We start from the raw sequence: 72,089 nt of genomic DNA on the forward strand, positions 1-72,089 counted from the left end.
GTCTATTTACTACAACTGTACAAGAGAGTTGCCGGATGTCTCCACTGATAAGCATGTACAGGTATATTAACTCCTGTGATAATCTATTTCTTTAAATTTTATTGAGATATACAACCTTTTAAACAAATAAGATATACAACCTTTTAAACACAACAATATTTACAGAGCATCCCCCGATTTACAATGGATTACCGGTTATGTTCCTGAAAAAACATTGCAAATTTAAATACAGTATTATAAATCGGGAGCATTATAACATGGGGTTCAATGGGATACGTTCACAGCCAGTACGACACGACACTCCACATGTATAACTGGAAAAAAAATTACTGTACAGATAAAATAGCTAAAACACAATTAAACAACATTTTCCACATCATTAACAACAAGCCTGGTTTTCATCCCATGTCCCTTCGAGGCTAAGGGGACTGTTGAAGAAAGAGTGCAGACATCACTCTGACTCCCACATAGAGTGAAAGCACTTGTCACAATCACAAAAACTTAATATTATCTGAACAATAGTGATGTCCTCTCACTTTAAGGTAACAAACACTGATGATAAGCAACACCGATAATCACCGAGCTACACAATGCAGGACTGTAGTTCACCGGGTGGCTGCGTGCAGGTAGATGATGCTGCAGATGACAAGTGCAGCAAGAGATGCGTTCCATATTCCGCGCATCAGCGATTTTGGTTGGATGATGACTGACCTTCATGTGAATTTTTTTTTATCGTAACTAGGGACGTGACCTTAATACATCACCATCGTTCAAGCGAAATATTATAAATAGGAAGATACCTGTACATGGTAGGAACACAATAAGGTTTTTGGGTATGGCCAACACAAAACTAATTACAGTATAAGACGTAGAGAGAGAATTAGCAATGAAGATATGACATAGGAGTTGTTGCCCACAGAACAGGAAATTGGGAATGTAATAAAGCTTTTGAGAATGTTATGGTTGGTTTTCAAGTACAGTACAGTAGTGGACTGGCTGTAATGAAGAGAGCACAATAATAAATAAAAGCATTATATCTGGTTCAAGGGAGTGGATTTGATGACCTCAATTGCCCATAAAAGGATATGAGTTTTGTAGTGAAAACAATCTGTTTGCAAATGAATACTAAAAAGAATTTTCATTTTATACTTCATAGTTTCGTCAGCCTATGCTTTTCTTTTCCTATCATCTTCCTTCTATTCATTTGCTTGTTTATGCCTGTTTTTCAGTACAAGCAATAGACAAATACTTCCTTCTTACAAAAATTAAATAAGCAAAGTTCCAAAGCAGATGAGAGATGTATTGTTACTAACAACTGGAGGGGTGAAGTTGGTAACTGGCTGATATATCTTGGAAAAATACTAAATGAAATCATGTCTAAGGCCTAACAGCATGAGGGACATGAAGGCCAATGAATATGTTGTGCCAACTCGAGTATTTCCACGCTAACCTGGCCTGTAAGCCACGCCTCTCGTCTATAGCTACAAATAGCTGATTGGTTCTCCTGAGTGGTTTATCTCCCCCCGCACTGCGTGTATAGAAGCACATATTTATATCGACCTTTCATAATAAATATTTAAAAATTCTAACATCCTCTCTGATGTGCTAATGCCTTGAAATGATTTGCATTTTGATAATCCAGATATTCAACATTATTTTAGATAATAACAGGTCTGCTTAACAATTGTGAACACATTCATTTAGTTTGAATTTTCTATGAACCAATCAGCTATTTGGATAGAAGAGGGGCATGGCTTATGGGCCAGGTTAGTGTGGAAAGAGTATAGGTACTGTATCAGATAAATTGGCAGGGTTGTTTTTCATTTGTACCGACATGTATAGTCAGCCACAAGAATAAGTATACACCTACGGTTCGTGTTTGAGACAAAATACAGGTACAACCTACTCGACTTACGTCCACCCGCACTTACGACCTGCCTCAGTCGTACCAAAATTTGGTCAAATTATGTATTTTTGAGTCCCAAAGTCAGTACACAGACAAAATTTTCATCTGTAATTCACTATAAAATGGCTGGCAAGCTTAAAAGTGAGTGCTTTGTGGTGCTGAGAAGAAAAAGAGACACCCATTTTTTATTTTCTATGTGTTATTTAAGCATTTCCGACTTACGACCATTTCGACTTAAGACCTGGATGTTGGTCCCTAACCCAGTCGTAAGTCGGGGAGTACCTGTATCTGGTAACATTGTCCTGAACAGAACAGACAAAATTACAAAATGACCTGTAATTTATGTTTTATTCCTACATATATGTTATAAATACATTTGTTGTGAATGTTTTACTAGTGTCTTGTGTTTATATTAAAAGTAATATATTGTATCCAATGGTAGTAAAGTTGTTGCCGAATGGGATTGCAGTTATCGTACAGCTCCCTCCTCCTCCCCCACTTTTTCTCTTAGCCTACTTTTTTTTATGTTTTGATTAGTAAAGGAAGGAAGAGGAGTAAATAGAAGAATAAAGAATGGGAAACAGAAAATAGTTAGAGATAACAGGTGGGGGGAGCTGAGTTTCATCATGCATCTGGATGCGCAGTTTCAACGTTACCAGACTATTTTTGAACCTTACAACTATAGTGTGTTTACTTATTCCTGTGGCCGATTGTACATTTGGAAAATAGTTGTAATTAGTTTCAGTATTATAACTTAATTTCATTCATGTAGCATCATTTGTTACAGGCTGAGAGCTTATAAGTTTGGAATCTGAGAAAATTATGGATTTTTATAAACTTTGGCATCAGTATCATGTGTTTTCATCCATAGAAAGTGTGAACATAACAGGTATGAGAATTTTGAGAATGATCCCAGTCAGGATGACCTTCAAATGCCATTGATTTTAAACAACACAAAACTTTGGATGCAACAACACTGACTAGCAAGTTCTAAATAAGAATTCCAAATTACACTTAATTATAAATATTATTCTTCCTTTCACTTCCTTTATATATGAAACACAATCAAACATGAAAAACTCTCGAATTGATTGTGCTCTTGCCCCAAGTGCGGAAAATAGCACAACTGACACATTGTATTTGGAATGAATGAGAACCCCTGGGTATAATGCATTGTGTAGAGTTGCCGGGATTTAGAGCAACACAGACGCTTTTACATTCACCTTCAATCATTCTCTGTATATGTATAACAGATGCATTCAACTACAGCATTCCCTTTTTACAAGGATCAAGCATGCATGCAAACTCAACACATACATACACACAACAAAATCATTGTCGTTATCTTGATGTTTTGTCACCACATAATTCTGAAACTATGCCCAATTTTAAACACACGCTTTTTGATGAGACATTGATCTGCCTCCAGTCCTCATTGTACTTGTTTATGTTTTAAGATAATATTTAGTATCTTTTGTGGTAATAATTAGGACTGAAACTACTATCTTTATCATCATCATCATTGTCATTAGCAATTAATGCCTATTTTCCACACTTGCAAGGGCTAACTGTGACTGCCTGATGGCAACTGTCCAGGGTGCATGGTGTCTAGCAGCCTCTCGAGTCAGTTGTTTATCCCCAAGATAATTTCTCACAACCTTTCTCTTAGTATGTCATTCTTAGCCTATCCCTACCTCTCCGTCCCTCTATATTCCAACTCGTGATCTCTTGATCCAATTGTTCTCCATTCTCTCCACATGCTCAAGTCATTTCAGCCTACCTCTTTACAAAAGATATTAAAATATTGAAATATAAATCTAGACAGTACTTTGTAATGTGGCCATTACCGTATACACTGTATTTGTTGTAGACTATCTGTATACTATACAGCCCCACTACAGAAATTACAAATGTTCGCACCATTGTTATCATTTGAGTGTTACTTTTGGGGAGGGAATCCCCAGCCAGTCTTTCAATATATCAGGCAAGTATGTGAGCAGCAGTTCACCGCATAACTGTACAATATTGTACTGTGTAATCAACAATTGACTACTTGACAACATATCCAAGAGGAAGAATATATATGTAGTCTCCTGTATAGCTATTGCACCAGTAAAAAATAATATGCTAGTTTGTAAATTAATGATGGAATATACCAAATTTAACTGCACTCAAAGTACCATTGATCAGATTTAAAAACATCAGCTTAGTGCAAAGATGAAGTTTTAAGAACTTGGATTTCATTCACTTATAACATACAGTAATTACAGATTTCCATAAAACTTTCTAAAACACTAAAAGTTTTGGACTACCAGTATACCTCAAGATATGAGTGTAAAGGAATATGACACAATTTGTATTATAAAACATAATATAAAATTTCAACTAATGACAGGCAAACATTAATGTCAATCACCTGTTTACAGTAGGATCATCAATGGCATGATTAGGATCACAGGTAAAAGATACAGTGATAGCATATCTTGTACCACCTGTCACTCTTTCAACACAGTGCAAGTTCTCTGATCCAGAGGTGAAGGCCGATACCCGTCCTGATAAAACAGAAGATAGAAGCAGTACAGATTACATGTAAAGTGTAGGTAAACTTTTTAAAAAACTTATCATTACCTATACATACATTTACGATCTATAGTCTATCTACGTCTTCACACACTAACATTTTCTATGGTACAGGTAGTTCTGCTATAACGCGATAATTGTGTTCTTGTAAAATATCGTGTTATAGAAAATCGCGTAATAGAAATAACAGGGCTTATGGAGAAAATAGGGTTAGGTGCAGATTACTCGAAATCGAAAAAATTTAGTAGTTCGCCTTACACAAAGGATAGCACAGTCTAAATAAATGTTACATTCATATCTAATAATGAAATCATACAGTAAATGTAATACTTTACCTTGAAAAAATATGAATGTAACTTGATGGGGGAGAAGGGTGATTTTGAGGTTGATAACATCGAGCTTCTCTTCAAGTGTTATATCCTTTCTTTTACGATCATCACCGGGAATTCTATCACCAGAACGCTTCTTGGAGATATTCTTCTTTACCATATTCACAGTTAATACCACAAAATTGGAGAAATAGTAAGCAAAAATCGCGTTATAGCAAACAAGCGTTCGCGTTATACAAATATCGTTCCTAATTCATAAATCGCGTTAGAGCAAATTCGCGTTATCAAAACACGCGTTATAGCAGAACTCACTGTATATTCTCTAATATGTTAATGGTGACTTTCTTTTACATTTCAGTGATGGAGACACAATAACAAGGAAATGATGGAAAGAAATAAGGCCAGGTATTGTACGTACACATAAGTCAAAACTAGGAGATTTGGGTGTGGGACTCCCAAATTTTCAATATTTCAAGATTTCTGAGAAAAGATAAAACAAAGGGACTTCCTGACAATTCATACCGGGTAAATATTTGAAAGAAATAGTATGATTTACTTATGGAATATATAAGCCTGAATGCATTGCCCTTATTAAAGTACCTGTATTACATATCCTGAACTGATATACCTAAACCAAAATCTTACCTCTTCTAGGTTCCACTGTCTTGTTTGAGTCCTTGTCAATGAATATAAATCGGCCACCATCAAAATGATGTCCAAAGTCACTTAGGTACAACAGGGAGGTGTAATGGAACGATTCATATGTCTCCTGAAACAATACACATTGATGCTATAGAATTATCCTAAAATATCTGACCTGTATTACAAAATTGCATTATGAAATGAAGTCAATGATTAAAATTAATTCTTTAAGTGAATAAGTATTGACATTTTCCTGCTAGCTTGTTTCAGTCTATTATCTGGGATGAACAATTGCTTTGACTTTAAGGATGAGCACTTACAAAATACTGTACTACACACATTACCTTATCAACATGGGGATGCCAGTATTCATCATGAATAGTTTGTGGAGGTACAGGAGTAATTCGTGAGAAAAAGGTGGGATGTGTAAGATATAATCCACTTCTACTGATACCAAAGTGGTTTGCAATGGCATGATGAATCTTATTTTTTACATGGCTGAAAACAAAATAATGAGAATACTTTTAAACTTGTTTGTGCATCATGAAATGGAATTAACGTTAAAAAATTAAAGAAATAAACTAGAGAAAGTTGTTCTGAAACAATGGGTACTTTAGTATGGATGACTTATTTAGATTTTCAAGGGATATTCATGTAAAACTTAAGACTCGTATATTTAAGACAAATACAGTACTGTACAGTACATTCATATATCACTACCATATATGCTGACATGTAAGGCAACTTGGCATAAAAGACGACCCCAAATTTTTATTTTAAAATTTAAGTTTTAGTCATGTGGTCTAGGTTGTCACTCTGGGTACCAACACAGCCTGAACTTGTAGGTAGGATATTGTCTATTACCTGCTGGAATCTGCAGCCAAGGTGATCATGCTGCCATACTGTAAACACTAGTGACTACCTCATTGATTTCAACAAGGTGTCAGTTAATTTATGGTACCTCACAACAGTTACAGGTATTTTCAGATTTACGTTGTACGAAATAGCATCTTTTGAACAAACAGTAAAGTTGTTTAATAATTAGAGAACAATATTTGATATAAATCATTGAAGTTTGATATAGCTTCATTTTGAATCTCACACATATCAGTGTGGCGCCTGCCTCACCCACATGTTCCCAGCTCGCCAAAATTCAGTCTCACACTTTCTGCCTTGGTAACAACAACTGGTGCTGCTCCTTTGATTTTTGAGCCCAACTTAAAAAAAAAAAAGGAAGAAAAAAGGCCTGCAAGCACGGCAACCAAGAAATCCCCTATTTTCATCAGTTTAGATGTGAAAATTTACGAAGTGTGGAGTCAGGAGAGACAGGCTGAGGAGGAGACTAACCTTGACAGTAAAGTCCCAGAAAAAATTATATACATTGCCTTTAGACATACTGTACTTAGTTAGTTTAAGTCTGAATCTTTTTGTTTTAATTATTTAAATAATACTCATTCAAGAAAATTAGAGAAAGAAAAACTGTATGGCGCGGCTCAAGGTGTGATGAACGGGCAGCCGCTCGCAAGTTATGTCACGGCTTCAATCAGCTGGGAAGACCTCCGTAACTACTGTACTGTACTTGGGATGCTCATCATTTAGTGACATTTTTGTTATTAAAGTATTTGTTTAAAAAAAAACTTTCTTCAGAGATTTCATTATTTTTAACCTGTACAAAACATTAGTATGTTACTCTAACACAAAGTCATTAGTCTGCTTTGGTTCATGCATAGTGAGAGGCTCAACTGTATGAAGTCAAGTGAAAAAGTTAGATTAGGATGACTGAAAACTTAAATTATTTTAAAGCTTTATCATGCCATATGACACTTTTAACTTAGTAGTTTACTCTGTTTCATGCTGATGAGAGGCTCCACTGTATGAAGTTCACTAAAAGGGTTAGGGTTAGAGTGAATGAAAATGTAGCCTGGGAATATAGTGTCTGAATAACGTCTCACTATTTTGGAACGTATCTACAAAGTAAATCAGTCAATTGCTGTATTTACACCAAACTTAAGCATCTGCTACTTTTATATTCTAGTTCCTTTAATTACAATGTAATAGTACGGTAGTAATATCTCCATTAGCCGGAATCCCTCAAATCCGGAACTCTCCGATAGCGTGAGGAGCACATTTTCCGGAAAATTCTGGGGATGGGGGACATTTTTCCCGGTTCGAGAGATGATGTTACAGGCAATTTCTGGAACTTCCAATAACATTTTTCCCTTGCCCTGAAAATTCAGGGGATGAGGGATTTTTTCCAGCTTTGAGAGAGTTGTCTCTTTACCCGGAAATCTCTTATTCCTGGAAGTGCTCTGCACCAACTTTTCCGGCTAACAAGGATATCACTGTATTGTTTCATTAGCATTTGTGTGAAAATAAAGAGTACATCTTTATCAACCATTTTTCTTTCATCTGCAATAATTAAATGTACAGTTGTGGACAAAAGTTCATTCCCTTTGGTGAAGTAAGTCAAGGGAATGATTCTCTGAACTTAATTACCCTGACTGTCTTCTGGTGTGGTTGTGCTGTTTTATCCTGTTTGGGGTCGATGCTGCTTCATTTTGGGAAGGAGTGAACTTTTTACCCTACCTGTACCAAAATATCACAATGTTACAATAAAAATATTTTAACAATAACATCCAAATAGTCTTTAATGATGTGGGAGGTGATGGTGATGAGTGACATGATGATAAAGATGGAGGTGATGGCTGCTGCACTGCTGGGTGTAAGAGATCAGCTGACATCTACAGCATTAAATTTGACATTATCAGCTTTTTTTTTTTTTTACTTATGATAATTAAACCATAAAGTGTAAAAAGAAAATATCAAAAGTTGTCCTGTCATGTCCTAAAAAACAACCTTAGTGTTTTTGCTAAAAATTAAGTGTTTTGATGCAAAACACTGGAATGCATAATTTTTGGCTTCTGTGGGTTATATCTTTACTTTACTTTTACCCTATTCACCACTGATCGGCTTGTTAACTGCTTGGGTGAAGAGGATAAAAGTAAAGATTTAACCCACAAAGGTAAAAAATCATTCTTTAAATCTCTTGCTGGCACCATGGTAATATAATTCAAGTATCCTGGGATGGCAAAGCGAGCTATTTTGCCATTACTGTATAATCTTATTGTAATCTTTGTAATTTCTTGATGCCAGCTGTTTTATATTAACTTATTCATTTACAGTGTACTGTATAGTATTCTGCAAGAAATTTTAGCAAAAATTATTTACATAAACACAATACAGTAGTGGGAGTCCTCCTTGTTCGTCTGGGTTGCATTCCTGATGACCATGACTAACAACAAAAGTATAAATAGCAGGGCTGCCTAATTCATTGACTTGCATGTTATGACCACATAATAGTGCAGTACTGTACACTAACTTTTACTAATAAATTTAATATAAAAAACAAGGCTAATAGCAACACTGACAATACACATGCACCAGCATGGAATGTTACTGTTTCAAGCTGAAGTCATTATTATGTTTGTTATGTAAATAAATAAATAAAATTTTAGTTTAATTATACACAAATATTACATATAATATCAAAGTCATCACGGAGGGAAGTGTTTTATGTCAAAATTATGAATAATTTATTATTTTGCTGGAACCTTGTGTACAGTTTGTAGTACAGTGAGTAAAACATTATCAGTTTACAGAGGCTGAGAAGGAGAGAAAGAAATAAGGGAGAACCGAGAAGTGGGCTGATATGAATAACTCCCCTCCTTGTAACCAGAGACGAGTCCAACCTGGCCACAATGCCGCCAGTAATATTAACAGATGTAAATGTGAAAAGAAAGTTATCTGTAAATCTTCATTTGTATCAGGTATTTGTAGATTGAAAAATAAATGCTGCAGGTATGGCATTAATAGATTGTAATGCTTGTAAGAGTTCAGAAATGGTTATTGCTTAGTAACCTTTGAAAAGTTGGGTGTCTGCCGTACGGACGTTAATCGTCTCAGGTTATCGCAGGGATATGATTGGGTCTTGAAAAGAGAAAAAAAAAATGAGCTGGTGGGTCCGGGGAAACACCTACCCGGAAAGTTTTTGCCATGCTTAACTTAATTTCTCACATTCTTACTCGTTTCGTAAGTGCCTAATACAGTGAACCCTCACTTTACGCGGTTAATTCAACCCACGGCGGCCCGCGTAAAGTGAGAAATGCGTAAAGTGAACAACATAACATATGGGATTAATTGAAATAGAGACCAGGCCGACCCCCAAACTCCACTTTTTCAGACACAATACCTACGTTGTAGTAAAAATAACTTCGTAATTTTATGATGCACACACAATTAATAATTAAGAGAAATATCAATAATATTAGGTTTTTTAACACTTACATTAGTAGAAAAAATGGCTGGGCACACAGGGATGGGGGGTTGGTTCCGAGGCAGAGGGCAGATTATTGGCCCTCACCTGTATCACTTGTATCAATTGTATCACTATCCACCACAGAGGCTTGCAGGGCCTCTTTGTCAAACCCCTCAAAGTCCATATAAGTCCATATCCTCACTATAATTATCACTATCACTGACTTGGGCCGGCTGTGGTGGGTGGCGGGTGAAGAACTCGGTAATGTTTTGATGACTGGGCGACCTTGTGCGCACCCTGCTCGCGCCGCTCTCCGCATAAAGGGGTACACGCACCGCGGAATGTGAGCATTCCGGTTTCGGCAGGGTACCGCGTAAACGTGGAAACGCGGAATGTGGGACCGCGTAAAGCAAGGGTTGACTGTAATTAAAATACACAGTACAGCTGTACCCAAAATTAACCATGTTTGTTTATTGCAACAATATTTTTTTTATGCATACAGTCTTAATAATTCCTTTACAAAATTTAGTTGTTACTAAACTTGAATTTGCTTAATATTTTTAATCGTGCACCATTATTGAGAGAAGACAAGCTAAAAGGCAAGCTTTTTTTGCACTGTATTGTGTGAGACTTCAAAATTTAATACTTACCAAAGGGATTTATCTCTAATGCACTAGCAACTGGGTTTCAATAGCATATGTAGTACAGGGCATCCTCGCTTAACGTTGGGGTTTCGTTCCTTAAAACGCGACGTTATGCGAAACAATGTTAAGCGGATCAATTTTCCTCAAAAGAAATAGATATAATACGGGAGTTATGTTCCTGAGTCTCCCTTTGCCCCATGAAAAAAGTTACATATACAGAAAATCATTGCCATTTCTATAGAAAATAGTATATAGAACTACAGTACTAAGTTTGTACTGGTACTCACCGATGGCGTCTAAACCGCCTATGGCTACAGTTTCGAGGTAATGAGATAAACAAAGTAATTTACCCGAACCTGACAAACCAGACACTTACTGCAGTATGTAATTTAGAATTAAGGTATGTAACTATAAGGCATAAAGTCACAATATATAAGAAAGAATATGTGTGGGGGCCAGAATAAAGGCATAGTGAAATTTAAGCATTGGCACCCTTGGGCCTATTCAGTGTGAGGCACGGAGGCTCGCTCTCAGTCACACTCCACCTCTCATACACGCAGGTCAGTACAGCTAGAGTTGTGTCATGAGTACTTAAAGAGGCATATCTAGCATTTTATATACAGTATATCTTAAAGCCTTGCCTAATGTTATTGTTAATATAATAAGATAATTAATAGATTTTGTAATGTGTGTTAATACAAAGGCCCATCAGGCCAGTAAGCACATTTGTTTACACTCGGTCACACTCCGCCTCTCATACACACAGGGGTACACACCTGTGAGCGGCAAGGGACCATGGATACAGACCAGTGAGATCAGAAATCATGCTTGGCCGAGCCACCACTGTTCTACTTTGATGAACCCACCTGGTGTTGTGGGTAATGCCTATGGCCGCTGTGCAACCTCCCCTAAGGATATTTGGATATCTCACACTTCAGCACCCTGGATGTGAAGAGATGTTGGTGCACCTTGAGGTGTTCACGATCGCTACTTTATGCAACCTAATGATACCAGATGCAGAAATAGTCCTGGTATGAATGCCTGGGACGGATCTCATCTACCTAACACAAGTAGAGTGTGAGACGGGTACCTGCTGTGGGTACCTTGGTGCGAAGAATAAGCTGCAGTACCTGTATGTCCATATTGTGTGTATTATTGAATGTTCCTTATTGAGGTGATATTGAGTATTTTGGTGCTACTGAATATTTTGGTGATATTGGGGAAGGAATGACCTAAGTAAGGGTGTCAACAATTTTGTATGGAGAGAGAAGACCTTAATTAATTATGTGGAAAAGGTCAGGTATTTTTGTGTGGTGCAGTAATCTTAATAATTGCTTGGGGAAGGATAACTATTTTTGTTATTGTGACTGAATGCAATATTTTTAATATCCTAAAATAAAGTGTTATAAGGATGCTGGTTGGTGTTTCATCTTTTCTTCCACCAACTTGATTAACGAAAAACAAGAACTCACAGTGCCTGGATTGCTTTGCCAGTTACCAAAAGAACACTAAACATACTGTCCTGTGGTTTGGTGGCAGCGACCTAAGTTTAGAAAAGCCTATTATTAAGCGACCGCACTAAAGGGCAGTACAAGTACTATAACCATACCTATAAATCTTGAAATCCTGAGCATTGAAAAGGTTTTTTGCCTCCTCCAACTTAAAGATGTTGACAAAAGCATTGCCATGTGACAGAGCTCCAGAATGTAAATCAAGAATTGAGGCACCACCTGTAGAGCCACCAACTGACAGCCCACGCTCAGCAATGTTGAGGAGAGCCGCTACCTCTGAGGTTGTTACCAATGTGTCAAAAATTACACGACCACATTTTTTTGGAATGCAACCTGAAAATAAAATAAAATTACATACTGGAATGCCAAATTCTGGTAAAATCCTAGCAGTAAGGACAGTGTTACTGATGATAAATATTGTAGAATCTTGAGGAATTATAGACAAATTTGTCAACTTTCATGGTTCTTTTGATTTCTACTTAGCTTATTATAATTGGTTAAATTTGATCCAGTCTTCATTTTGATATTCACGAACCAAATCTTTCACTTATTTACTATGACTTGCCTTGAGGCCTATCTGAAGAGGGTATAAAGTGATATGTTTAATAAAATAGTAACTGCATTTAACCCTCTGGTCCTCTTGGACAGGGTAGGAAATCTCACCCCTTAGCAGTCTTTCAGTAACAGGAATGGTTTTTCCATTTTAGTAAACATTGAGTACAGTGATCCAGACCCAAATTGCATCCTTAAAGATGCATCTGCCAGCCCACGAGGCTAGTGGGAGCAACTTAGGTGGTTGATAGGGCCTATTCACTATTCCCGCATTTCTGCTTAAGGGAGTGCTTAATACGGTTGACCGTGAGGGGTTGTGCCAACAAATTACGTCGAAAGACCACGAGAGGGTTGAACTGTTCATGTAAGGTTTATTCATTATTGATAGGTTCATGCAAGGTATGGTAATTACTGTACAGTACTAATATATATACAGTACGGTATGGGATAAAAGATCCAGCGACACACCTACCTTGGAAATGCCTGAGTTCATCAGCATAATCTTTAGAACAACTTATCTCAACAGACCGCTTACTTATCTCTTCTTTTTGTGCTGCAAATGGTACCTGTAATTACACATTTCATTAAAAGAATATAAATAAAGATAAAATAGGAGAATTACCAGTAGAAAACCACTTATCACCGTTAAAGAGTAATGCGAGTGATGTAGTATGAAAAACATAACTACAGTACAGGTGCTGTATGTATAATGTCCTGTTAAAATAATTAGTGGAGGAAAGTGGTTCTGAAGTACTGAACAAAGAGTAAATGGACAGTAATATTACATCACTAGAACAACAGTACTGGCAGCAGAAATGGAATGCTCGGGAGTCTGACCTGCCCAATCCCGTGACAGCTACACCCAGGCAAACCTCCCCTTTATTACAATCGAACATATATGTACATACAGTACAGGTATTATGCTCCAAGTCAGTGCAACCTTACCAGTCACTTCAGTTGACTGAGGAATCTCCACAATGAAACAAGATAGATTAAATGGTCTCACCTTGTTGAATGTTATAGAAACATAAACACACACATACGTAAAGTGATCACTAGCTTTGCTTGAGCTCATCCAAGGCAGATAGAATTAGTAGATAATTCAGATAACAAAATAGTGTCAGCTAATGCATGATTTCTTCATATTAACAAAGAAAACCAATCCTAAATAAAGATTACCATACTTTACTGCTTTGATGTTATGTTAAATTTTGAAGTTACCTTAATTCACTGAATTGAGTGTCAGTTACTCTGATATACAGTGACCCCTCGTTTAACGAACACCTCGGTTAACGTAATTTCGATTAACGAACTGCCTTCCATAAGGATCTTCAATTCGTTTAACGAAAAAAAATTCGCTTAACGAACTTCTTACGAACCGACCTCAACATGTTTTCGCTTGCACTGACCGGGCAACCAGCTTTAGTATCAGTCCGCCAATACATTAATCGGTTCTAGGGCTTAAATTCCTTACTATTTTTGTAAATATCAAGAAGTTTATACTATTCAATTATTTTAAAAGTTTAATATTCAATTTTTTAGTCATTTTAACAATTATTGAACATAATTGAAGGTAAAGTGACTAGTTTAATGCGCGGCATCCAGCCTCTTAACACAGCAAACAGGCGTCAGTCTCTCTCTGTTTTCACTGGAGGTAACATCTTGCTTGAGACTCTCTTCAACTAAACGCTTTTTTTCTGTGTTTCCAAGCAAATTATTGGTCATTTTGAAAATTATTTTACATATTGACAATATATAGTGCAGTGCAGTGTTATTTTAAAGAAAATATTCTTTATTTACAGCTAGTTTAACTTTGAAAAATACGTGTTGCCATTGTTTGAATCCAGCATGGGGCCTAAGAGATCAAGAAAAGTGATTTCAATCCAAATGCAGGAAATAATAAAAAAACATGAACAAGGTATTAGAACAAATGCGCTATGCAAAGAATATGGCATGTCGGCATCAACTGTGTCGACAATTCTTGCACAAAAAGACAAATTTAAGAAGTGAAAGTGAGAGACAAATCTACAAGAGTGTTTAAAAGTAGATCCCTAATCGCAGAAACTGAGAGGTTACTTATCATCTGGATTAGGGAAAAACAGATGAAAGGTGATTCAGTTTCTGGTGAATTTCATTTGTGAAAGAGCCAGGGAGATTTATGAACATTTAAAGACAGATCAACCTGGTTCTTCAGGAACAGAATTTGAAGATTTTCGGGCTAGCAAAGGCTGGTTCGAAAAATTTAAGAAAAGAAGTGACATTTTAAGTGTTGTTAGGCATGGTGAAGCTGCTAGTGCTGATAAAGAAGGGGCAGCAAAGTTTTTAATTGAATTTAAAAAACTGATGGAAGAAGAAAATTATCTTCCACAGCAAGTGTTCAATGTGGACGAAACTGGGCTGTTCTGGAAAAAGATGCCCAAAAGAACATTCATCACCAAGATGAAGCCTCTTTACCTGGGCATAAACCCATGAAAGACCGTCTCACTCTATTGCTTGGTGCCAATGCTTCAGGGGATTTCCGACTGAAGCCTATGCTTGTCTACCACTCTGAAAACCCCAGGGTGTTCAAGCAACAGAAAGTGGTAAGAACAATGCTTGGAGTTTATTGGAAGTCCAACCGTAAGGCATGGGTGACAAGACAGTTCTTTAATGAATGGGCTGTTGATGTGTTTTGCCCCTCTGTCAAGAGCTACCTAACCACCAATAAACTCCCTTTAAAGGCTCTTCTCCTCATGGATAATGCTCCTGGTCATGACCCTGACCTTGCCAGAAATTTGGAGTATCAATTTGACTTTGTGAAAGTGTTGTTTTTGCCTCCAAACACTACATCAATCATACAGCCAATGGACCAGAATGTGATCAGCAACTTCAAGAAGTTGTACATGAAGAAAATGTTTAGGAGGTGTCATCAGGCAACTTCCATGATCCTGAACTAACACTGAAACAGTTCTGGAAGACACAATTCAACATCCTGGAGGCTGTAAAATTGATTGTGTCATCATGGCAAGAAGTCTCCACTAGATGGGCCATCAGTAGTCCATGATTTTGAGGGATTTGAGGATGACACAGAGTTGGACCAGGAGATTGTGTCCATTGGTCAGTCATTGGGCCTTGAAGTGGAGGAGAAGGATGTGGAAGAGCTTGTGATGTCTCATGAGGAGGAACTTACTCCTGAATGACTTGAAGGAACTGGATGAGATGTTACGGGTAGAGGCTGACAGTGGTGAGGAGGAAATTGAAAGTGATGACCATATGTCAGCTAAACAGTTGAAAGATGTGATTTACCACTGGGAGAAGTTCAGGGAACTGGCTTCAAAGCACCCAGAAGTGGAAAAAACTGAACTAACTTTGTGTCATGTTGAGGACTCAGTGGTCTCCTTCTTTAAACATAAGTTAATGGTGAGGAGGACAGATGCCCCACAGACCACAATTGACACTTTCTTCAGTAAAAGGCAGAGGGAACAAGATGCTAGCCCTCAGCCTTCCACTTCAAGAAGGAGAGAGGATGTTCATGGTGGAGAATCTGTCAGTCCAGAGGTTCCTGACATTTTCATGGAAGGTGACTCACCTTCCAAGAAGCAGTAAAATGCTTCTCCTCCACCTCCACTTCCTTCTCTTCTCCCTTCTCCTCCTGCACCTCCCACTTCAAATGCACATCATCATCATCATCCAGGAGCCTTCTACATACACACCTCAAAGTAAGTAAATTTTCCGCCATTTTTGTTGAAGTTAGGAAATTTTCGGTGAGCTGGAACCAATTACCCAAAAACCCATTGAAACAATGGTTTCGGTTAACGAACGTTTCGGTTAACGAACGACCTTCTGGAACGGATTGAGTTCGTTAACCGAGGGCCACTGTATTGTGTTAACTTTTGTGGTATGGAATATTGTAAACAGTACTGTACAATAATAATAAACCTTTCTTTGAAAATAATGAGGTCTTATATACAGTACATGCCTTAATTATTAATAAAAAGACAAGCATATTGTTTTTGGTATTATTAAAGTTTTATCTTATCCCATTAAAAATAAATTTCCAATGTTAATTAATGGTACAGTACTGTGCATCACAAGTGCACCTGAGGGTAAAAGTTATCCCCCCCTCCCCCAATCTATCTGAACTGGGTCTGGCCTTGGTGTGGTGGTGCCTCACACACATTGGGAAAGATAAATTTGAAAACATTTTAAAGATTTCTGGCAGACACGTGACTACAGTGTGAAAGTTCATCGACTGTAATCTTATCACGTTCCATATCAGTCCTTTCAGCCTTGAGTACGCTACTGGAGAAGCTAGCATGTAGTAGACTAAATTCCTTCTGCAATGCCAATAACATCTTTACAGACTCCCAGTTTGGATTTAGAGCTAGAGGGTCAATCGAGAGTGCTCTGCTATCCTTTCCTAAAGACATCTTAAATTCCTTTGATGACAGTCAGTTCACAGTCGGTATATTCTTGGACCTCTCTAAAACCTTCAATACTGTCGACCATACCATCCTCCTTTCAAAGCTTGAACATTACGGAATTAGGGGCCTGTCCCACAATTGGTTTACCTCATATCTGTCCAAAAGGATGCAGTATGTCTGCTATAATAATCACCAATCTGACTCCTCGCCAATCTTGTAAGGCATCCCCCAAGGTTCCATTCTCTGTCCAGTACTATTTTTGTTGTACATAAACGAAATAGTCCACTCCAGCACACTCATAAAATACAACTTATTTGCAGACGACAGTAATCTCTATGCCAACAACTCAGACCTCCATTCCTTGATGAGAACTATGAACACTGAATTGACAAAAGTCAGGACCTGGGGAATACGTAATAAACTGAACTTAAGCCTTGAGAAAACCCACTACACGATGTTTCACAAAAGGAAAAACTTACCCCCAGGCTTGGACCCCCTGTACCTTGGTAATACAGTCCTCAAACGCAAACAAAATAATAAATTCCTCGGAGTTATTTTTTATGAGAAACTTAACTGGAGAAACCACATACAAGTCATTCACAGTAAAGTCAATAAACAGTGAGGTATCATGTATCACACTCGACAGTCACTCTCACAGCAATGAAATCTATCGTGATCTTGTTTACCAACGCCTGATACACTGTCATACACTATGGGGGGCCTCTGGCTCTTCAAAAACACAATCTCTGGTTACTGCACAAAAGAGAGTTGTATGGACAATGACCTACCGGGGGGTACTTGAAAAACAGATCACACAAACGAAAAATTTGCTAAATTGAAAATGTTAAAATTCGAAGATATTAACACCTACTGCTGTGCCCTCTTTGTTTACAAATCTATCAATTACTTGTTTGACAATAATTATTTCCAGTTCCGGAATAATCAGAGATATAATTTAAGGTACCCAGAGCTTCTAAGATCACCCCCCCATGTGCTCCTCTCAGTCCCAGACCTCCATAAAATATCACAGTGTGAATGTGTGGAACAACTTACCCCCACCCATCTGAGCAAAGACTAAGCTTCCTTTCTTTATATCATCTCTTAAAAAATATCTATTGTCTAAGTACAGTATTAATATTTCCTGTAATACCTACTATATTTACAGTACCTGCTTTTATTGGAAATTATCATGTAAATAGATATGAAATTACCATTGTAATAAACATAATTGCCAACAGACATAATCCTGACAGCTCTGTCCTCTTGTTCAACCTTAATATTGTACAACCTATGTTGTACTGCTCCCCCATTATACATATGTTTTTTAATTCCACTGTAATTTATATATATACCTGTACAGTACTTATAATATAAAAAAAAATTAATTACAGTAAAAAAATAATAAAAATAAATAAATAAAATAAATATATATTGTAGTGATAACCATGGTAACATTATGAGATGTTCTTATTACCATCATGCTATTGTACTATTCCAGATGTTACTAAATGTTACATAATACTTCCCTGGGATAAATGTATAGTATATATCAGGTGCTTAAAAGAAAGCTCAGGTTCTCAACTGGCTCAGCCATGTTAATATTGTTAATATTATCCACTCTGTATTTGTGTTTTTCTGGCTAAATAAACTGTTTCAATTCAATTCAGTACTGTATGTCAAGATGGAACTTGAAGACAATCAATTTGAATGGTAGTTTGCCTCCAATACTTCTATTACTCTCCCACATCTTTATACCTCTCCTTGATCTGTAAGCACAGTATTAAATGAAAAAAAAAAGTTTAACATATCCCCAAAGTAAATTAAAATCATATTTGTTAGAGCAACTTCATAAAAATCGTATGAGATACTGTACACAAAAACAAATACAGTATTACCCCGCCTAACGCGGTTTCACTTAACGCGTTTTATCATATACGCGGTGCCTCGCCAGAGCTGAACTTTCACTTAACACGGATTTTTTCCACATATACGCGGTGAGTGTCCGGCTCGAGACGCTATTTTTAGATTTGCCCCACCCTGCCTGACTGCCTGTTTTAGCTCATAAAATTCATACAAATTACCCGGCCAGAATATAATTTACATTGCTGGAATTCTTATAATTTGGTGATCATTTTGAATATAAACATCATATTTTTGCATTAGACATACAAATTTTAGATAAAAATTTTTCTCAAATTAACTATGTTATCTTTTGTGCAAAATATATGACATTTATATTCAAAATATTCCTGGTCTTACAAGGAATCCAGCAATGTCAATTATATTATCCTAACTTTAGTTTGAGGTATTATTTATTAAAATTTAGTGGTTATCCCACACATCTCCTTGGGACGGTTGGTGGGGGGTGGTGGGGAGGGAGGGACCGACCGACCATCTGTTACCCTGTGAAGAATTATTTTTTTTTTATTAACTGAAGATATTTGTTTTAGCTCATAAAATTCATACAAATTATCCGGTCTGAATATAATTTACATTGCTGGAATTCTTATAATTTGATGATCATTTTGAATATAAACATCATATTTTTGCATTAGACATACAAATTTTAGATAAAAATTTTTCTCAAATTAACTATGTTATCTTTTGTGCAAAATATATGACATTTATATTCAAAATATTCCTGGTCTTACAAGGAATCCAGCAATGTCAATTATATTATCCTAACTTTAATCTGAGGTATTATTTAATACTAAATGTTAAAAACCCTGGAAGGGAGGATTGGTGGGGGGTGGGGGGGAGGGTTGGGACTGACCGCGTGGTTGGAAGAGGGGGGGAGGCAAGGTGGGGTACTTTGATTGACAGATAGTGTTGTGAAGATTATTTTTTTTTTTATTAACTGAAGATATTTGTTTTAGCTCATAAAATTCATACAAATTACCCGGTCAGAATATAATTTACATTGCTGGAATTCTTATAATTTGGTGATCATTTTGAATATAAACATCATATATTTTTCATTAAACATACAAATTTTAGATAAAAATTTTTCTCTAGGTAACTATGTTATCTTTTGTGCAAAATATATGACATTTATATTCAAAATATTCCTGGTCTTACAAGGAATCCAGCAATGTCAATTGTATTATCCTAACTTTAGTTTGAGGTATTATTTATTAAAATTTAGTGGTTTTCCCCAAAAAATTTCTCTGAGAGGGAAGAGCCAGCGAGTGTAGTGTGAGAGAGGGAGGGAGTTGAGTCCATTATTTGAATGGACATTAACTTGGCGACTGTATTTCTCTTAAGTATTAATTGTGTGCATGTACCATCATAAAATTAAGATGTTATTTTTACTACAACATAGGTATGTGCCTTCAAAAAGTGGAGTTTGGGGGTCAGGCCGGTTTCTATTGGAATTAATCCCATATGTTCTGTTGTTCACTTAACGCGGATTTCACTTAACGCGGGACCCTCTGGGTTCAATTGACCGCGTTAAGTGGGGTACAACTGTATTGCAAACTTTAACCGCTATTATCTAAAAGGGATTTTGGCAAAATCGCCCTTCTTCCATCAAGCACCTCATATCAGCTTACTAGCTCTTTGTGATGACTTTCAATATCCAATGTTAGTACCCAGAGGAAACCTGTGATGTTTGGTATGGCCACACTGGATAACACCTTTCCCACATCTGTCCCGGGCCAGGATACAGTGGTGAAAGATAGGCACTTTACCACTAAACAGAAATGCAGTTATAAAAACTTTATCCTTGGAAATTGTAAAAAACAAAATAAGACTTCCAATATGTGATGGAGGGTAGAGACATGAATTCAGAGAGAGAAGGTAAGACAGAGTGAGAGAATTTGTTTGTATTGACGACTGATCTCCATGTACTTATGACCAAAACTCTCTTGCGAAAAGTTAAGTTTTGTTGACTTCTTGCCACCTACCAGTACAGTACAGTACAGTACATATGAATCTCTGGATATTAAAACCCTTGTGTATGGTGCTGCCTCCAAACTGAATAAAATCATCTGGTGTTAGCCAAATAAAATATTAAAAGTGGTGTCCCTGTAGAGAAGGGGTTAAAACAAAATTTCTTAAGTAATGTGTAAATTTCACTTACCATTTTATTTGCTTTACTGAAGTACACAACCACCATTATCCCAACCATCATCAGCAGACGAGTAATGATACGTCGCCACTCAATTCGAGGCCCTGGGTGAGGACTCTCCCTTTCAGAACTGCAAATTTGTGGGAGAATTAAATTAAATATACAGTATAATTACCGAATTTGTATTTTTTTTAGGTAAATATTAATCACAGATCTACAGCTTTTCCAGGGAAGAGGGAAGGAAACATGTTCAAAGCTTGAAACCATGGATTTCCAAAACAATTTAGGGTATAGTACTGTATAAAGTATGTACAGTATGGTATTTGAAAACATATAATCTCCATCTTCAATAACATATCACTCAGTGTTATCTTATATATTTTTTTTTCATAGCACATACAAAAATTTGCAGATGGAAAATAGTTGCAAATCCAAAGTTAAGGAGAGGATGATAATCTATACAGTATCTTTTTTATAAATAATTTTTTTCTTAAAATACAGTACATACCTGCTATGACTACATGTATCTGTCTTTGAAGGCTGCTTGACAATTCCTGGAGATTTTTGTGAGCTCCTCTGTTTTACTGTCATTTTGATGGAAACTGATGACAATCAACACACTAATATTCATAAATGAAGCCTGTGGATATAATTTTTTCCCTTGGTACTACAGTATGTGTGGACTGAAAAAATTAAATAAAGTTTTAGATATGTAATGATCAATTTCTAATTATACAATGAAGTCTATTTTTTCCACTTACCACCCACAATAACCCAGGTGGCAGCAGCACATCTTCTACCACACACTACATGTTTACCACATTTATTACTACAGTACAGTACATTACTGTACTGTACTGGGTACTTTAAACAATATCCAAGAATAACAGAATAGAACTGGAACCCCCTTATTGTAAAACTTTATGTTTTCATGAAATAAGTTGGTATTTTCTAATCTTTACTTTATTTAATCTCTTGATTTGGGTACAGATATACAGAATAGATAGACGGAAAGCTAGGTACTGTATCTGTTAGTTCCAAAATTGCTCAACCAGCTCATGAGTAAATTTACAAAACTTTTAACATAACAGCTGCTGAGAAATACTGTAGAATTTGATACAGGGTGTATTTCAAAAGTAATTTGACAAAGACAAAATCATATCAACTGAAGATTAATCACCCTAATGCTATCTAGAGGGTTAGCTTTGGTTAAATTAGGTTACAGTTAGGGCAGCATATTTTCATGTGGAAAATAAGCTGGGGGAATATGGTACGATATTTTTCCCTTTTACGGTACAGGTACAGTGCTGTACGGAAGTACAGTATCTTTTCCGTAACATCATATTTAGAGAAAGACTAATAATTATAGATGTATACACGAGGTCACGGCGATCCTGTCTGCATGTCACTTGTCAACTCAGTCATTATCAAAAAGACCATCAAGGTCTTGTCGATGTGCCGTCTGTGATGTGACAGTGGGATCTAAGTAAACTTGCTACCAGTCACAAGGGTTGACAGCTTGACATAATAATGTTATTGATGTCATGGCCATGGGTCAGCTAATCATTTATGTTATTTGCTTAATTGCCACCCACAAGAGGTGGCCATGCTAAGGGAAGGAGGCCAGTGGCCTGTGTAGGATCCCTCCATTGTTCTTGATAATTTTGTCAAGAGCTACTTTGAAGCCCAGTACACTTGTACTGTACTGTTATTGGAAATTTATGAGGAAACTGCTCCCACCAGAAAACATTTATGGATTTCCTTTTGATTTTTACTTGTTGTTTTGGTGATTCTAAGTACTGTACTGGTTTTAGAAAGAGCAACAACTTTATATGTAAACTTTTAGTATTTGTTTCATTTTCCTTTATCTACAATCATAAATCACCTATAGTGGGCAGGGAATGAAAAATGGGGGAAATTGTAGGGTAAAACAGTGAAAAGTTGATCATATGACACTAAAATGATGTTTCTACGTGCTTTGTATGTGAAGAAATTAAATATTTACCATAAATACTCCTCTGAAAAATCTGCTGTTGTCTGCGCTGTTTGTTTAGAAATGACCTGCTCAGTCCAAGCATACTGTCACGTCCACCAAAAATATAAAATTACACCTTGATGCCTAAAAAAATGCTTTCATTGATACCAGATATCAAAATAAGTACTTTCTGTTTAATATGGCAGTGGATTCAGGGGCTAGGAAGTTACGTAAGGTTAGGTAAATTTCTTTGGTTGATTAGGTCAGGTTTTGGTAATTACCCCATATTCGAATAGTGACCATCTGCTGTTTTTCATTTAAAATGGATTTAAAAATACTGTACTTAATTTTCACTTATTAGGGGATACTGTATTATGTTGGTAAAAAATCTAAAAATGGCTGAATTCATGTGCTAACTTAACCAAACCTAAACTATATCATAACTCGCATCTACCTAGAAAACTAAGCATTTACATAAGAAAATGAATAGAACTGAAAGTAAACAGCATACAAAACTGTGTCTAAAATCACCCTCCATAATAACTGAACCACTGATGGTCACCAGTCATATATTAGTCCAGGTTTTATTAAGTTCTAGTAATTGTAGTGACAAATATTTAGTATTGCCAACAATATCTATCTGTGATCCCCCTAAGTAGATATATTTGTCAATTTACTGGTGAATCTGTGTCTACCAAGAGAGGTGTAGGCCCACCAAGCTCCCCTCAGTGCCTCGGCTTGTAATCTGAGCCCTGTCCACCCCCACCGTCCCACCAGCTGACCACACAACTACACCATGCCCCTACTGCCAGCTACTCAGCCCTCACTAGCTCCAATATGTCTAAGTTGGCTGTTAGTATCAAACCTTCAAATTTCACGAAACAACAGCTGACTGATGTGATAATGGAAGTCCAACGAACTCTCATACAGGACATCATACAACAAATGAATAAGGAGACCATCAGGAAGCTAGAAGAAACTGACCGGCATCTCACTGATCAGCTAAGTGAGATTAAAAGAAGCTTGGAATTCTCGCAAGGGGAAATAAGCAACATACAAGCAAAGTTGAACGTTGAAGCTAAAGAGAATCGAACACTCAAGACCCAAGTTCAACAGATGAGTGAGGAGAATTCCAAGCTCAAAATGGAACTAACGACAACAGCAGACCGGGTGGATTGTGTGGATGACATAGGGCGGCGAAACAACCTCAGGACTGCCAGAGTCCCTGAAGATATCCACGAGAACTGGGAACCATCCCAACGCAAAATTTCACGCCAGCTGAATGAACATTTTAAACTTCCTGAAATAAAGTTTGACTGTGTTCAACGTGTCGGGAAATCCAACTCCTCCCGCCCCCGCGGCATCATAACAAAATTCTCATCCCCCTCTGACCGTGACAAAGTGTTTTATCAGAGCAGTAACTGAAAGACACCACTATCTTCGTCAACGAGGATCTCTGCCCAGGTACGACTAAAGCCCGTCTACAGCAAATGGACCAGTTTAAAGAAGCCAGAAAACAAGGGAAACACGTGACGTTCAGTCATAAAACCCTTGTTGTGAGGAATCGGGCAAGTGGACACCCGCCCACTCACCCACCCACTGTACCCCAACCACCCAAGCCCCTCGAGAACCCCTCCCCACTGAGGGGGAACCAGCCACTGTCGCTATCACTTGGGGAGTCCCCCCCTGCCGGCCAACTCGAGTACTACAAGTCTACCCTCTGTGGTGGAAACCAGCAGCCCTCAAAACCGAGTGACAGGCGCACCTCCCACTCTATCTGGGAATCACCCTCAACAGTACCGGTCATCCTAATTATGTTGGTTGTAGCACTTGTGAGTACGTTACCCTCCACTATTATAATTTTCATAGATCTTCCTTTTTCACACCTCAGTGACTCTGAGTTTTTCTGATCTTTAATCAGTATCAATGTTCCCACAATGATGATGCTAGTGTCATTCCCTTAGATGTGCTAGATCGTATGTGTTACACCCCATTTACCCATGGTGTCGACACAATACTCCCTCATATCGATCCTGATGCCTTTCTACAAAACTCACTGGGTTACACCAACCCCAACTGTAACTATTACTTTCCTGACTCTCCTGAGTTTAGTTCTAGTCTTCTACTACCTCATTCCTTCTCCTTGATTAGCCATAACATCAGCAATACTGTATTCCCCTTCATCTACCGTAGATACCTATTTAGATCAGTATTTATCTTCTATTGCCCACAAATTTGATGTACTTGGGTTCTGTGAGACCAAACACACTAACGATATTGACCATTTGTATAACATTCCTAATTATAAAAGACACTGCATCAACACGTCACAACACAGTGGAGGTGTCGCCCTATATGTTGATATCAAGTGTAACACTTCTGCAAGAGATGATTTAAAGGTTCAGGAGGAGTACATGGAGAGTGTTTTCATTGAATTAAGTAACGATTCACGAAATATCCTAGTAGGAGTAATCTACAAAAGACCCCACACTAATGTAAGGAATTTTCTTGATAAATTTTTGGAGCTTATCACTATCATAAGTTCAGAGAGGAAACATTGCTACATTACAGGAGATTTCAACCTCGATCTATTAAAATCAGAAACCGACACAACAGTATTAGACCTTCTCCTACACATTTGTAACTCCTCCTTCACTAGTGGTGTCTTTCCGAATAAACTGAAAATTGCTAAAGTTCACCCAGCATATAAAAAATCTGGGTACAAAGGTCTCTTCAAGAATTACTTCCCCATATCAGTCCTCCCAGCCTTGAGTAAGATACTAAAGAAGCAAACATGAAGTAGACTAAATTCCTTCTGCAATGCCAATAACATCTTTACAGACTCCCAGTTTGGATTTAGAACTAAAAGGTCGACTGAGAGTGCTCTGCTATCCTTTACGAATGACATCTTAAATTCCTTTGATGACAGTCAGTTCACACTCGGTATATTCTTGGACCTTCCTTTAAATCATCTCTTAAAAAATATCTATTGTCTAAGTATTTATATTTCTTGTAATACCTACTAAATTTAGACTACCTGCTTTTAGTGTACCATCAAAACCGTTTTATCGGAAATTATCATGTAAATAGCTAAGAAATTACCATTGCAATAAACATAATTACCAACTAGACATAATCCTGACAGCACTGTCCTCTTGTTCAACCTTAATACTGTACAACCCATGTTGTACTGCTCCCCCATTCTACTTATGTTTTTCAATTCCATTGTAATTTATGTACTGTATACATATTTTTAATACAGTATAAGTATAAATAAAAAAAACTAAAACAAAAAATAATAATAATAAATGAATAAAATAAATAAATATTGAAGTGATAACCGTGGTAACATTGAGATGTTCTTATTACCACCATGCTATTGTACTATTCCAGATGTTACTAACTGTTACATAATACTTCCTTGAGATAAATGTATAGTATAGTATATATCAGGTGCCTAAAAGAGAGCTCAGGTTCTCAACTGGCTCAGCCATGTTAATACAGTGATCCCTAGGTTAACGAACGACTTGGTTTACGAAATTTTGGTTAACGAATTACCTTCCATAAGAATCTTCAATTCGGTTAACGAAATTCATACAAAATCATGTCAACATGTTTTCCCTTGCTCACCAGCTGGAATATTAGTCCGCTAATACAGTAATCGGTTCTAGGGCTTAAATTCGTTCCCATTTGAGTAAATATCAAGAAGGTTGTACTATTCAATAATTTTCCAAGTTTTATATTAAATTTTTTAGTCATTTTAACACTTATTTAACATAATTGCAGTACAGGAAACTAGTTTTTGGTGCGCCAATCAGCCACTTGACTCACCCACAAAGGCGTCAGTTTGTATCTCTAGTCAGTGGAGGTAACATCTTGCTTGTGGCTCTCTCTTGAACATAAACTATTTTTACATTTTTACAGTACAATTATTGGTTATTCTTAAATTTATTTTACATATTGACAATATATAGTGCAAAGCAGTGTTGATTTAAAGAAAATAATGGGTGAAATGATGGCATGAAGCATGGGGTGATTTCTCTTCCAACTCCACTTCCTTCTCTTCTCCCTTCTCCTCCACCCCCACTTCTAATTCCCATCATCATCATCAACCAGGAGCCTTCTACATACACACCTCAAAGTAAGTGCACTTTACTGCATTTATTTTTACTTTGTATGTAATTTTCGGTGAGCTGGAACCAATTACCCAAAATCCCATTGAAACAATGGTTTCAGTTAACGAAATTTTCAGTTAACGAACGACCTTCTGGAACGAATTGTGTTCGTTAACCAAGGGACCACTGTACAGTATTGTTATTATTATCCACTCTGTATCTGTGTTTTCTGACTAAATACACTGTTTCAATTCAATTCAACCTAATGACTTTTGAAATTGTTTTTTTTTAATGTAAAATCATTAAATACAAATATGACCTTCATTGCAGTCGGAAATTAGCCATTGTTAAGATATTGAAAAAAAAATGGAGGGTCAAAAATGCAAAAACCTTAAAAAACCTAACCTAACCTAACTTAACCCTGAGAATGTAAACAACATATCTTAAGTAAGAGATACAGGAGGATAGAGATATGCAACTTGAATGAGGAAATGGTGCAGTATGGTGAACTCGTCTGTGTGATGTGCCTGGAACATATATCATGCATGGCGATCTACACGGTACTGACACTCTGAATTACATCTCGGACACTTTACAGATGAAACAAGAACACCGCGACTCCGTGAGCTCTAAAAATGTCAACGACTGCTGCTTCAATGTCCAAAATGCACTGAATAACGTGCCAATGACCAAATGTACAATCTTCACACACAGACGCCACCTTCCAGTTGCCCGCAAATTGAGACTTGTTCGGATTGGTGCACGAGTATTACATCACATTGGCACACGCTGATTGGCACGCATGACTATGACGTCACAATCTTGACATCAACACTCAAGCTGATTGGCCTAATATTGTAAAATAAACGTTAAATAACTAAAAAAATATACATTTCTGATGGAAACGTTATAGATTTTTTGTCTCTTTCTCCTTAAATATGACTCAATATTCAGTCAGGTGTTGGAAGCTACTAAATATTAACCATTGTAGCCTCGTTTAAAATACTTACTACGGTAAAATGATGAAAACATGTGGAAAATATGAACGCTATCAAACTTTTTCTGGTCATAGCAGTGTTCTCACAATTAAAGTACCTTCAAATTTGCCCAAAGTCATGGATTTTCTCTCTTAGAACAATTCTGGGTTAATATTAATCTATTGGCAGTCTGCAGGTTTCAAATTTTAAATATTACAAACACAAAGTCTATAAAAAAACAAACATATGATTTCATATCATTTCTGGTGCAAATCAGTATTAACGGAGTATCTCGCAAATTTCTAGCCATAGATTTCTGTACCCGCCATGTTGTCAGAATCACTTTTCTCATCCTTTCCTCCTCTTTGCAATATGACAAACACTGATCTTCAGGTATCATGTCATGTGACTTGGCTGGGCAATGATTTTGAAGCAGCCATTTTGAAAGCTCGTGATGGCATGCAAAAAGTGCTCTCCCCCTTACTGGATATTTTTCAGTGACTTTATCAGGACAATAGTGAAGCAATCCAAATATTACAAGGTCACAGTGTCCTACCAACATCAAAACTGTGTACTACGTGTGGAAATTGTTTATTTTTAAGAAAAGACGGAAATTCTTGTCTGTAACCATAAGCGTACCAGATCGCTCCGGTCCGACTAATTACCCAAATGTAGCCAAATATAGCCGCAATGAAGTCAAATGATGGTCGTACAAGCGTAATTCGGGCTGTGAATCACTTCTCGATTATTATTTGGTGTCATAAAGTAAAAAAAAATTGGTAAACTTAATTTAATCTGAGTTGTGTTGTGTTAGGTTAGGTTAGATTAGATTAGGTTAGGTTAGGTTAGGTACATGCACTTGATCTATTAACTCAGATTAAATTAAGTTTACCAATTTTTTGTGACTTTGTGACACCAAATACTAGTCGAGAAGTGATTGGCAGTCCGATTTATTCATCTAGGACCATTATTTGACTTCATTCCGGCTACATTTGGGTACATTTGGGTAATTAGTCGGACCCGATCGCCCAGCTGTATCCTCCACCAGTCGCAGGGAAGCTCCAAAAAATGGTTATGTTAAGTTAGGTTAAGTCAGGTCAGGTTGGTTTGTGATTTTTGGTGTTTTATGGTGTGTTTTACTCAAACCTGACCGCCATGTTGGTGCAAGTTAGCGCTTTCTGTTATAAATGAAAATTTTCATTTTTGGGTAAAAAAATACTAATTTGCACCAGAAATGCAGATTTGAGTAATACACACACACACACACAAAACTATTTTTGTATCAAAACCTGGGGACAGCCAATAGACGAATATTTTTGTGAACTTAGAAATAGGCTGACAGACCTCTTTTTATATTTTTCGAGGGTCGAAAAGCAGATGCCACTGCAAACAAAGAGGAAATTAGCTTTCCCATTTGATAATTAAGTATTCATGACAATAGAAGTGCGAAATTTCATTAATTTACAGAAGACTCGCTATGTCAACAAACAAATTACTAATGTACAGATTAAAAGATAATACACAGTATACCTGTTTTGCCTATGTACTTATTTATCCAAGCAAAATGTATATTAAAAAAAACCCTATCTAAGAAGGTGTTAACATAACCATGACTGTCTTGTAGGGAGGCATATGCTGTAAAACACGTCACCTTCAGTTGAGTGTTGCAGTTGTGTTGACATGTCTGTGATCCTGTTCCTGAAGGCCAAACCCATACCTTCATTGGCCAAACCCTCGAAGGTTTTTTTATAAGTTTAACAAATTTATTGACAAAGCTTGGAGTACAGTTTGCCTATTCTGAGTAATTGAGTCAGCTCTTGACACTGAGGGTGAGCTAACTGTATCCGATCACGTTTCTTGAAAGTACTTAGTACTTTGTAGAAAACTTTCAAATGACGAGGTATAACCTAGATATTTTGAGCACTATGAACACGTCAAATAAAAGGCAAGGGGAAAACACAATGTTCGAATTAATGTTGTTTAATTAACACATAAATAAATACACATATACCGGTTACATACGTATATATATGTAAAAATCAATATTTATTTAGTAATTACATCAATCAGTTGTTGGACATCAACGATATTGATATTCATTCCTTCTTTACACTTAACATATTCTTCCATAGTGATAAGGGCATTTATCGTTTGCATTTGCAAGGCGTTTCTACTTTGTTTTGGAAAGGTTCATTTTTTAAGTTTTTCAGCGTCTGCATTAAACTATGGCAAATGGCAATGCCAAGACGTCCAACGTAAATTTTCCAGTTCCATCATGTTTAAGATTTCCGTTGTCATCTTTCATTTTTATTACTTTCTTATAAAAATTTAATATATCCAAACATTTTGTTTCCTCATCTATTGTCTCCCAGCGTAGCCTTCGCCACTGATCATTTAACTCCTGAAGGGTTCCATTAAATATCCTTGGTATTGTACCTTCCCTACAACCGCCGTTTGTCGCTGACTAGCCGACCCCTCTTCGAATTCCCCAGCTTACGCCTCGTGGTCTAGGTCGGCAACCAGCGCCACCTAACAAGGCGGAGGTCAACTATCAACCCACGCCTACCCCCGCTCACCCCGCCGTGACCTGGCTCTTCTACCTACAGGCTACAGCCACCAGCAAGCAACACCACCTCTGCTCCTGCCTGGTGGCTCTCGCTCTCGCCGGCGACTATGGCGCCCCACAAGCTGGTGTCCTCCTCTGAGCACGCTCCCCAACCAGCTCTCTCTACATCACGCTTGTAACCACGCTGCCACTCCTCAGCACCAAGCTGCATTGTACATCCAATACAATATGTATACAGAGAGCACATTGTGAGTTTCCTTTCTCCAACCCATCCTGAGTGTGAACCAATATCTCATAACCCCACATTATCAATTCAACCAAGTCTGACAATGATGTTATTGGAATCGTTGGATCAAGGGTTTTTTGGGTATTAAGAAATAGATCATTACTTTTTTATACTTCACCTTTATCCTCATCACCACTGATCGGCTTGGTAGCCGCTTGGGCGATTGGCAAGTACTGGGCATGCACTGGCTCCTGAATGTATCTGAACCTGCTTAAGTGCTTGTCAAGTCTTGTCTTGAAACAGCTCACACTCAGTGCTGTCACAACACTGGCAGATTGTTCCAAGAGTTCACAACTCTCACTCTGAAAAAGTTACCCCTCACAATTTTCTGGACTTGCCGCTACTTCAATCTTGAGCTGTGACCCCTTGTGGGGCGAGCGTCCGCCAGCTCCAGGTAAGGACACTCGACTGAGTAGTGCCCTCTGAGATGTTTATATACCTCAATTATGTCCCCCCTGTCCGTTTGTGGTATAAGCTGGGCAATTGCAGGCGCTCTAATTTCTCAGGGTAGCTGAGGTGCCGAAATGCTGGCACCAGCCTGATGGCCCTCCATTGGATATTTTCAATCAACTGACAATCCCTAGCATCTCAGGGACTAGACGAGGTGACAGTACAGGTATTCAACTTATACTTTTATCCTTTTATCCTCTTCACCACTGATCGGCTCGTTAGCCGCTTGGGCGATCGGTCACGTCTCTGATTACTTTTCCTTTTCTTTTATCCTCTTCACCAAAAGATCAGCTCGCTAGCTGCCCGGGCGATCGGTCACTTTTCTGTCACGCACTGTTGGCAAATACTGGGCATGCACCGGCTCCGGAATGTACCTGAACCCGCTCCAGTGATGGTCAAGTCTTGTCTTGAAAGAGTTCACACTCGGTGCCGTCACAACACTTTCTGGTAGATTGTTCCAAGAGTTTATAACCCTCATTCCGAAAAGTTTGCCCTCACAATTTTCTGGACTTGCCGCTACTTCAATCTTGAGCTGTGACCCCTTGTGGGGCAAGCGTCTGCCAGCTTCAAGTAAGGGCACTCGACTGAGTAGTGCCCCCTGAGATGCTTATACACCTCAACTAGGTCACCCCTTGCCTGTCTGTAGTATAAGCTAGGCAAGTTCAGGCGCTCCATCTCTCAGGGTAGCCGAGGTGCCGAGTGCAGGCACCAGTCTGGTGGCCCTCCTTGAACATTTTCAACCAACTGACAGTCCCTAGCATATCTCGGGGACCAGACGGGGTGACAGTACTCCAGATGGGAAAGCACTTCACTCTTGAAGATCCTTACGAGGGACGGACAATCTAGATATCTGAACGACCTTCTTATAAGACCCAATAATTTATTTGCCTGATTTACTACCTTCTTCTTGCAATGACCCAAGAACTTCAGCTCATTGTCAACATACATACCTAGGTCCTTCTCACATTCAGTCTCAACTAGTGCAGTTTCTTCATCCCGTTGGGACATATGATACGCCTCCCTACCATTGGTACGCCCCAGGTGCATCCTCTTACACTTCGTGACATTGAATCTCAGCAGCCATTTCTTCGACCATTCTTGGAGCCCACAGAGGTCCTTCTGCAGCTATTCACAGTTCACTTGGTTCTTGATTTCCAGAAATAACTTGGCGTCATCGGCAAACATTGGTAAGGAGGAGTGTACAACGTCAGGCACTTGTATCAATTGTATCACTATCCACCACAGAGGCTTGCAGGGCCTCTTTGTCAAACCCCTCAAAGTTCATATCCTCACTATCACTGACTTGGGCCGGCTGTGGTGGGTGGCGGGTGAAGAACTCAGGAATGTTTTGTTGACTGGGCGACCTAGTGCGCACTCTGCCCACGCCGCTTCCCGCGTACACAATGGAATGTACTGCGTAACTAATACAGTGACCCCTCCGTTAACGAACTCAATCCGTTCCAGAAGGTCGTTCGTTAACCGAAAAGTTCGTTAACCGAAACCAGTTTCAATGGGTTTTTGGGTAATTGGTTCCAGCTCACCGAAAATTTCCTAAATTCAACAAAAATGGTAGAAAAGTTCACTTACTTTGAGGTGTGTATGTAGAAGGCTCCTGGATGTTGATGATGGGATTTAGAATGGGGTTGGAGGAGAAGGAAGAGAAGGCATTGGGGTGGAAGAGAAGTCACCCCATGGTGCCATTTCACCCATAAAATTTTAGCTCTCTGGTGTAATTCAAGATTATTTTCTTTAAATCAACACTGCACTGCATTATATATTGTCAATATTTAAAATCTATTTCAAAATGACCAATAATTTGCTTGGAAACACAGAAAAAAAGCATTTAGTTGAAGAGAGTCTCAAGCAAGATGTTACCTCCAGTGAAAACAGAGAGAGACTAACGCCTGTTTGCTGTGTGAAGAGGCTGGATGCCGCGCGTTAAACTAGTCACTTTACCTTCAATTATGTTCAATAATTGTTAAAATGACTAAAAAATTGAATATTAAACTTTTAAAAATATTGAATAGTATAAACTTCTTGATATTTACTAAAATAGTAAGGAATTTAAGCCCTAGAACCGATTAATGTATTGGCGGACTGATACTAAAGCTGGTTGCCCGGTCAGTGCAAGCGAAAACATGTTGAGGTCGGTTCGTAAGAAGCATAATGTGTTGTCTAATGGTAGACCCTGCTGCCATATGGCATCACGAAAATTGTGACCAAGTCCCAGGTTGTTGATCTGACTTTCTGCCTCATTTACACACTAGGAAGACGCACTTGGTAGTCCCAGGACCGGCCAATACCGATGACAACCCCAACCTTGTCCCAGCGGTGAGATACCGGATCTTGAATCCTGACCTGCTGGCCGATACTCAACCTGGGAAGGGGGCGGGCATGACAGTCGTACCGAGCAGCGACATCTACGGTTCGTTCTGCTGCACGGCGGTCACATTCTTCAGTCTTGGCTTGCCATTCTTGAGAAAAAGACTTCGGGTGGGCAGGAACACAAGACCTGAGATGATGTCCATATAGAACCTGGGCTGGGGAGCGTCCGGTAAAGTTCGGGGTGTTGCGTAACTCAAACAAACCTCGATCGAAATCAATCTAAAGTCCCTAGACCTTAGCTCAAAGCACTAACAAGGATGATGGCCAGCTCAGTGTACACCATGGTAAAACAAACAGTGGCGTAGCTAGAGTGTGTGCGCCGGCCCTTGAGTTTGCCCCGTGCCCCACAAAAAATACATATTGCACAGTGACTCACTCTTATATATATATATATATATATAAATATATATATATATATATATATATATATATATATATATATATATATATATATATATATATATATATATATATATATATATAATCAACACCTCAACCGCCAGGATTGAACCTGACCCACAAGCCTATGACTGTGACCGGGGAGGCTAACCGCTGGACCACCAGGATACTAAAAAGCAGTCCTAGACTTTGTTATATTTCACACAAAGCCTGTTCAGCGAGCTTATGGCACGTGAACCTCTAATGGGTTCCGAATCTGAGGTGTTGATTATGTAGAAATCGCGTGCTTTATTGGGCTAATGAAATATATATATATATATATATATATATATATATATATATATATATATATATATATATATATATATATATATATATATATATATATATATATATATATATATATATTAAATAGTTTGTGTACCATTATAATATTACTGTACTTTCACATACTCAAATATAGTATGCTTTAAATACACATCAAACATACTTAAACTTTATAAGTTTCCTTAATCCTCAACAGGTTACAGGTTGTGTGTGTGGCGGGGGGGGGGCGCATAGCAAGGGTGTAGCTCATGACGTGGCCGTGATGATGTGGGTCAGGTGTTAGGTCAGACACGACAAGGATTAACTTGCCGCCGATACAAAGGGATGGATTAACGTCTCCAGTAGCTGCAGATATGGGTGATGAGCAGACCCAAAAGTGCCGCCCGGGGCGGACCGCCCCCCCCGCCCCCCCCTAGCTACGCTAGTGAAAACAAAGCCCACAAAACCCTGCTTGTTCACACGATGGAACAAGTGACTATGTGTTACTACCAACTTCAGACATGGTGGAAAATCTAAAAACATACTGTATAAATATTGTGGTGATTCAATGGAAATTTGAGAAATACAAAAAAATTATTATAATTATTGTACTAGTAATTTGTTTCATGGGCTTATTATTCACTAATGTTCCTTTACTCATATTTTATTGACAGAAATACATAATTAATTTTGAATAAAACACATTACATTATGTTGTTATGAATACAATACAGAACTGTACTGTGCAATACTTGCCTTCGCAAATGCTAAATATCATCTAATTCTAAGTCAATTATGAAAACTTTGATAGCCACTGGATAAATAATTGATACTGTACTGCAGTGACATTATTTTTGTTGTTGCAAAAATCCAATAAAATCTAAAATAAATATTCTAAAATCAAACGGCAGTATCACAGATGGTACTGCACATCATATTCACACCTGGAAGTTCTAGACTCTAGAGTCAAGTTACTCAGATGCTTGGTAGAGCTTAATGACTAAGTTACCGTGATTCATGCTTTATATTTTATAGGTAACTGTACTTTTATCCTATTTGCCAGTGATCAGCTCGTTAACCACTTGGGCAGCTGCTCATATCTCTGTTACGCTCTGTTGGTAAGTGTTGCACATGTACCGGCTGCTGAATGTATCTGTACCTGTGCCAGTGTCAGTCTAGTCTGGTCTTGAAAGAACTCACAGTCGGTGCCATCACAATACAATCTGGTAGATTCCAAGAGTTTATAATTCTCACAGCTTATTCTAAAATTACTAAAAACATGCAACCAATGAAAGGAATTATTATATTATCGCAGTAAAAAATAGATAAAAACATTATATGTCATTTGTGGGATGGCAGCCCCAAGCATGAAAGATTACCTGCCCAGGGCACAGATTTGGCTGGTGTTCAGTTCATCACATACTACAACAGAGGAATGCTACACCATCCTTAGACCTTACTTGGTCCCAGAAATGAATCATGATTGAGAGTCCATAATCTGTAAACTCTAACTGAAGCCTAGGGTCAGTTTGTAGCAGACAGACACTGAAGAATCACTATGCAGAAGTTTTTTAGTATAGTATTTAATCCATCATATTTATATTATGATATTTAAAATGATAATAACTTTTCTCAGTTGATCTCTGATAATTTCCACACTTGAAGAAGCAAAAATTAACACGTGAAGAGCTCTGGTAACATAAATATCTTGATGAGAATAAAATAATACAAAAAAAAAGAGATTAAAAAATTTCAGTGATCTCCTCCACAGCGCTGCTTGACATCACATGGTGAGGAGGAGTTAATGTCACAGAATTTGTGTTTTCTTTATATTTATAATTAGTGCATTTCACATGCTAATTTTTGCTTCCCCAAATGTGGAAATCAACATAAAGGTTATTATAGCTTAAAATATCATAAAATACATACGATAGATTAAATACTGAAGAAATGTGTCCGTCTGTCTACGAAGCAACAGCCTTGCTACAAAATGACCCAAGTCCTCAATTGCAAGCATTGACACAGACTAAAGAATGCTCTCACTTAAGCCATCTGTTATAAATATGAAAATATGGTACGTATAACTTAACAAGTTAAAAAGTACTTTTTGTCTGTCATTATGAAGTACTGTAATGAGAATGAGTCCTGTGTTATCTGGATCTTTGTGTCTGTAGACATAGAGTACATTAGTACAAGCCACAAAGTGTTTTCTATATCAAATTTAATTTTGATGAAACTTTGTATGAATGTTCAAGCAGCCAAAATTGACAAGAAATTCAATAAGTTCAGTTACAAGTTTTAACAAGGTTGTATGGACAGGTGCTCCAAAGTATACAGTTTGCCAACAGCAACATGGCACAAATTTACAAATTTCAAGGAATTTGAGATAGAGATTCAGCCCAATGGTCATCTTCCTCTTCTTCTGGTAGCTGATAGCAACCACGCTTCAGCCTTACCAGATCTCCCCATAGTATTGTGATGCCACAAACTGGACAAGAACCTTCTATGGGGAGTATCTGCCCGGGTGACTCTTCTTGCAACATGTGGCTTGCAAGGCATCTGATGTGAGCAACCAGTTGACAAGATGAAGACAGACATCTGAAGAGTAAAAATGAAATACAATATTTCAAACAATATTCCATGTCAAGTGTTGGACCATAAATGTTAATGGCAATGTTGTTTATGAACAGCATATTAAGTGTTGCCCTAAAGTAAGTCAACTAATTTGATCTTCCGTTCATTAGGGGCAGATCCAGGAATATCAAGGGTAAGTCCAAGAAGTTGTGGGTGGGGGAACATGGCAAGCACAGAGAGCCCACTCAGCTAGGATTTTTTTATTTTTTGGTCGGGGGGGGGGAGTGCTGTAAGCTCCCCAGAAATTTTTTGGAAATCTGACCAATATCATAGGCATTTTGAAGCCATGTACACTTAATATTAGGAGATATTCTTAGGTCAATAGTAATTACTTTTTACTATACAAAAACTCCTGAGTACAATACTGCAATAAAGAAAAAGTATTGGAATTTTCTGATGAAAAGTGGGGTCCAGACCGCAGGTCCCTCCCCAATCTGCCCCTGGCTTTGTGTTGCTACAGAAGCAAGGAAAAAAATCCAGACTGTTCTAAGGATTTACTGGATAGCTTTAAGTCTGATGAGTTGATTGATATGTGCAACACACACGTGTATACACATATACTGTACACTCGGTAAAAAAACTACCATTACAATTCCTGCGCGAAACAAACTGACACTACACACGAAGTTTTCAAAAAGACCCTTTATGGGTTCGGTCACAAGTGCTCGAAACACGTGATCGGCACTCTGAAACAAATCAGTGATAATACCGCCACATTAACACAATTTGAAACTTGATCGGAACGCTATGCCTCATTTCTCCATGTCGAATACACATTGTGAGAGGTGTTGTAGCAGCCTAATATTGTGATTTATGTAATTAGTGCTACCAACATTTCCTGATATCTTACATAAAGAATGTGTATGTTACATGAACTGTGGAGCTATTCAGATGTTTCGGAACAACATGGTATATTTTCCAATGGTAATAAAGAATGGTGTGTGGAACATTTAATATAACATGCAGTTTAACTTATCTGGAATATATTGACATTCTCCAGTCATATTGTAACAAAATAATTCAATACCCCTGTATTGTCAATAAAATAGCTAATTTCGGCCTACCAAATTAAGTACGAAATGTCTCACATTCAGGCCCACCAACCCACACGAGACAACGGGAATATTCAGTTGGAAAATCATCAGACCCCACCTATACGATAATTTTTTACCAAGTGTACAGTACATTGGTGTTAAACAATAAAAATAATGCACATCAAAATTAAAATGCAACAGCATATTCATAAAAATACTGTAGATGACTTACCTCATTATATCAGTGTGTTTAGCAGTGTCTTCACAGATAACACACTCAACATCATTCTGGTCTGATACATCAGTCTTTCCACTTGATGCTGTAAATTTAGCCGGCTTTACTGGACCATAAGCAATAGGCATGTGAACTGGTGGCTCCATTCCTGCCTTAAAAGTAAAAATACAATTTTAAATAGTTTCAACTCATGTGAAATAGTACTTCCTCAGGTCATGGTCAATAATGATACAAGAAATCATTTAGTTGTGTCTGTATCAAATGATAAAAGTATAATGTATAGCATGAGCTAGTACAGCACAACACTCAGTCACCTTCTGTTTACTGTATTGTACTTAGCCATGTCCACTGGTTTTGCCTGTTGGCTTATATATATATATATATATATATATATATATATATATATATATATATATATATATATATATATATATATATATATATATATATATATATATATATATATATATATATATATATATATATATATATATATATATATATATATATATATATATATATATATATATATATATATATATATATATATATATATATATATATATATATATATATATATATATATATATATATATATATATATATATATATATATATATATATATATATATATATATATATATATATATATATATATATATATATATATATATATATATATATATTCTCAGTAGCAGTAATATTTGTCCAATGCTATGTCAGACTTGATTAACTCTAAGTTATGGTTAGTCCAGCAATAGCCCATATTGACTGATAGGTAGTACTGTAGTCCTTTGGCTAGAGCTGTTTGCTTCATTGGTAGTACAGGTACAAGTTCACAGTGACTCTTCTTGTTACTAAATTACCATCCTCTCAAATTTGTCTTAGAGTGTAATACCTGTCGTACCATGTTACTTAAATATCCTATGGCTATTATGTGCACATCTGGAATTACCTTTATGTATGATACTAGAGTGAAACGATAAAGGCGAGTGAAATAAGAATAAATTTGTGGTTTTGTCCACCCTGCATCAGAGGCAAAAGGCTTGTGTGAATAATAATCATAATGCAGTAAAGTAATAATAATAAAACCCACGGCATTCATATAAAGTCTGTAAAAAAGCACATCTTTACTCTTTTATACTGTACTGCACTATTATATCACATAAACAGACAGCCACAATGTTACAGTGAGAATTAACCCATGTATTCAGTAATAATTAAACAAAACTAAAATTAATTCCACTTATCTGGATTAAAATAAATACAATAGATACTACTTTAACACTTTCCATGTCCTACATAACTTACAGGAAAGTCCTTCATATATTGTTGCTTCACCCATCTGATAGTAAGTGGCAGGCGGGACCATGGTTTTGTGCGTAGCATGTGCGCTACAACACGAAGACAAAAATCATATTTTTGTTCTCTAGCTTTTTTCCGAGCCACATCTCGAAGGCGACGGCTTCTTTCAGGATGCTGCCAAGCCCATTCAAACTGAAAAATTTATAGACAATATACAGTGTATTGCAATATTAAAACATATACTGTACCTGTACAGTATACATACAGTACTGTATCATACACTAAAAATATCCAGTTGTGAGGTGCTCTGCTACAGTTTGTCACTAATTAGAATACTCGATAAATTCATGAATACTGTACAGTACTGTACAAGGAATAATTATTCCCACTAAGTTAAAAAGTAAAGAGCAGGCATAAGACAGTCCAAATAGAAATCATAATCTAGTACAGTTCTGTAACTAATAAATAGAGATATTTGTATGTGAGTGATGTAGATGCCTCCATCAAATTCCATAAATATAATGTAAGTTATTAAAATGCACAAATATAATATTAATATATGACCATCACTCCTCTTTTGTAGTTAATGAACTATGAATTTACTGTATCATAGCTACTGTATACCAAAAAAAAAAAAAGAGCTACATGCTGTACTTACACGAAGAGCTGAAATATCATTGGGAAATCCATGAACAATCAGCACCATTTCCCTGAAAAGACATCAAGCATTTTCACAAAGGTTAGTACCAATTAAAATTTTCAAACTTCTGCAATTACATGCTACCTGTTACTGTACCTCCTACAACCCCACGTAACATTGAAAGAAAAAACTCAGTGACCCTGGTGAACATTCATGAAAATACTTACCTAATGCTACCTGTTAAGTTAGGGTAGATTATGTTATGTTATGTTATGTTATGTTATGTTATGTTATGTTATGTTATGTTATGTTATGTTATGTTATGTTAGGTTAGCATTAGGGTGGTTAATCTTCGGAGCAAATAAGTCTAATATTCAGTGATCTTTTTTGTGTGTGATTAAAAAAGAAGAGTACTGACTATACTGATCTGTCCTTCAGTAAGCTGTACGAGATTAAAAACAACTTAAAGATTTATTTACCATGGGCCTCTATTATTAGTCCTGTGAGCTCCTCCAGCCCTGACTCCTCGGTTATGTTGCCTGATGCGCCGGTTGGGATTCACAGTATAGCCAATATATGTACGGCCATGGTACTGTGGGTTGATACAGTACAATAAATAAACCCCATAAAAATCCTCTACAACTTCTGCTCCTTCTGCCATTCTGAGGTGGGAACAATTTGTGAATTACAACACTTGTACAGTATACTGTATACCTGAAAAAGAAAAAGTTCATCAAGATTCAAATACACAATTTAAATCTAACCCGAGATGTAACAATAATCTACTGTTATATCAATGGAATATTGTAGAGTACTCACAGTTCCTCATCTGGTTATTCAAACTGGAATGTCTTTGTATTATTGTATAAGTTGCCACCCATTAAATCTATGACGTTTCCTTCGCAAATGATTTATATATGCCATGGGGAAGAGGCCGTTAAGCTATTGGTTTGGTGGCCTGCAAGTCATAGTCCTCTAATGCAGTGAGGGAGCGACATTAAAATATTTCATCTTCAAGTATTTTGTTATCTCTCATAACTCGCAACTAAGCTGTGTGTTGATGTCAAGAACGTTCAGGAATAATAAAAGAGCAGCCAGTTGCCATTAACCACACCCTCACCCCGTCCCTTGTTTATTAACACACACACACCGTCAGACGGTCACTCAGTGTTTGTGATCATATATGTAAACCTACATTTATTTTGTTTTTATGATGTCAAATTCCAGAATTAAAATACTATATTTTTTCTAAAAAGAGGATGTTAATGAAATAAGTTTTGATATTTAGAAATGTTAAACAAATTTTAACTCCCAGAGTTAAAATATCAGAACATTACCATTAGTTTTACTCATTTAAGTAAAACATATAAAGTAAAGTTAATTAAGATTATATTTTCAGCTAGGTATTATTACATAACAAACGAAAATGGATTGTCAATATTTCTTCAAGGAGTAAAAATTCGTTGCTGCCCCCCTCCTGCCCCAGTGCCGGTGGGGGGGTCCGACTAATTACCCAAATGTAGCCACAATGAAGTCAAATAATGGTCCTACATGAATAAATCGGACAGCCAATCACTTCTCGACTGGTATTTGGTGTCACGAAGTCACAAAAAATTGGTAAACTTAATTTAATCTGAGTTAATAGATCGAGTGCATGTACCTAACCTAACCTAACACAACACAACTCAGATTAAATTAAGTTTACCAATTTTTTGTGACTTTATGACACCAAATAATAATCGAGAAGTGATTCACAGCCCCATTTACGGCTATTTGACTTCTTGCGGCTAATTTGGGTAATTATCTCCCTCAACATGCACGCGATTATTAACTCAGATTAAATTAAGTTTACCAATTTTTGTTTTACTTTGTGACACTAAATACTAGTCGAGAAGTGATTGGCAGTCTGATTTATTAATGTAGGACCATTATTTGAATTCATCGCGGCTACATTTGGGTACATTTGGGTAATTAGTCGAACCGCCTGTGGGGTGTGGGTTGTTTGGTGTTCACACTCAGGATGGGATGGAGAAAGGAAACTCACAATGTGCTCTCTGTATACATGTTGTATTGGAACATGCAGCTTGGTGCTGGGAAGTGGCTCAAGCGTGATGTAGAGAGAGCTGGTTGGTGAGGATGCTCAGAGGAGGACTTGTGGGTCGCCAGCTCGAGAGGTGGTGTTGCTGGCTGCGGCTGTAGAGAAGAGAGAGGTCACTCAGGTCGTAGGCGTTTAGTAGTTGACCCCCGCTCCGTGGGCGGCGCTGGTTGACCTAGACCACGAGGCATACACTGGGGAATTCGCGGGGTCGGCTACTCAGCGACAAACAGCGTTTGTAGGGGAGAAATCCACTACATGCCCACCCAGGCACTGGTCACTGACCCATATCTTTTTACTTTTACTTTCATCCTCTTCGCCACTGATCGGCTTGTTAGCCGTTTGGGCGATCGGTCACGTCTCTGATTACTTTTCCTTTTCAGGGCCCAAGGGCGAAAATATACAACTACCACTACTACTACTAATAATAATAATACTAATAATAACAACAATAATAATAATAATTAAAATTAATAAAAAAAAAAATCATAACGATAATGTCACTGACACAGTGACATGGCTAGTCTAATGAAATCTAATAATTAATGTTATGCTCATGCCCACAAAACCTGTAAACTTTTTGAGTCCCCTAGTTGAAACATTCGATCTCTCTAATCGCTTCAGGAGACCAGAGTCCTCCGTTTTCTATGTCGCATTACCGGAGAGACTTAGGTATTCAAAAATACCGCACAGGGTGTTCATGAAATTTGAATTGGTGAGAGAACACCCTTACTTTGCATCAACTTAGAGATGTCTCATTACAGATGAAGCGTTCAAGATCCTTTGTGACTGATGTTGAAAGTTTCAATTGCATTCACTGTTAGAGAAATTGTCAATATAAGTCAGGGTAGAATCCACTGTAAGAATGAGGTATCATTGACGTCATCCCTAGAGATGCCAGTAATTGTTAACTGAGGCTGAAGTCACCTCTTTTTCACAAATGAACATCAGAGAATATGATGTTCATGGTGAAATTGTTGTAAGGATGTTAATTACGAAATTAATTATCCTGAAGGGAACTGTCACACCACGTATCTCTGAGAATCTAACGGGTGTAACCTAATACTCCTCGTTTAACTACCGTATATACTCGTCTATAACCCCCCTTCGTATATAGGTCGACCCCGATTTTATGACCAAGAAATCGTTAATTTATGATATTCCTCGTTTATAGGTCGACCCAAGATTTTGAGGGTAATGGAACAACAAAACCTTCAGAAAAACTCTACGTCCTATAAACTTGTTTACCATTTATTATTACGACACTTTACACTGAAACGCAGGTAGTTTCAACAAAAATATTGTATATTTCCATTCAAGTATTTATTCAAGTCAATTAGGAGGGAATATTATTGTAATACAACAGTTTTTTAACTAAACCATTCGAAAAGCGATTACGGTAACATCTTTTGAACGAAAGAAAGCGAGTCATTGTTTTCGTCACGATTTTATCCCACTTTACACTGTAATACGTACGTAATTTCAGGTAAAAATATTACATTTCCGTGAATGTAGTATATCAAGCACAGTATGAATAGAATATCATTGTAATATAACAGAATTTTAACCGAAAACTATTAAAAAAACGAATAACATCTTGTGGGGTTCAAGATATTTGGTTCACACTCAGGATTGGATGGAGAAAGGAAACTCACGATGTGCTCTCTATATACATGTTGTATTGGATGTACAATGCAGCTTGGTGCTGGGAAGGCAGCATGGTTACAAGCGTGATGTAGAGAGAGCTGGTTGGTGAGGACGCTCAGAGAAGGACAGCTTGTGGGTCGCCATGCTCGCCAGCGGGAGAGAGGACCGCCAGGCAGGCGGAGGAGGGAGGGCCGCCAGGCAGCGGCAGAGGAGGAGGTGTTGCTGGCTGTGGCTGTAGGTAGAGAGAGAGATCACCACGAGGTCAGGTCTTAAATAGCGGGGGTAGGCGTGGCTTAGCAGTTGACCCCCGCTCCGTGGTGTATGGCGGCGCTGGTTGACCTAGACCACGAGGCATACACTGGGGAATTGGTGAGGTCGGCTAGACAGCGACAAACAGCGTTTGTAGGGGAGAATTCCACTACAATCTCAAGAACATCGGAAGCTTAGGTGAAGTCTTTTGTTTTCGTCATGTATTTTATCCTATTTTACATTTGAAATCACCACGAGGTCAGGTCTTAAATAGCGGGGGTAGGCGTGGCTTAGCAGTTGACCCCCGCTCCGTGGTGTATGGCGGCGCTGGTTGACCTAGACCACGAGGCATACACTGGGGAATTGGTGAGGTCGGCTAGACAGCGACAAACAGCGTTTGTAGGGGAGAATTCCACTACAATCTCAAGAACATCGGAAGCTTAGGTGAAGTCTTTTGTTTTCGTCATGTATTTTATCCTATTTTACATTGAAATACATCACGTTTCAGCAAAACTACTATTTATTTCCGAGAATATATTCATTCAGGCACAGTTTAGGTAAAATATACGTGTGATGTAATAGTTTTTTAACTGAAAACGATTCGAAAAACACGTTCCCTCTAGCCCTGTTCAAGGAGAGGACTGGGAGAAGCTGTTTGGTGCTGCAGACGATGACAAGGAAAATGATTTTGATGGATTTTAATGAAAATATTCAGAAATATGGTATCGTAATATTTATTCAAGTCAATTAGGATATTATTGTAATACAATACAACAGTTTTTTAACTAAACCATTCGAAAAGTGATTACGGTAACATCTTTTGAACGAAACAAAGCGAAAGTCATTGTTTTCATCACAATTTTATCCCACTTTCCACTGTAATACGTATGTCATTTCAGCAAAAAATATTACATTTCCGTGAAGGTATTATATCAACCACAGTATGAATAGAATATCACTAATATAACAGTATTTTAACCGAAAACTATTAAAAATACGAGTAACATATCTTGAACATCGGAAGGTTAGGTAAAGTCTTTTGTTTTCTGCATGTAGTTTATCCTAATTTACATTGAAATACATCACGTTTCAGCAAAACTACTATTTATTTCTGAGAATATGGAAATGTAATATTTTTGCTGAAATGACGTACGTATTATAGTGGAAAGTGGGATAAAATCGTGACAAAAACAATGACTCGCTTTCTTTCGTTCACAAGATGTTACCGTAATCGCCTTTTGAATGGTTTTCAGTTAAAAACTGTTATATTACAATAATATTCTATCCTAATTCACTTGTGATGTAAAAGTTTTTTAACTGAAAACGATTCGAAAAACACGTGTACCGTCTAGCTGATACGGCAGAGCCCTGGTCGTGGAGGCTTTGTGTTTGCATCGGCCCTTCTTAAGCAGCTTTTAATTTTAGCGTACGTTGAAATTGTGTTTACCGGTGTATTCTTATTTTCTTGCTTCTTATTTTCCAGAAATATGACAAGTTTTTATATAATACAATGTTACGGTACTTTTAATTTAGAAGTATTCATTTTTAAAAATACAGAAGACACCAAACAAATACTAGTACGGATATTTGCGTGACTCTCCCGCCAAAAAAGACCAAACAGCTGGTACTCTCTCCCTCAGCCCTACCAAAAATAGCCCAACATCTTTCTTGTTTATTCTCTTCCAATTTCTCACTTTAACTGGTATTTTTTACTTCATATTGCCTACATCAGATAAACTACAGTAATTGAGGTTAGATATTGTTATAAATTTGATTACCGGGTCCTGGCAGGTACCGTTAGAACCACCTGACCCTACCAACAGTGTTGCAAGTCAGACAGCATTTTTTTTTTTTACATTTTTGGTGTCTCCATTTGTTAATTTTTTTTCTGTGGGGTTTGCACAATAGTATACTGTTTTACCTACAGTATTGTAAAACGATTTGGGAAAAGAAATACTCGGTAACTTAAAATTTTAAAAGGAAAATTTTGAAACTGGCAACTGTGTGTAGATGACCTGACTCACATCATATTGATGTTTCAAATTTAATTAACAAAAATTTATGTATCTATAAATACACTTTTAAAAATGAATACTTTATGTTTTACATACTCCTGTGCATACCATACCATGCATTTGGCTACTTTGGGCTTGCTATGATGACGCAAGAGATCTGCCCTGGCAACTGTACCGACACTCACAGCGGGTGGTGCGTTGGTGCATCGTTTCCATTGTTTACTGGTAGTTACTGGTAAATTTTTTTCAACCTAACGAAACTATTACCCGTATAGAGGTCGACCCCCAACTTTTTGCCCAAAAATTTGGTCTTAAGAACTCGTGCTATACACGGGTATATACGGTAACTACAGGTAGTTCTGCTATAACGCGATAATTGTGTTCTTGTAAAATATCGTGTTATAGAAAATCGCGTAATAGAAATAACAGGGCTTATGGAGAAAATAGGGTTAGGTGCAGATTACTCGAAATCGAAAAAATTTTGTATTTAGCCTAACACAAAGGATAGCACAGTCTAAATAAATGTTACATTCATATCTAATAATGAAATCATACAGTAAATTTAACACTTTACCTTGAAAAAATATGAATGTAACTTGATGGGGGAGAAGGGTGATTTTGAGGTTGATAACATTGAGCTTCTCTTCAAGTGTTATATCCTTTCTTTTACGATAATCACCGGGAATTCTATCATCAGAGCGCCTTTTGGAGATATTCTTCTTTACCATATTCACAGTTAATACCACAAAATTGGAGAAATAGTAAGCAAAAATCGCGTTATAGCAAACAAGCGTTCGCGTTATACAAATATTGTTCCGAATTCATAAATCGCGTTAGAGCACATTCGCGTTATCAAAACACGCGTTATAGCAGAACTCCCTGTACCTACCCTGGGGGTCCAGTCAACTGCCCAGACGCGTTCACTGTCCAGCCTGATGATCTCTCAGGCCGAGCAAACACCGCTAGCCCCCATCATTGTTAGGGATGAGTCCACCACTCAGTAGGGCTATGTTTTGGCTGTGTTATTCATCCGAGTACCCATGTATGTAGACGCCTGAATTGTTCTGAGTGTTTGGAGTCAGCAAGAATATCTTGACCACCAATTTGCTTGTTGGAAAATGTATCGCAGTAGTGAAGAGAAGCTACTAATCCTGGTGATGTTAAAGTATTAGTGTTGGTGCTGTAAATGACATCATTGCCACTTGTATTAATTGTGCTATATAATAGTGTTGTGTGTTCTTGTAAGTGTACACCCAGTAATGGTTTGAGTGGAGAATGTACCTAAGTTAACAATACAAAATGAGTAAAGCCAGGGAGTTGACCCCTGTAGTTGGGTGTTACTGAAATTACTGTGCTGTATTCATAAAATATAACTTAATTTTAATAAACCATTTTATTTGTATGTTAGGAGTATCATTTACCTGCAGTATTTTACCTTCATTCTTTTTCATTGTTTGCTACCAGAATTACAGTTGTATACACAGGTCAGAAGTTATGAAATACAGTAACTCTATGAAGTAACATAACTAAGCTATAACTATTATCTATACTTAATGAAATAAGAAAAGGAAAGAAGAAAAAAGGTTGAAGAGTTTAAAAGTTAATAGCAATGGGATAAATTAATAAGAAAATACATCAAAGAAATCCCTCCCTTATAATAATAACCCTAAATAAAAAAATAATGAAAAAATAAATCAAGAGTAAGAAATGACGAACAGAATTGTAGATGCACGAATAGCTAATGCATTAGCTATGCTGTTATTCTGTTGGCTCATACTCTTCTGCCAAGTGCATGACACCTTGAAAGGGAAAATCAAACGCTTCGACGAGGCGTTAGAGTGTGCGGCGCCTGAATAGCTAACAACCAATCAGCGATTTTTTCCCACTAAAACAGTGGGTAAATACGCGGATCATGGCCGCTTACTATGGAGAATATTTTGATTAATATTGAAGAGTTGGGGGAAATGTAAGGCACAGAGCCAGAGGGCAGCGGTACATCCTCCATCCGCTCTACCTCCCACCCCTACTACTACTGTACTACTTTGCCGTCACTCAGAATCGAGTATGACGATCGTCCAGTTATGATACAATGATATGAGTTATTAGGGATGTCACCTTCATTGGTGAGTTTTGAGGTGACTAAAGAGGCCAATACAGGACCGGCAGAGTTGTTCACAGATGTTGCACATGTGGAGGACTACACCGAGTGCGGGAGGGGCAGTGGCAGCATTTTTCCGGCATTAGCACTTGTCTTCCTCGGTTTGCAGTCAGGCTAACTCGAAAGTATTAACACCTTTTCGTTTGGTGCTCCTCCAAGCGTTACGATGTGGAGTAATCTTAACCTTTATGCCCCTTGGCTAAGGTGCCACTGGCCGTGTCCCCCCCCACGTGGGGGTAAATCGAGAAAAATCAAAACTTTTCCAAAAATAATTTTTAACCTTTATAAATTATAAAACAATAATTTTTTTTAGGAAAACTATATATTGACTCGCTATAAACTTCCCTGTGGCAGCAGTGGCGAGGGAGATAAAGGGACAGTGCTGTTTTGACAGTTGACGCCTTTGTGTCCGGTATGGCCAGCAATGCATATATTTACTGATCATAATACTTATTTCCTATAAATAATTCATTCAGAGTATTTTATTTGCATTATTTTTCATAAAAAGTGCTCGGCAACACACAAGCAGTCAGTCGCCATGCTGTCTGGCTGTCTTTGTGTTTGGTAGAGCAAGTAATACGTAAAATAATAATAATTCCACAAATAAATACATTTATAACATAATCATAGCATTATTTTCCAGTAATACTTCACTACAATACAACTACACTACTTTAGCAATGCCTGTATTCCTTTGATACATGATAAAATGGACAAACAATGAAAATTAAACAAACAAAAGTAGGTACTTATATTCAGGAAGCTTCCCTGTGGCCGAGAGTATGGCGTGACAGGCAAATAGTCACACTGTAACCTGATAATCCGCGCTGGGTATTTAAACAGTGGCGGGAAAAGGCGCGCGTTCTGGAACGTCTCCCGGGGCGCGCCAGTCGGGTGTTCCGGTACGTCACCCGGGATCATTATAATATGGGGTCCAATGGGATATGTTCCCAGCCAGTCCAACACCCACATTATCACCAGAAAAAAAATAATAATCCTATACTAATACTATACCTACAACACAATTAAACAACACTTACCACATCATTAAGAACAAGCCTGGTTGTCATTATATGTCCCCTTCGAGGCTGAGGGTACTCTTGAAGGTTAGAGTGGAGATGTCACTCTGACTCCCATATAGCATCTAGGGGTCTCATGCTGCTTCACAATGTCAAGCTTCACCCCAAGAGACAGTTTTCTAGGGTGCCTTAGTCTTCCCAGACATTTTTAAAGTTACACTGCTCACTTCACAGTCATTTAAATAGAGTACAATTTGACTGTTAGTGATGTTGTCTGACTGTAAGGTAAAAAAACAAAAAAAAACACCAATGATAAGTAACACCACCAATATGGACCGATAATTATCATTGAGCTAAACGATCAAGGTCATGTTCGATCACCATGGAACAAACCATGGTACTGTAATGCATCAGGTGGCCACATGGCAGGGCATGGGTAAACTGCAGCTGACAAATGCACTATGAGATGTGTTCCATATTCTGTGTTGGCCAGACGATTACCATCGTTCATGCCGATTGTTTTCATCATAAATAGGGGGGTGGTCTTAATACATCATGTTCACTGAGGATGAATATCGTAGATAGGGAGATCGTAAATCAGGGGATACCTGTACTGTACTGTACTGTACTGTACTGTACTGTACTGTACTGTACAGTACAGTACAGTACAGTACTTTTAAGCGTGAGGCATGTTTGGTTACTGATATTTACACAAGATTTTCTGAGGAGAGCACTCTTTACATACATAGTAGTAATACTTTGTTTAATTTCACACATCAACAGCTAATTACTATTTCAGAATGCACTAATTCTTATCTCCAAAACAGAAAATGGATAGGGAACACACAGTCATTGCTGTCTGTCCATCTGTACAAAACCATTTCCATTCAATTACTTGAGGGCTTTAGCTTGGCGTGAACTTTGGTTTGAAAAGCCCATGTCACAAATATTTAAGTCACGTACAAGAACCATCATTTCACAGCATATTGAACCTCAGAAATGGCCATTGTTGAACTTGAAAACTTTGGAAGGGTTCTTCTGCATTACCTTCAGTGATACAGTCGCATAGTTTTACATTAATATGGAGTACTATAGCTGGCAATCTTTCCTTCATAGTAAATTCCCAGCGATGAAAAATTCAAATTCAAGTATTATGTACACTGAACTAATATTGTTACATTTATCCAAGACAAGAGAGTTTGATTACACATTTGTTACTGATGTTTTTTAAAAAATATTCTGCTTTTGCCTCTTGTTTTGTCTTTTGTTAAACCTGTTCCTTACACAATGGCCAAGCTGATATTGGCATGTATGACAGCTGCAGGTATTTACATATATGATGGCAATAGCAAATGTTAAGTTGCATTATGGTAGGTAAGGAGTTAATGTGAATCATTCTGTTCAATATAAAAAGGTTACCTCTAAAATTAATTGAACTGAACAAAATTACACCAGAATAAATAATGAAACAGTATGTGTGATTTTGGGAGTTTTGCAAACACTTTTTGATATCTGTACAAATTTAATTCATAAATAGTCAAGTTTAAGTATGGACAAGAAACCCGAGAGCTGGCCAGGGCCCCGGGTAAAGATAAATTTATGGGCCCCTTTTACACATATATTTACTATTTATATCCCCCCTTTTCCAGGCCCTGAGGATTTATCCCGGCTTCCCCACCCTCTCAGCGGCTTAAGTATGTACACTGTTTGATAAAATCTTTATTTCTGCGTGAGAATTCCTCGTGATTTAGGTCTGTATGAAGTAAAACCATCCATTCTGACTACAGGCATCTTGGGAGGTTGAAGTGAAGCATGGGCAGCTACCCTCCGTCCAGCTATATCAATTTCAAATTTTGCATTCTGTAAGATGTATTCAGGAGTAACGTTTTTCCCGTCATGGTGCCGAACAAATCCCAGGCATATCATCTTATTTAAAGTAAGTCCAAAGCTGAAAAGGAAAGAAATATTTTTTACTTATTTAAATTTTAAAGTTGATCCAAAAAAATCTAAGCTGAGATAGAGGAAAGAGGCTTTCTTAAAAGCAAAAACTATCACATCAAGATGTCAATGCATACTTACTTCTTCCTCAATTTCCTCATCTACTGCAATTTCATAGATTATTAAGGATAAGTAGTGTTAGTTGGAAGTACAGTTTTAAAACAAGGAGCTGAAACACAACTGCGAGACAGAATTAAACCTGAACCCTACGAATTTTTGTGCAACATCTTGCTCTAAAAATGGAAAGGAAATATACTGGATTGGGAGTCAGGATAATACAGTACAAGATACACACAGGAAAATAAGTTAAATTAAAAAAAAAAGTGAAATTGCAATACCCTGTATAATACAGTACTGTTCATGAAACTGCTCCTAAAACCTTCATCAAAGAAAGTACATTTTTCTTAAAAAAAAAAAAAAATCTTCAGAAAACATCACATTTCTTCTTCACTTAATTTTTTTATCTCAAAGGCCCTCTACTATCTCACATATATACAGTACATACCGGTACATACATAGAAACCATAACACACTATATGACACTTACGCTGATGATGTAGTGTTGCCAACAAAGATATTGTTGCGATAAATAGGTTCACCTCCCCAGGGCCAAATATCCTCATCAGGGTCAAAACAGTCATCCAGAGCTAAATGAACCAATCTCTTCTTCAAACCTTGGCTTGCCTGGCGCATCAGGGCAAATTTGCCAATGAAATATTCTTTCTGAAATTTGTAATAAAACTCAAAATATACAGTAAAGTATTAACATTTTCATCTCATCAATTTAGAATTTGTGCAACTGTATTTCTGAATTATTGTAAAAGTTTAATATTTTTAATGATCATGCCTAATTAAGGTACTGTACTGTAACAATCCTTGGAGAACAGAGGTCTAGTACAGTACTGTAAAATGGTTACTCCAAAAGTTATGAGAAGTGGATTCCTTTTCAAGGATCAATATGGTATAATACTGTACTTGTACAATAAATATCCATAATTTTAACTTCTGCTAATATTCTTAATCTGAGTGATCAGGAGCACCTTTGAAAAAATTTTGAAGGTGATGAAAATCTCAAACATTTTTACCTATTAATTATTTACTAAACTAAGATGCCAATAATCATTACTGTACAACTTAAATAGGTTACTAATGTACTCACATTAAGTTTGACTTTATAACCACGACCCACTTCATATGGGGTTGTGGTAGAGTCCAGTTCTTCTGCCCAGAATGGAATAAATTTTTCAACACGTAATGAACGCATAGTCAACATACCCACATTGCGAATACCATAATCATGTCCAATCTGGAAGGACAGAGAAAATATAAATAATAGTGATATCTCCGTTAGCCGGAAGAATTGGTGCAGAGCACTTCCGGGAATGAGAGATTTTCGGGTAACAAGACGACTCTCTCAAGGCCAGAAAAAATCCCTCATCCCCAGAATTTTTCAGAATTCTCCGGCTAAGGGTAAAATGTTCTCGGAAGTTCCAGGAATTGTCCATTACATCATCTCTCAAACCCGGAAAAACTCTCCCATCACCATAATTTCCGGGTATCAGGAAAATTTTCTCAGAATTTTCCAGAAAATTCCAGCTTCAGGAATGATTTTCCGAGAAAATTTCAATTCCAGCTATTGGAGAGTTCTGGGTTTGAGGGATTCCGGCTAATGGAGATATTACTGTACAGTATGCCCGGATAATTTGAGGATTTTTATTTCACAGTCCTCTAATATTAGTGAATGATACCCTGGATGTACCCAAGAATGTCTAAGGGTAGTTTTAAAGTTGCTGGCATTTTCACGTTTTAGAGACAGTAATTTCATTTACCAGTATTGTATACTGTATACGTGTGTGTAAGGAAGACACACACACACACACACACACAAAACACATACCGGTACAAATAAATAATAATGGGAAAATCATCTTGCAAATAATCAGAAAAAATTTATTAAAAATGTTGAGTCTAACCTTAAGTCAACTCCGTGCTTTATTATTAATAAAATATGGAGTGGACTTAAGGATAGACTCAACATTTTTAATAATTTTTTCTGAATTATTTATGAGAGGATTTTCCCATTAATATATATTTATATGTGCTTTGTGTGTGTGTGTGTCTCATATATACAATATAACATTTTTAATAATTTTTTCTGAATTATTTATGAGAGGATTTTCCCATTAATATATATTTATATGTGCTTTGTGTGTGTGTGTGTCTCATATATACAATATAGGTAAAAGAAAAAATTGTCCTAAGGGCAAACACATAAAGGGAATACAGTATACATTTCTTAGTACACAAGTAAAAATGCGACCCCCCCCCAGTCAGCAAATGTTATTTGCAGATTTGGCGATTCGCAGCCATTTTGAGAATCTAGCCCCCGCGAATTTGAAGGACATGCTGTATTACAAATTTATGATACTGTATAAGTTGGTAATGGTTAAAGAAGTTTCAAGATTATTGTTTGAAGCTACAGTAAAGTAGTTTAAATCACCAGATATAAATGCCTTGTCAATAGTACTGTAATCCAGAATTATAAGCCTTTTGTCATATTTATTACCCTTGAGTCTCCTTAATTCAACTGGTACATCTGCTGATCCCAATGACTGACTTACAAAGATGTTCAAAATTTTAAATTCTTCTGCATGGCCTTTTCCATTAACCTATCACTGGTTCTATCTATACAGCCCATAATAATAAAAATCAAACCCTCATATGATAATAGGAGTGATCACGGAAACATTAAGTCATAGAAGAGATTAATTTCTCTGAAGTTTTGAAACAACTTTCTTCAGAGAGAAATAAATCTTTGCTCTAACTAATTGATAGATGTCTAACAATATACAATTTCACACACAAATACACACATGTGGAGTGCCTCACATATACAGTGTATAGTACTGTACACATATACTGTGCTAGTATGAAACAAAGTAGTACAGTACTGTAATGTGATAATTTGTTTCTGTATTTATTCAAGTATTTGTTTAGGATTTGCTTAGGAATTTTGAAATTTGGATACCTTTCCTTGCATTTAAGTACCCATGTGGTACATCTCAAGGAAATAGTTGTTCTCTTACTTCATGAGTATCTTTGCAAATGTAGAAACACTTAGCAGAAATGGTTACCTTTATTAGGTATAAAATAAAGCACACATACACACACAAACTCTATAGTTATGAGCTACAAGGATTAACAATAATTTGATGTTTTCTTGACTCACCTTCATGAGTTGATTATAGATGTGGAGAGTATATTCTGCAGGGATGAGCAAGGTATAGCCAGGTTCTCCCATGTGTGTAAATGACAGCACAATCACTCCTGATGCATAGGCTACATTGATTTCCTGGAGAGGAGTACCATTAATGAGAAAACTTTTGGAAAGTACCCTTTTCTTCAGTTTATATTAGTCAGCATATCTTCTTTCTGTGAAACTAAACTATTTTTTTTTTTACGGTAATTAGCCCACCCGAGCAAATTCTGGGAAAGAGTAATATGACATGTCATGCTACAATCTGAGAGCACAGAAGGAATTTTTACCTTTGCCATATGTCCATAAAACACAAGATTATTATTGCACATTAGGGACAACATTTCTCTTGATTTTGGCCCCACAACGCTAAGCACAGAGTACATAGACGTCACATCTGACACAGACACACAAGCTTCAGCTGTGATCTGTCGTCTCATCCAGTCCATGATGCGGGTCTGCTGAGTTGTGGGGGCTAACATCAAGTAGCTGTAATGGAAGCACAACATTTGTGACACATTTAATATTTTCTTCATTTTCTGTATTTCTCATATTATCTAAAGAAAGTCAGTGTAAAGCTACATTTTTAATATGATACTACAGTACTGTACAATACTCCTGCTGCTTCCATTATCATTACTCTATCATTACTGAGTTTTCCTTTTTAATGTTAACTACCAGCTAAGTACTGTATACCGGTAGGACTATCAAGCATTTTGTAGAGACTTTTCTTAGCTTTGTATTTTACAATACAAAATATTTTTATTGGCGTAGTTAAGAAAAAAATACACGTTCCCACTCTTCCATCTGCACAAGAATACACATTTGCAAATACCGTAGATGTTACACAAAAACTTACCAAAAAATACAATACAATGGGCCAACACATACACACTTTTGTGATTTGAATTAGCATGATGAAACCTCACCTGTTATCTGTTCGGCGTATAAGGAGACAATCATTCTCAAAGCCTCCACGCTCATTCTGCATGCCACTATGAATTACTCCACCAACTGGCATGTTGACATCATTGCTGCAAAGTTTCTGCATATATTCAACCACCTGATTCCCTGCAGACTAATCACAGAATTAATCACTGTTAGTAAACATTTAATACTAGAAAAGTTGTCAATCCTGTCACTGTACAGCACACTCACTGCTAAGTCTCCTTTTGGTGCAGGAGACAGTTTGGGTAGCACTGCATTCATGTGTCTTTACTTCCCCAACTACAAAGTTAAGTACTCATTCACAACTGAGAGAACTGTGGGAGCCCTGGGTGTAAACTACTCCTTCTGCTCGATCATATTTCTAATAAGTAACAAGACAATCACTAAACTCTGTACTGTATTACTTTGCTTAATAATACTGATTACTGGGTACCTTGATATTCATAAAGACAATCCTAAATATATATCACGATGCACTGTTGGGAAACACACCTCTTACTGAAATGCTAAATGGCCACCTAAACTACCTGTATTTGTTATACATGACTAAGCTACATCTAAGGCAGCTACAGTTTGTGTAGTAGCACAGCTCTCACACTAGAATTACCAATAATAAAAATCTTGTTTAATTTTTCATAAATAATAATTAATAACAACAATGATAATAACAATAAAAATAATAATACAGTAATAATAATAATTTTACATTACATATTGAGTTTGCAGGGATAAGCCAGAGAACAAACAATACTTCATCAACACCATCAGAGGGACCAGTGGTACCAATTGAGATAAATGAAGGGAAGCTCATAGAAGAGAAATAAAAATAATATTTGTCATTTATATAAAAAGCATAATTTTAGGCAAAGAATGTTTACACATCCATTATTAGGGCCAAAGTAAGATTAAAGTAACAGATTGTTGAAAGCTTTAACAAAATATGCTGCATGCAATCCCTGGAACAAGTGAATCAGCAACTATCAAAACAAGCAGTAAACTCTCACATCTATGCAATCTTTATAGCCACAATTTGTATTACTGGATAGATGAACACATTTTTTTTATAATGCTGCTGCAGATTTATCAGCATAGATTTAGTTTATGCACCACAAGTTTTATGAGGCAAGACTGCCATGACAATTAAACAACCACATGGAAGTTGGTGTACACTAGAGCTGATATATATTGGAAGACGACGGTGGGTAGCAGTAGGATCACAAAGTAGGGTGACTACCTGGTCACTAATTCGGTTAAAGCAGTCACATGGTGGAATGGGAGGGGGGTTGGGCAACAAACATCTCCCAGGAATTAGCTACAACCTAAATAGCACCACATCATGTACACTACAGTAGTTTCTGTATTGTGTAGCCATATGTCAGTGTTTACTAGTAGCAAACCTGGCAGTAGAAGAGTAGCCAACACACACCTCTACTGCCTGGTCCACTGCTATACACCATCATCTTATAACATAGGACAATAATAGCTGTGGAGTATATGATCATCACCATTACCACTTTCTGAGCACATTGACACACCACACTCAGTGGCCTAACCCTACCCCTTTAGAAGTGTAGGCAATATTACATCGCCCATGCCCAAACCTCAATCCATATGTTGATTTTCACTATGTTGGCAATTAGTCATTTCTAAACGATTAATGTTATATTTGTTAAAGCATACATCAACCATACATCTTGTCTCGCCACAGGCAGTTGGACAACCTGACCTAATTCTCATTACTCTTCCATTGTGACTAAACTGATTGCCTGGAGTATCTCCCATTATTGTAAACATCTGTATTAGTTTATTCTGTTCAGCTACCAGCTACAATTGTGCAGTAACTTCTGAAGATTGTTTAATAAAGACTTTTAGAGTAAAATTTATGGTACACGAGGGCTATGATGATGGACTTGGTGATGTCCAGAAGTTAAACTTACTTTTTTATAGGTAACATATTCACAATATTGTGATCATATGAACCTGTTAAGGGCACAGTGTCCTTACATATACATGGGGTCTACTAAAATCAGTAAGAAACTGAACAGCAGGAGAATACAAGTAACACAAGAAGCAGTGGAGTCAATAATAATACCAATTAATGTTAGCTGAAATTTTTTTCTTTTCACAAGTAAGTTTTCAGGTCACAAAGGCATCCAAATTAATTATAATCTGGGTAAAAGATACATGAGCAGACGTGCTGAGGGCAATAAACACGGGGCCCAAAGCTTAACCATTTCTTACTTTTGACCTATATTAACTGTCAGCAGTACTCTGGAATAAAAGATTAACAAAATTATCAACACTCTGGGCAATACAACAGAGAAATGCAGATTTTAGGAAAGCTCTTCAACTTTTTCGAAAAAAAATACAGTACGATTTCAAGCCACTTATCCCTTATTGTGTATATTTTAGTTATCAAAAACATTCATTGAGGAGTTTCTGTAATGTGGTTCATCTGTCTTACTACTGGACCACCACCACCACACTGAGCACCACCATGAAAATTAAATCTTAAGCTTGCTTAAGACTGCATTTCAAAGAACTAAAAACTAATATGATGATTCAATATCAATAGCTCTGTAGTATATCATTCTTGACTCCATATATTTTGAAAAAATAAAAAGTAAATTAATTTATTAAAAACAAGTTGGGTACTGAGAGTAGAGAAGAGCTTAAGTACCTAAGGAGTTATGCTCAGCTGACTCATATAACTAAGACTGCGCCACACCACCTGAAATACTAACCTACATAGCTTGGGCACTTCTGCTCAGATCCAGAAGAACTGGAAATATTGTTTGTGTATTAATCTTTCTGCCCAGTGATGACTGCTCCTCTTAAGGGTCTACAAACCATAGTAAATGAATATGTTTCCCAGTCTGGTGTGAAAAACTATTCAATCGTCCTCCATTATCCATCATCTCATAAAGCAATGGTATGTGAGAAAGTTTTGCCTGATCTTCTTCCAGTGATTTATTTGTCATGGATTTGTAAACTGGCCCAACTGGCCACAGAGTTCAAAATTATTTAAAGTAAGCCTTACCACCACAGCTTGAATGTTTTTAAAGGTTAGGAATATCAACACAGTTAAAAGCAATTAATGTAAGCACTCTAGGACAATACATCTAAAATCACTTCTATATCTATCTGATAACAAACCATTACTGTATATATAAACATACTATGCTTGGCATTCCTATAAAAAACGACAGCACAAGAGTACAGAGGGTCCCCGGGTTAAGAACGGGTTCCTTTCCTGAGGACGTACGTAAGTCAGATTTGTACGTAAGTCGGAACACATGCTATATGCATACCGTACTTACAAAACATTGTTTAAAATCCCACTATATCATAGCCTAAGTCCTTATATGCATCTAAAATCACTTAATTTAGGACAAAAGAGAAATAAAATGACAAAATACAGTAAATTAAGGTAAAAAAGTCATCAAGTAAATAAAATACTGAAAATTCAAGTTCAACCCCATTTATATCGGCGCCCCTTCGTAAATCGGATGTTCATAAGTCGGGGACCTCTTGTATTGAAAGCAATGAATACAGAAGTCATTATAATACATATAAATCATTAGCTATCACTCTATTACTCTAAAAACTATGTACAATATATAAACATAAAAAAACATTCATTATTTTTCTTCAGTTCAATATGTAAAAATATTTCAGAGTTAGTTTTCTCAACAGAAGCTCAACAGACATCACAAGGTAAACCTTCACATCTTGTTACCTGCACCAAAAAGCCTTAAGCAAGACACCAGCCAAATGCATTGCAAGTAAATAAAATTTACCTTCATTTCATCTGCATCAAACTGCTTATTTTTATCTAGTCCTGCTGACTTGAAAAGGAAAAATTGCTAATTAGTAGCTCCAAGGAAAAATCTTTCAATATGTAAAGGATGTTAAGCAGTGACTTAACTCATGATTCACGATAAGACGATTCACCTTACACTGCAATATTGGAGGACACATTAACGTCGTTATTCGAGGCTTTACTGTATTCTGCTAAATTAATTCAGTGACATTTTGTAAGTGAAAAACCTAAACTCCTTGCCTTTTATAATCCTTGAATAAGTGTGAATCTCCCCTACTGGCTGTTGACACCCCACGTCTCCCCCTCTTCCTAACCAGCAGGGGGGAGGCAGATGGCGGTGATAAAGATTAATGGGATGACTTTTTTTTTTTAGGCTTACAGTTTTTTCTTATAAAATGTCACAGACTTGACTTCACAGAATATAACTTGCATTGCTAGAATCCTTGCAGGATAGCAATTAATTTGAGAATAAACATCTCATAGTTTGCACAAGATAAAATTTTAAGTCCTTTAGCATTGTATATTGAGCACAAAATGAGTACAGTGCCTGTACAGTAATATGCTGCTCAAAATTACGGCTTTTTCACAGGGAAAAGTCTGTATAACTAGCCCTAGTGGTCAGGATATTATGGTTTAGAATGTTATGGAATATTTCAAATAAATTATTCTACCAGTACCCTTCATATACAGCAAAATACTTTTTACCTTATTGTTGGGCTTGTCATTTAGGATATCATATTGGAAACGTCTCATATAGGATCATTATGGTATGAAATTCATCTCTTTAACCCTTACGCCCCGGGTCACATTCGAGAAAGCGCGCCTTTTTCTGACACTGTTTGAATGCCCATTGCGGGTTAACGGGTTCAGCAGGACTATTTGTCTGTCACGCTACACGCTCGGCCACAGGGAAGCTTCCTGAATACAAGTACAGTACCTACTTTTGTTTGTTTAATTTTCATTGTTTGTCCATTTTATCATGTTGTATCAAAGTAATATTGCTAAAGTAGTGTAAATGTATTGTAGTGTCATTCAAGACATCTTCAGGGTCACAAGACCCACTCATCCCCCACCCAACAATGGGTGACTTGACAGTGCATCAGGTTAGGTTAGTACCATGACTCAATAATCTCCCACCCAACCTTCATCACAAGATTTAAGACGTGACTAGTTATGTATTACAGTCAACTGAGTGAAGTGTCTGCCTATTCTAGGCTAAAGATGACAGATCTGCTGGTAAGTACAATACAGTAGTACCCCGATTTACACGGTCAATTGAACCCACAGGGTACCGCGTTAAGTGAAATCCGCGTAAATGGAACAACAGAACATATGGGATTAATTCCAATAGAGACTGGCCCGACCCCCAAACTCTACTTTTTCCGACACAATACCTATGTTCTAGTAAAAATAACATCTTAATTTTATGATGGTACATACACACAATTAATAATTAAGAGAAATAGAGAAATAGAGTCACCAAGTTAATGTCCATTCAAATAATGGGCTTAACTCCCTCCCCCTCTTCTCACACTACACTGCTGGCTCTTCCCTCTCTGAGAAATTTTGGGGGGAAAACCACTAGATTTTAATAAATAATACCTCAAACTAAAGTTAGGATAATATAATTGACATTGCTGGATTCCTTGTAAGACCAGGAATATTTTGAATATAAATGTCATATATTTTGCACAAAAGATAACATATTTACTCAGAGTAAAACATTATATCTAAAATTTGTATGTCTAATGCAAAATCTATGATGTTTATATTCAAAATGATCATCAAATTGTAAGAATTCCAGCAAAGTAAATTATATTCTGGCCGGGTAATTTGTATGAATTTTATGAGCTAAAGCAAATATCTTCAGTTAATATAAAAAAAAATATTCTTCACACCGTGCCAGATGGTTGGTCGGTCCCTCCCTCCCCCCCACCCCTCACCAACCCTCCCTACCAGATGTGTGGGAAAACCAGAATATTTACCTTTTTAGTAATAAATAATACCTCAAACTAAAGTTAGGATAATATAATTGACATTGCTGGATTCCTTGTAAGACCAGTTATATTTTGAATACAAATGTCATATATTTTGCACAAAAAATAACATATTTACTCAGAGTAAACATTATATCTAAAATTTGTATGTCTAATGCAAAATCTATGATGTTTATATTCAAAATGATCATCATATTGTAAGAATTCCAGCAATGTAAATTATATTCTGGCCGGGTAATTTGTATGAATTTTATGAGCTAAATAAAAACAAAAAAAATATTATACTTCACCGCGTATATGAGTAGATGAACCGCGTTAAGTGAAAGTTGGTTCTGGCGAGGCACCGCGTATATGAGAAATCGCGTTAAGTGGGGTAATACTGTACTGTATAAACAGTAGTATACATTATTGTGTGTACAGTATGAACAAAATTGTGCAGTGGTTGAAGAAGCCCTAAGTCCAGAAAACTGTAAGGGCAAACTTTTTTGGAGCGAGAGTTGTGAAATTGTGGAACAACCTGCCAGAATGTGTTGACAGTATCGAGTATGAGCTCTTTCAAGACCAGACTTGACCAACACTGGAGCAGGTTCAGATACATTAAGGAGCTAGTGCATGCCCAGTACTTACCAACAGTGCATAAGAGACGTGATCGAAAGCCCAAGCGGCTAAAGAGCCAATCAGTGGTGAATAAGATAAAAGTAAGTTAAAGTATTCAGGATTATTTTGATAAAATGTGGGAAGTCTAACAAAATTAGAACTGATTTTACGTTTCTTAATTTTTTTATATAGGTATAAAAGAATGGAATTCCCATTACTAAATCATATCGAAATATTTCGTTTAAGGATATCTTATTGGAAACGTCTCGTAGAAAATTTATTAAGGATCATTAGGGTATCAAATTCATCTCCCTATTACAATTAGCCATGTTTGAGTGAGGAAGGAGGGGGGGGGGAACTGACCACACGACCCTTACCCCCTTAAAAAGGTTCGCTTCTGTCAAAAACACGAAGCAAGCACGCACCCATGCACGCACGCACACAACCACCCACACACACACACTTCAACACTACCCACCTCACCCACCCCATCACCAGCCCCCACACCACACCCCCTCAACAAACACACACACACATGCACACCTTCCCCCGCGAGCGCACGCACCCACCCCCCCACACACACACACAACAAGGGAATTAAGACAGCAAGCATGAGGAGTGAGAGTCTTATTGTATGGCACATCTGCGTGTGTGTGTGTGACTGCTTGGTAGCGACAAAAATATATGAGGTGTTGAGTAGCGCTTGGCAACACTCACTTCCACTCCTTCTCTCTAAGTACCCACACCTTTCTGCTTTCTCACTCCATATTTTAAAATGATATGTAAAGTAATGTTGAAGGGATACAACTTTGCTCATTTATACAAATACTCTACACAATCTCCCTAAAATTACTTTAGGTTTCGTGTTTATTCAAGACATCTTCAGGTCATGAAACCCACTAATCCCCCACCCAAGAAAGGGTGACCAGACATTCCATCAGGTCAGTAATATGAGACCACTAATCCCCCAGCCTATCTCCACCTGACATAGCATCAGGTCCCGTCAGTTACACGAGACCCACTCGTTCCCCACAGCTCCATGGTAGTGGAAAATAACAGTCTTTGCTGTAAACACACAGCTTCATTCATGCCCATATCTTATTGATTTCTAATTTTTAAATATATTTATTTAACCAAACTTTTAGATAAACTATTTTTGATTATTATACAGTATAGTCTGCATTTACGCTGTCAATTGAACCCGTGGAGGTCTGCGTAAAACGAGAAACGCGTAAACGAAATAACAGAACATATGGGATTAATTGAAATAGAGACTGGGCCAACCCCCAAACTACACTTTTTCCGACACAATAAGTACGTTGTAGTAAAAATAACATCTTAATTTTATGATGGTATGCACACACAATTAATATTTAAGAGAAATATCAATAATATTAAGTTTTTTAACACTTACGTTAGTAAAAAAGATGGCTGGGCACACGAGGATGGGGGGTTGGTTCCGAGGCAGAGGGCAGATTATTGGCCCTCACCTGTATCACTTGTATCAATTGTATCGCTATCCACCACAGAGGCTTGCAGGGCCACTTTGTCAAACCCCTGAAAGTCCATATCCTTACTATCACTATCACTGCCTTGGGCCGGCTGTGGTGGGTGACGGGTGAAGAACTCGGTAATGTTTTGACGACTGGGCGACCTTGTGCGCACCCTGCCCGCGCCGCTTCCCGTGTAAATGATGAAATTTACCACGTAATTAAAACATTTCATTCTGGCAAGGCACCGCGTAAATGACCAAACGCGTAAACAAAATCAGCGTAAATCCAAAGTATACTGTAGTAAAGAAATCAAGTTTTTAACTTAATTAGAACTGCACTTATGGATTCCAGTAGCTTAGACTCAAGGAAAACATTCCCAGCACACAGAAACATTCTGGGGAAGTGGCTACTGTCCATCTGTGCAAGAGGTCTAGTTTAGACACTTGGAACTTTTCCCAGTAATCAGAAAAGGTTTCAGGTATAAGAAATTTTTCCGTGTTTGAGTAAGTTGTATCGTTACCCGGAAAACTCTAATCCTCCAGAAATGCTCTGCACCAATTGTTCCGGCTAACGGAGATACCGCTGTATTGTATATGAAAGTCATATGGAATTCTACTGTTCCAGCATACTGACCCATTATGAATACTGTACTATGCCATCTATAATTCATGACCTGACCAGTTTTGTATGTCTTTGTGCACAGTTTGGACTCAGTATTGGATTGTAATATCCTCTCCATACCTTGAACACTTGTGATGCAAAGACAAAAGCTCAAGTGAGGAAGCATGGGCCAGATTTTCATTACTTGATCATCAGGACAGAGTGCAACAGTACCAAGATGACTACTATGTGGACTTGTAGAAATGGATGCATATAGCTGAAAGAAAAACTTCTATCCTGCTTAGCCCCCAGGCTTTGGTTCACATCATATGATGTGCATGTACTGTTGTAATTTCGTGGCACAGTTTGAATTGCCATACATATGAGGGGGGGGGGGGGTTGTGTCTGTCATAGTCCAGTGCCTGGGGGGAGGGGGATATTACAGTACAGTATTTATTTTTTTAATTATGAAATATTCTATAACTAAGTTAAATCCATATCCAGAGCAATAACAACACATTAAACTTCAACTCCTGATGGCAAAGCTGAATATTATAATGATCCACCTCTTACCAAGGACACATTACCACACGTGGTTCCTAACATAAATTCAGAAATAGCTACCAGAATTTGTCCTAAATTAATTTGGTACTGTAAAGTTCTACTGTAACTTACTGTTATTTTTTGTGACACTGGTAAGTTTATAAGAGTAAAGTTAGATAATTTTTTTTTTACAAAACTTGGAAACCAGCAACAGATCATCTTGGAAAAGCTCTGAGATTCGCAATGACCTGCAGGAAAAGAAGGACTCACAACACTGATTACCTTTCAATATCAATTTGTCTTCTCTCTCTACATTTAAACTCTCATGAGCCAAAATACATACAGTTTATGGAAAACAGAAATACATGAATTATATGGATTCATTATAATAGTAAGCATTAACTGGGAATTATCTATTTACATCTAAACTGATTAATTAGTATTCCATGTGTATAAAATACAAGTTGAAAACCCACTTCAGATGTCTGATGGAAGACCTGTCATCAGTTAGGAAGAGAAAGCTTAAATAGTAAAATATCTTATTATACAAATAAAACAACCAAGCATTGTGTATCTTTTTTTACAATTTCTTGACAGTGAATTAGATTTAAAAATGTTTATTAGAATGAAATAAAATATTTAAACCATGCAGAGAATGTAAGCCCAAAATGATACTTATGGTAAATAGCTTGTAATATAATTACCAAATATTTATAAAATATATACTGTACAGTAAGCAACTGAAAACAAAAAAAAAATATTTGAAATAACAACAATGCATGATGTCTTTCTTGAAGCTTCAATAGTGTTACCTGTGGAGTACTTTTATTTTAAGCAAGGCATAATATTAACACAATATACAGTCAACCCTCGCTTTACGCGGTCCCACATTCCGTGTTTCCACGTTTACGCGGTACCCTGCTGGAAACCGGAATGCTCACATTCCGCGGTGCGTGTACCCCTTTACGCGGAGAGCGGCTGGCGAGCCGCACCATTTTTGGATCCAAACCTCCCGCCATCTACCATGTTGTGTAAGCGGCGCGAGCAGGGTGCGCTCAAGGTCGCCCAGTCATCAAAACATTACCGAGTTCTTCACCCGCCACTCACCACAGCCGGCCCAAATCAGTGATAGTGATAATTATAGTGAGGATATGGACTTTGAGGGGTTTGACAAAGAGGCCCTGCAAGCCTCTGTGGTGGATAGTGATACAATTGATACAAGTGATACAGGTGAGGGCCAATAATCTGCCCTCTGCCTCGGAACCAACCCCCCATCCCCGTGTGCCCAGCCATCTTTTCTACTAATTTAAGTGTTAAAAAACCTAATATTATTGATATTTCTCTTAATTATTAATTGTGTGTGCATACCATCATAAAGTTAAGATAAAATTTTTACGACAACATAGTTGTGTGTCATCAAAAAGTGGAGTTTGGGGGTCGGCCCGGTCTGTATTTCAATTAATCCCATATGTTATGTTGTTCACTTTACGCGTTTCTCACTTTCCGCGGTACCCTGTGGGTTGAATTAACCGCGTAAAGTGAGGGTTGACTGTATAGATCAAACAGTAGAGTATCTACAGTACACTTATTACACATACAATAAAACAGATTTATTTATACTGCACAGATATATAAAGTAGATAACTTTAGGTGAGAAGCTCATTGCCATGCACAAACAAGTGATGGTCACTTTCCATCTTAAAACATATACAAATACTGTATGGATATGGTGTTTGCTTACAAACATAAATACATAGTGAAATGAAAAGTTTAATGATACCATATCAACAATATCAAACACTTCAAGTTTAACTTCTAACAAATTCAAATTGCACAACTTACCGTAACTTTAATTTTTGTAAAGGACGACAGATCAATGATACCCACACCTTCTCTACATGCCTGGTATTCCTCACGAACACAATCCATGAAAAACGGTTTTCTAAAGGAACCAGCTGGCATTTGTGCTGGCATATCTGTTTCTGAAAATTTATATCCAGATTATGAGTTATGAGCTTAAGCTATATTATTAAACCCTTATTTAAGCAAATACAGTACCCCGGTAGTCTACAAATTTAAGTGACTGATAAGCCACACTCTATATCTGGAGCAGTATACTCCATTCAGTTTATTCACTAGATAATTAAATTATATTAACCATCATTGTTGTGGTCAAGTGAACTATTTGAGTTCAGCACTTAAACAGAGGAGTGTGTATAAATGCTCAGGGTGTCTGTGTATTGTTTTTGTGCAAATTAAGGTAACGCAATATTTTGTTATTAAGGTAACTATGAAAGGCAGAAGTATATAAAATATAAGGCTATGTGGACCATAACTTCATAAGAGCCAAAACAGAAAAACACCAGAAAATGTGGCTAAAATTTTGGAAAATGGAACTCACTATATCTCTGGAACTAATTGTGATAGCACAATCATTCATGTAACTAATTGAAGATAATGTACTCAGGATTATGCTGCATTATCAGAAACATGTAAAAAACAATCTTGTCATGATTATTAGTAATCATGAAAATGATCATAACCTTAGCAATTTAGAGGCATTATATTTTGATGAAATTTTAATATTTTTATATAGGATACTCATGTACACTCTCCCCAAAAAGTATCGGCTCCTTTTCTCACTGATACAATGTGTCACAATGGACGAATATTTCCGATCACTAATTGTGATTCCTGCATTATGTTGGTAGGCCTGCCTTCCAAGTATCTGTGAGATAGCCAGTTATTATTTCTGACATTTGTTGTAATTATGGTGAATCACCTTGCTCCATCTTTTGGAGAATAATATAATGATATTAATGTACCAAAAATATATCAACGGCAGTTAAATAGTGGGTGTTTTTTGCTGGAAATTCATGACCAACACTTGTACCCGAGACTCATTGGAAAACACAGCTTGCACCCACAGGCATGGAGAAATATCACTTTCTGAATAACAGTACAGTATAGCTATAAATCAGTGTTTGTTAGTTATGTCTTGAAGGGCGATGATACTGCCTCAAGTTGCCTGTGATATCTGCATAGTGACTGTCAATCCCATGGGAGGACTTGACATCGTCTAGTAGTGTGTATCATATAATGTTCTGCGTGCATGAATCATGAGATGATACTTTATATTCAGAACTGTTACCTCATCAATTGAGGTAGAAATAATATCAAATTGCAGTGAACCATAATGTCATTTTAATTGGATATGGCATCATAATACACCTGTAATTATTATACCTGTATTTGCAAATTAATGTAATATCGAATCATAGTGTTTCATATTTTGTTTGAAGCAATTCCATCGTAACCTTGGTTCATGAAAACATAGTAACGTTATATTCCTATTTGGCAACCCATCCCCAGGGGCTGAAATAATATCTAAGGTGAATAAATCAACAGGGTTACTCATGACGTTATTGGTTTTGCATATGGTATCACAATTCCTCTCTTTCATTATGTACATTATGTAGAGAATAGGAGGTATACTGCAGATATCATGGTAATTATCAGGTACAAGAAGAAAGAACGAAAAGTGCAACTCACAATCAGAAATATCAACCGAACTGAGACTGCTGTGCATGTGTTATTGTGTTAATTTTCAAATACATCAGGCCCAGGGGGGCCGATACGTTTTTGGGAAAGTGTACATCACAACTAATCATTATCAATACTGAAAATGCGATTACCATAAACATTAGCCACGTTTTCTTGCTGGGCAGAGGTTAAGACTCTCACTCCCATGTAGGGATGGAGGGAGGCAGCCACTGATTGGCCGAAAAGGCATGTGACGCACGCTCTCATTGGCTGAGCGTCCATGTGGTTCCCTAGACATCATCCACCACACACTACCATTGAAGCATCTCGGCAAATGGGGAGATGATCGATAGCAGACCTAACTCCATTACTGCTGAATTATGGCCGACAATCCCTTACAAAAATGGGATTTTTGACCCGACATACTATTACTTCATGCTCCCTCGGCCTGAGAATCAAGAGGCAATAGGTGTAGGAAGACAATGGGATAGAAACAAAAAAAGGTTTTGGTTGGGATGGTGCTTACGAGTTATAATCTGCATAGCTTCAGTTACCACATACCGTATATCACGGCCTATAAGACGAAATTTGAACATTAAAAAAATCTGCCCAAAGTTAGGGGGTCGTCTAAACCACCAAGTTTAAAATTCTTACCTCTTAAATATTGTGGTTTAGTGTGTCAAGAGTGGTGATGAAAACATCGTAAGCCACTCACAAGGTCTTACAACTAATTATTTTATACTGAAACTTACGTTTGGCAAGCTGGATTCAAATTAAGATTACCGGTATATTAAAATAATAAAAATGTATTATAAACCTGTCTAACATACCGTAAAAGAGATTTATACCCCTATAATAAACACAGCTATCATCACACACCCCTCCCCACGCCCCCCCCCCATTTGCCAGTGAGGAGCCGTGGAGGTGGTCAGTAATGCATACCGGTATCGGTATATTTACTCATAATAATATTTATCTCCTATAAATAATTGATTTAAATTTTATTTTTTTCCAAAGAATATTCAGTAAATGAGTGCATTAATTCTTGAAACTATCGACGGTTAATTACAGACGCTCAAGTGACGTCACTAGTGTTTACACTACACCAGCTGGTAATATTTGATGCCATTACTTGAAGTGAATTGGCCTTATTTTAAGTAACTAACTATAAATAAATACAAAAATTAAAAAAAAAGATCAAAACTGAGAAATAATATACTGTATGTATGTTGTGTTGTCAAAGTAAGAGGAACAATTGTGTAAGTACGTAATATTTTTTCACTCAAATCCTAATGAAACACTACTGGAGAACATTCCTTTGTCGCAAAACAGTTTATAAATTAAAGAAAATAATTACAGTGTGTTTAATATATTACAGTATATTATAAATAAATAAATAAAACAAATAATTCGGTAAATCTATTTAAAGTAAATGGAAAATAAGCAAACATGTTATTTACCAAGACCCTTCCGTCTGGCTCAGGGTGAGATGTAGGGGAGATAAAGAAGGCTATTTATAGCCCATCAGAAGTGACCAGTACCCTAATGCACCATAAATAATTCATTGAACATTCATTTTTTGTACATAGTATATTCAGTATATATATATATATATATATATATATATATATATATATATATATATATATATATATATATATATATATATATATATATATATATATATATATATATATATATATATATATATATATATATATATATATATATATATATATATGTGTAATAAATGTATGTAGTAAGTACATACTGGTAACCTTTTTCACTCAAATCCTAATGAAACACCACAATTAGAATACGGTGGTTGCTGTTGAACCACATGTTGTATAAATAGTCACACCACCGAGACGAGGGAACACTCCCAACACGCTTCAGTGACGTCACTAGTGTTTACACTACACCAGCGGGTATAATTTGATGACATTACTTGAAGTGAATTGGCCTTATTTTAAAAAATCAAGGATGGTTGGTAAAGGACTACTGAGTCAGTGGGTAAGTGTCACATTTGGGGTACTGGTCTTATACAGCAAATAGAGCTCAAAAGCTACTTTTTAAATGGAAATTTGGGGGGGGCGTCTTATGCACCCCGCCGCCTTATAGGCCGTGATATACGGTACAGCATTTTTCCAATTTAACGAACTAATTCGAGCCACCCCTTTCCTTTAAATAAAAATCTCCGCTAAATCGAATTTCCGTTATTTTCGCTTGATTTAGCGAACTAGTGTGATTCCCTTAAATTTCCGCTAAATCGAATTTCTGTTATTTTCGCTTGATTTGGTGAGCTAGTTCCATTAAATTCCGCACCAAGTGCGCCACTTGGTGGGTTGGGTGTGTTTACATCCGCTCAGTCTGTGTCCTGCCACCACTGTGTGTGTTGTTCACTGCTGCCTCTAGGTCTACAACTTGATCAACTAACTACTGCTTACATATCATGCTGAAAGTCTTGGAAGTCTCAGAAAAGAAATAGTGTGGAGGAGAAAGTCAAAAGAGTGAGGCTATCAATTGGAAACAAGTTTGGAAATGATAGAAAAATTTGAAAACAAACACCGAACTCCCTAGTTTAAGATAAGCCATGAACAATGTTTCTAATGTTTCTATGTACATATCATGTGTCTGAGGTGTCTCCGTAGGTGTGAGCGTATTAACGGAATTAAGCTCGATTTAGCGACCTAGTTCACTAAATCGAGTGAAAAATAACGGAAAAAATTCCTTCCGTTAAATCAAGAGTGTACTGTACTTTTACCTTTCATGATTTAATTAGAATAAGATAACTTTAATTGAAACATAATAGTACCACAAAGACAGTACCAAAACACAAGCAATGAAAAACAAGCACCATTATGCAAGCAACAAAACACAAGCAACATGAGCAATTTAGATATACCTCTTTTTAAAACTAATGTGCTGAATGCAAATTTGAGAGATTGATCCTGAAATCCCATTGAATAACAAAGACTAAAGAAATAGCTAATAGAGATAAGACTTGCAAAATGTAGGTAAACATCAAAGGGAGTGACAGCCATGGCTGAAACTCAAGTAGACATAACATGGTTAAAAGATCCTGTCTTACATAATTATCAGTGTTAACATATTTTCAGTATATATATATATATATATATACTGTATATATATATATATATATATATATATATATATATATATATATATATATATATATATATATATATATATATATATATATATATATATATATATATATATATATATATATATATATATAATTGAATTGGATCAGCTTACTACTGTGTGTATTGTCAAAATATAAAGGTCGTTCAAAGCCCATGCGAGTTCCAAAAACAGCCCCTCGAGCTTCCTGTTCACTATAGATGGGGGAACATCGTAACTTTCTTGCCAATCTGTACTCACACTGCATTGGATATAGAATTTCATAGTGCCTGAAAAAAAAAAAAAATTATAAATCCTTGTAGAAGAAAAAATTCACAATATCTATCAGATGCCATTTCCTAACATGTGGTAAAGACTATCCTAACTCTACATCTCTGGTATGTTTTACTTTAAACAGCAAACTTCTAAATTTATGTAAGATTGTATCGTTAACGGGGTTGCGTAACTGTGATACCACCAGCCTAAATATCTTGTCATTACCCTATTGCATCATTATTTTAATTTTAATAGTTTTATTAAATATCCCAAAATTAATTCAACAAATGAAGAGCACCCTATAAAACTCTGCTTACCTGCCCACCACTTCCCTCGTCCTTTCTTTAAGGTAGCGTCGATTATTGTGAAGATCGATGAAGCGTCTTACATCAAAAGGCAACATTTCTGTCGCTAATGAACCATACAT

At 37.0% G+C, this 72,089-nt stretch overlaps 3 protein-coding genes and 1 long non-coding RNA gene across 18 annotated transcripts in view; 1 reads left to right on the forward strand and 3 right to left on the reverse strand.

The window, feature by feature from the left end:
- Positions 1-2,447: 2,447 nt before the first annotated feature.
- LOC121878535 (2-oxoglutarate and iron-dependent oxygenase domain-containing protein 3-like) lies at positions 2,448-29,905 on the reverse strand. Of its 3 annotated transcripts, none has more exons than XM_042384813.1 (8): positions 29,670-29,905; positions 21,460-21,591; positions 20,964-21,081; positions 12,952-13,045; positions 12,026-12,260; positions 5,802-5,955; positions 5,461-5,584; positions 2,448-4,458 (listed from the first exon to the last, which is right to left on the reverse strand). In XM_042384813.1, exons 2-8 carry the CDS (start codon positions 21,540-21,542, stop codon positions 4,319-4,321), a joined length of 948 nt encoding a protein of 315 aa, XP_042240747.1. In that variant the 5' UTR covers positions 21,543-21,591; positions 29,670-29,905; the 3' UTR covers positions 2,448-4,318. The 3 variants fall into 3 exon arrangements, with proteins under 3 accessions (XP_042240747.1, XP_042240746.1, XP_042240748.1); XM_042384812.1 differs by having other exon boundaries at positions 21,460-21,634; positions 29,670-29,904; XM_042384814.1 differs by lacking the exon at positions 21,460-21,591 and having other exon boundaries at positions 29,670-29,904.
- LOC121878537 lies at positions 4,391-9,664 on the forward strand. The gene is made up of 3 exons (XR_006091173.1): positions 4,391-4,502; positions 5,174-5,340; positions 9,117-9,664. It is a non-coding gene; the product is annotated as an uncharacterized LOC121878537 (long non-coding RNA).
- Positions 29,906-35,058: 5,153 nt separating the features above from the next.
- Positions 35,059-41,414, reverse strand: LOC121878388 (structure-specific endonuclease subunit slx1-like). 2 transcript variants are annotated; one of them, XM_042384593.1, is made up of 6 exons: positions 41,078-41,414; positions 40,738-40,920; positions 40,277-40,328; positions 39,625-39,810; positions 38,311-38,465; positions 35,059-37,008 (listed from the first exon to the last, which is right to left on the reverse strand). In XM_042384593.1, the coding sequence occupies exons 2-6, from the start codon at positions 40,917-40,919 to the stop codon at positions 36,783-36,785; spliced, it is 801 nt and encodes a 266-aa protein (XP_042240527.1). In that variant the 5' UTR covers position 40,920; positions 41,078-41,414; the 3' UTR covers positions 35,059-36,782. The 2 variants fall into 2 exon arrangements, with proteins under 2 accessions (XP_042240527.1, XP_042240528.1); XM_042384594.1 differs by having other exon boundaries at positions 40,738-40,972.
- A 9,529-nt stretch (positions 41,415-50,943) lies between these two features.
- Positions 50,944-72,089, reverse strand: part of LOC121878544 (pyruvate dehydrogenase phosphatase regulatory subunit, mitochondrial-like) — a 103,276-nt gene continuing 82,130 nt past the window's right edge. For 11 of the 12 annotated variants that reach the window (XM_042384842.1, XM_042384834.1, XM_042384841.1 and 8 more), the window contains 10 exons: positions 71,980-72,089; positions 71,522-71,676; positions 66,539-66,678; positions 59,444-59,491; positions 55,625-55,773; positions 54,986-55,184; positions 54,669-54,791; positions 52,599-52,745; positions 51,987-52,162; positions 50,944-51,389 (listed from right to left, as the gene is read on the reverse strand). The exon at positions 71,980-72,089 is cut by the window's right edge and continues 87 nt beyond it. In XM_042384842.1, the coding sequence (XP_042240776.1) occupies positions 51,161-51,389; positions 51,987-52,162; positions 52,599-52,745; positions 54,669-54,791; positions 54,986-55,184; positions 55,625-55,773; positions 59,444-59,491; positions 66,539-66,678; positions 71,522-71,676; positions 71,980-72,089 (1,476 nt within the window). In that variant the 3' untranslated portion in view covers positions 50,944-51,160. The remainder of the gene's footprint in view (positions 51,390-51,986; positions 52,163-52,598; positions 52,746-54,668; positions 54,792-54,985; positions 55,185-55,624; positions 55,774-59,443; positions 59,492-66,538; positions 66,679-71,521; positions 71,677-71,979) is intronic. The other variant, XM_042384844.1, reaches the window with a different exon arrangement.

Source organism: Homarus americanus, unplaced genomic scaffold (assembly GCF_018991925.1).
Source record: "Homarus americanus isolate GMGI-L3 unplaced genomic scaffold, GMGI_Hamer_2.0 scaffold41027, whole genome shotgun sequence".
NCBI lineage: Eukaryota > Metazoa > Arthropoda > Malacostraca > Decapoda > Nephropidae > Homarus > Homarus americanus.

What these genes read in the sequence shown, in the direction of transcription:
- LOC121878388 (XM_042384593.1), bottom strand. Translation starts at nt 40,919, where the DNA reads ATGGCAGAAGGAGCAGAAGTTGTAGAGGATTTTTATGGGGTTTATTTA. An exon ending in ACTAATAATAGAGGCCCATG is followed by an intron (nt 40,329 to 40,737) that starts GTAAATAAATCT and finishes ATGTCTTTTCAG; the next exon opens with GGAAATGGTGCTGATTGTTC. An exon ending in ATGATATTTCAGCTCTTCGT is followed by an intron (nt 39,811 to 40,276) that starts GTAAGTACAGCA and finishes TAAATTTTTCAG; the next exon opens with TTTGAATGGGCTTGGCAGCA.
- LOC121878535 (XM_042384813.1), bottom strand. Translation starts at nt 21,542, where the DNA reads ATGACAGTAAAACAGAGGAGCTCACAAAAATCTCCAGGAATTGTCAAG. An exon ending in TGAACTCAGGCATTTCCAAG is followed by an intron (nt 12,261 to 12,951) that starts GTAGGTGTGTCG and finishes TTTTATTTTCAG; the next exon opens with GTTGCATTCCAAAAAAATGT. An exon ending in GGCATCCCCATGTTGATAAG is followed by an intron (nt 5,585 to 5,801) that starts GTAATGTGTGTA and finishes GTATTGTTTCAG; the next exon opens with GAGACATATGAATCGTTCCA.